The sequence below is a fragment of the Populus alba genome, chromosome 8 (genome assembly GCF_005239225.2).
Source record: "Populus alba chromosome 8, ASM523922v2, whole genome shotgun sequence".
In the NCBI taxonomy this organism is placed as follows: domain Eukaryota; kingdom Viridiplantae; phylum Streptophyta; class Magnoliopsida; order Malpighiales; family Salicaceae; genus Populus; species Populus alba.
The window spans coordinates 3,415,543-3,484,036 of NC_133291.1; the positions used below are offsets into that span (position 1 = coordinate 3,415,543).

The 68,494-nt window shown below is 34.1% G+C and overlaps 8 protein-coding genes and 2 non-coding genes across 18 annotated transcripts in view; 7 read left to right on the forward strand and 3 right to left on the reverse strand.

The window, feature by feature from the left end:
* Positions 1–1,584: 1,584 nt before the first annotated feature.
* On the reverse strand, positions 1,585–4,853 carry LOC118052292 (uncharacterized). The gene is made up of 3 exons (XM_035063224.2): positions 4,275–4,853; positions 3,170–3,386; positions 1,585–2,603 (listed from the first exon to the last, which is right to left on the reverse strand). Exons 1-3 carry the CDS (start codon positions 4,485–4,487, stop codon positions 2,113–2,115), a joined length of 921 nt encoding a protein of 306 aa, XP_034919115.1. The 5' UTR covers positions 4,488–4,853; the 3' UTR covers positions 1,585–2,112.
* Positions 4,854–9,697: 4,844 nt separating this feature from the next.
* On the reverse strand, positions 9,698–12,397 carry LOC118052290 (DNA replication complex GINS protein PSF2). 3 transcript variants are annotated; one of them, XM_035063221.2, is made up of 8 exons: positions 12,226–12,397; positions 12,062–12,136; positions 11,839–11,953; positions 11,579–11,675; positions 11,467–11,497; positions 11,309–11,395; positions 10,387–10,539; positions 9,698–10,110 (listed from the first exon to the last, which is right to left on the reverse strand). In XM_035063221.2, exons 1-8 carry the CDS (start codon positions 12,271–12,273, stop codon positions 10,090–10,092), a joined length of 627 nt encoding a protein of 208 aa, XP_034919112.1. In that variant the 5' UTR covers positions 12,274–12,397; the 3' UTR covers positions 9,698–10,089. The 3 variants fall into 3 exon arrangements, with proteins under 3 accessions (XP_034919112.1, XP_034919114.1, XP_034919113.1); XM_035063223.2 differs by having other exon boundaries at positions 12,062–12,120; positions 12,226–12,383; XM_035063222.2 differs by having other exon boundaries at positions 12,248–12,353.
* A 3,144-nt stretch (positions 12,398–15,541) lies between these two features.
* On the forward strand, positions 15,542–18,857 carry LOC118052289 (triosephosphate isomerase, cytosolic). Its single transcript, XM_035063220.2, has 9 exons — positions 15,542–15,701; positions 15,780–15,855; positions 15,969–16,092; positions 16,216–16,300; positions 16,432–16,564; positions 17,095–17,189; positions 17,730–17,808; positions 18,372–18,454; positions 18,562–18,857. Exons 1-9 carry the CDS (start codon positions 15,663–15,665, stop codon positions 18,610–18,612), a joined length of 765 nt encoding a protein of 254 aa, XP_034919111.1. The 5' UTR covers positions 15,542–15,662; the 3' UTR covers positions 18,613–18,857.
* A 5,069-nt stretch (positions 18,858–23,926) lies between these two features.
* LOC118052288 (receptor-like cytoplasmic kinase 176) lies at positions 23,927–26,775 on the forward strand. The gene is made up of 6 exons (XM_035063218.2): positions 23,927–24,137; positions 24,800–25,125; positions 25,405–25,540; positions 25,662–25,804; positions 25,899–26,022; positions 26,154–26,775. The coding sequence occupies exons 1-6, from the start codon at positions 24,086–24,088 to the stop codon at positions 26,612–26,614; spliced, it is 1,242 nt and encodes a 413-aa protein (XP_034919109.1). The 5' UTR covers positions 23,927–24,085; the 3' UTR covers positions 26,615–26,775.
* A 473-nt stretch (positions 26,776–27,248) lies between these two features.
* Positions 27,249–31,092, forward strand: LOC118052287 (uncharacterized). Its single transcript, XM_035063217.2, has 10 exons — positions 27,249–27,600; positions 27,791–27,866; positions 27,992–28,089; positions 28,490–28,591; positions 28,729–28,815; positions 28,970–29,086; positions 29,468–29,571; positions 29,768–29,907; positions 30,004–30,140; positions 30,254–31,092. The coding sequence occupies exons 1-10, from the start codon at positions 27,385–27,387 to the stop codon at positions 30,431–30,433; spliced, it is 1,257 nt and encodes a 418-aa protein (XP_034919108.1). The 5' UTR covers positions 27,249–27,384; the 3' UTR covers positions 30,434–31,092.
* A 3,515-nt stretch (positions 31,093–34,607) lies between these two features.
* Positions 34,608–38,767, forward strand: LOC118052286 (serine/arginine-rich SC35-like splicing factor SCL30). 4 transcript variants are annotated; one of them, XM_073410690.1, is made up of 8 exons: positions 34,608–34,713; positions 35,201–35,378; positions 35,484–35,561; positions 36,858–37,022; positions 37,111–37,148; positions 37,744–37,810; positions 37,868–38,068; positions 38,425–38,767. In XM_073410690.1, the coding sequence occupies exons 2-8, from the start codon at positions 35,209–35,211 to the stop codon at positions 38,498–38,500; spliced, it is 795 nt and encodes a 264-aa protein (XP_073266791.1). In that variant the 5' UTR covers positions 34,608–34,713; positions 35,201–35,208; the 3' UTR covers positions 38,501–38,767. The 4 variants fall into 4 exon arrangements, with proteins under 4 accessions (XP_073266791.1, XP_034919105.1, XP_073266792.1 ...); XM_035063214.2 differs by having other exon boundaries at positions 37,886–38,068; XM_073410691.1 differs by having other exon boundaries at positions 34,662–34,803.
* A 2,648-nt stretch (positions 38,768–41,415) lies between these two features.
* Positions 41,416–41,488, forward strand: TRNAK-UUU (transfer RNA lysine (anticodon UUU)). The gene has a single exon. It is a non-coding gene; the product is annotated as a tRNA-Lys (tRNA).
* Positions 41,489–44,091: 2,603 nt separating this feature from the next.
* LOC118052473 (small nucleolar RNA snoR143) lies at positions 44,092–44,222 on the forward strand. The gene has a single exon (XR_004688197.1). It is a non-coding gene; the product is annotated as a small nucleolar RNA snoR143 (small nucleolar RNA).
* A 2,811-nt stretch (positions 44,223–47,033) lies between these two features.
* On the reverse strand, positions 47,034–49,144 carry LOC118052284 (expansin-A4). The gene is made up of 3 exons (XM_035063212.2): positions 48,819–49,144; positions 48,167–48,485; positions 47,034–47,692 (listed from the first exon to the last, which is right to left on the reverse strand). The coding sequence occupies exons 1-3, from the start codon at positions 48,964–48,966 to the stop codon at positions 47,383–47,385; spliced, it is 777 nt and encodes a 258-aa protein (XP_034919103.1). The 5' UTR covers positions 48,967–49,144; the 3' UTR covers positions 47,034–47,382.
* A 15,953-nt stretch (positions 49,145–65,097) lies between these two features.
* LOC118052282 (telomere repeat-binding protein 3) overlaps positions 65,098–68,494 on the forward strand; it is a 5,264-nt gene continuing 1,867 nt past the window's right edge. Inside the window, exons 1-6 of one of the 4 annotated variants that reach the window (XM_073410984.1) lie at positions 65,098–65,497; positions 66,509–66,651; positions 66,747–67,596; positions 67,714–67,941; positions 68,031–68,093; positions 68,189–68,268. In XM_073410984.1, coding sequence (XP_073267085.1) covers positions 66,571–66,651; positions 66,747–67,596; positions 67,714–67,941; positions 68,031–68,093; positions 68,189–68,268 — 1,302 coding nt within the window. In that variant the 5' untranslated portion in view covers positions 65,098–65,497; positions 66,509–66,570. The remainder of the gene's footprint in view (positions 65,498–66,508; positions 66,652–66,746; positions 67,597–67,713; positions 67,942–68,030; positions 68,094–68,188; positions 68,269–68,494) is intronic. The other 3 variants (XM_035063205.2, XM_035063206.2, XM_035063207.2) reach the window with 3 other exon arrangements.

The following is a 68,494-nucleotide window of genomic DNA, read 5'->3' on the forward strand; positions in this document are numbered from 1 at the left end:
TTGTACCGCTTTTACATCTACTTATTTACAATTAATTTTTGCTTAATTGTACTCAAACTCAGAATCAATTTGTTTGCATTTTATTAAAATTAATCATGTGCCCAACCCTACCACCTATATATTAATCAAATGCTTCGTGCTGTTTATTTTGTTTCTAATTTTAGACTATTTTTATAGTTAAAAAATATCAAGTTATTGTTTGCTTAATATTAAAACTAACCATAACGATTTTTCTGTTGCTTTTTTTTTTTTAATCTTGAGCTTAGCTTATGATCTTTCCTATGGATTTATTATGTTTTGAGGGGGTCTGTTTGGTTTACACGCGATGACGGTGTTGTATAATTGCACCTGGGATTCCTGGACAAGCTACATCATGTGATATTTCTTACAAACAAGTCTTGACCTTTGCCTGGATAATAATTGAGGAGAGCAATAATTTAATACAGAAATTAATGGATTTTCATTTTTTGAAACTCATCATATGTATGGACAGGTGAGAACTGTTCAAGTCTCTCTATACATAGCTGTTTAGCCTTAAAAAAAGAAAAAAGAAATGTTCCGAAACAGCAATTAATGGCTTTTAACTGATCACGTGAATTACGAAATGGCATCCTTCAAGATATCAACGTGTGAATGTGATTAATTTAAATGAGGTGTTTAAAAAGAACGGAGTCAGATGAACTATTTGGGATCTGATAAAAAAATAATTCCATTTAAGTTGATTAATAAAAAACCTAGTTGAATGATAAATGTTATTGAACGTTGACCGAAGAAGAAAAGAGTGCGGCCACCCGCTGCAGAAGACTCGAAAAAGATCTTCAATTTCCACTCTTGAAACAGAAATCTCTATATGCTTAAATCTCACGTGTGGGCACGGTGTTTCTATCATGACCCATCCGGCAATCAAGACCGCAGCCAGGAAGTCCTCCTTGCATGGCTGATAGTTCTTGACCTGCAATGATCAAGTAAACTACGCAAACTTATACAATTCTATTTGATGGGCAAAAGGATCAACTTCTGATATATTTCGCTGCTGTTTTTATCCTCATTTGTGCTTCTATTCTTCCTTATCCTACTATAGGTGGCTAAAATCATCAGCTAATTACGCTCGGTGACATACATGGCCATATATTGAATGCTGGCAGCGGGCTCACCAGGCACCAAAACTATTGTAAAACCACCTCACAGCAGAGCAAAAAGGGCACAAAGTGTATACAGAAAGGATGGTCTCCTGGGACGGCAAAAGCACAAGTGAAATAGAACCAACTGGCAGCTATATAGGCAGCTATATAGTGCAGTACCCAGCTAATTGGAATCTAAATTAGTTAAACAGATAAATCAACAAAGAACTAACGATCAACAATGTCCCAGTTCAATCGAATGCCAACTGAATACGAATGCATCATGTGCATGGAACATGGGAAACGTGTTAAGAGAAAACATGTGTTCGACTTTTTTAAAAAATTAATAGATTCTGATTTCACATGGTATTTGCTGATAAGTGAGAGTTCATCATGTTAGGATGCCTTTTCCTAGGGCAAAGCAGTGAAACAACGATGAGACAAGAAAGGGTGGGTAGAAGACTTGACAAGTAAAGCAAATAATTATTAATTGTGTAGCCCTTATTGTCCAAGAAAAGTAACTCTAGTTTCTCAACAAGATTACAGGGGACTAAGAAAAATAATTCCTCGGCCATTAAAAATAGAAGGCGAGGAGTGGAATCAGGACAAAAGGAAGAAGAAAAACAGCAATCTATAGAACGATGCACCTTGGTGAAGCGAGTACCTTGTAATTTGGCTGGAGGTGCTGCCATGAGTAGGAGTATAGCACCCCGGAGCTCCGAAAACCAGATACTGTCACTTGATGCAAGCATAGGAAAAATAAAAAATATATTTATGATCCCCGGGTTTGAGATGAAAAGGGAATATGAAGATGTCTTCAGTAACATGGCGTGTTGTTGTCTTTTGTGCCCCCTTGAATGAAACTGCTCTTCATTTCAGCACAGGCTTATTTGCCAAACGAAAACAAAGAAAGAAAAAAAGAAGGCCGCAATATAATTAATCTCTCAGAGAAGGAAAGGAATTTGCATTATCAGACAAAACTCTATACACTTCAAAGAGCCCTGAATAAAGAGTGTTTCCGCCTCTCCAACTTCATCCTCCGGTTATTATCACTGTTAATAGGCTTCATGAGTCGTTCTCCTTCTGTTTCAAATTGGAGCGAGGACTGCAGTCTCTTTAAATGTCCACCACACTGTTCATGGTATGAAGAATCGACATGACTAAAGTTTTGATTATCTGGACCAAACTGTCTCTGATATGGTGAGTACCATTTCGCTTGCAAATAAGCCAGAGACCTCCAAGGTGGAAGAGGCATCGAATTTTGCTTGAGAGAAGATCTCGCTGCCTCAGCCATGACTTGAAGATACCGTTTTAACCTGGTCAAGGAGCCTACATAAATGGCTGGAAGTGACTTCAATATTCTATCATAAGTGTCAACAGCTCTAGCTATTTCAAAGTGGCTTCGGAAGTCAACATCAATGATCACACGCTCAGAGCTTCCAGCATTGATGCAGTTGACCACATCAATATATTCATGATCCCCTGCGCCATTAAATATAAGGAATATTTTTCAAAAACAGTACAAGTAGAACCGAGTCTTCAGAAAATAGCAAATGCAGCAGCAGCATGAAACAAGATAAAATAGGGTGCATTTTCCAAATAAGATAAACAAGGTCCTCCCTCCAAATGGACTATCACAAGATACAAAAAATCAACACTTGTCCATAAAATCCAGATTAAATCAGTTAAGGGGGCACTTGTAGAACATTAGAACTTGAGGTTGGGATTATCCAGTGAAAACAATGTTTGCCTATGAAGGGTGGTTCAAGCCCCAACGAACTTGCAAGATAATCTGATAGATGCTAAAGACCAATGCTTATGCAAATCAAAGACTTCCCAGAAATAAGAGTTTAACAGTTCCTGAAAATAAAAAAATAAAAACAGAGAAGCCACCAAATTTCTTATTTGTATTGCATTATAGAGGTTTGAAAACAGAGCAAATGTTGAGGACAATTCCCTCGATGCAAATCTAGCCAAGTCATAACCTTCTACACCTATAGTCTCTCAAAGAAATCTTAGAACTGCAACTTAAGAACAAGATAGCATACCTCCAGGCACCTTGCCACTACCCTGCCACTTGGACACACAAACAGCAGCATCATATCCCGAAAGCCTCAACAATTTTACCAAAGAAAAGTTGATGCAGCTTGCATTACACGGACCTGACTTGACACGATGAAGGTCTGTGTCCTTGATCGATTGCACAAGAGAATGAACTATCAACAACAAGTCACTCTCATATTGAGCTACTGTGCGCTTGTAAAACTGCAATAGTAGCACAATAATCAGCAAAACTTTATATGACCAAATAGAGCAAGCCTAAACAGTGACGAGTTAAAAATGTATCGATAGATAGACTGCTCATTGCAATATTAAAGACAACTCCAAGATGCGCAAGGAAGTCGTCATTTGAACCTCCGACTGCAAAACATATTGAAACCACACAAGAACTGCCATTTAAACAAAACTGCAGACACCAGAATACAACCACGACAGTATACCAGATGAGATTCAGACAGACAAAATATAAGCTGAGCTAGTCTTTACATGCACTTCAGTTTACGATCTCCTGGGAAGTATCAGAGATTTCTAACATTTTATTTTTCGGTACAAAGAAAACAATTTGATTAACTTGACAAGCAATCATAGAAATTATAACACAAAACTAGAAGTTCGCAACAATCCGAGAAGAGAGGCAAATAACCGCAATTGTCAAATCTAAATTTTCTCTTCCTCCACGAATTACAGAAATCAATTCAATTTTAGTGAGAAATTATACCATAGAATTACTTAAATTAATTCATCCATTTTCACAGAAAATCAAAACCAATAATATTATCATAATTTTATATGTTTTCTCTCTTCCTCTTAATATTACCAAACAAAATTAACAAAAAAGAAAAGGAAAGGAAAACTAAAAAAAAAAAAAAAGCATTTCATGCAAGCAAAAGAAAAAAAAAATCTTAAACAGAATTCAATTTGATTCTTTATGAATTCAGTTCAGTTTCACTTTCTATACAGAATTATAAATTCTTTCGGTAGTAAACCTCGATGAGTTCTAGAGAATTATTTTTTGTTGTTGTTGTTGAAAAATTCTAGGGAATTCTAGTGAGAGAAAGCAGAACATTGGAAAAACGTGAGACTAAAAATTACCGAAATCTTGTCGGCGAGATGGTGAAGATCATAGAGACCAGAATCGCTATCGCTGCTACACCAGGAATCGGCACCGGAGCTACAGCCGTTCTCGAGAAAATCGCTAACCATGAGAGCCAAATCATGTTCGCTCTCGTGGCTAAAAGCTCCTCCGATCTGCCCACCAATCCCCCTCACCCACCAATCCCCTGTTGCCGTCGCCGCACACATCATAAATCCAGAACAAGACAACTTCTCCCCTTTTTATGAATATTATTGTTGTTATTTCACAATCACAAAAATTATGAAAATAGTAAACGAAACATGGAATCTGTTAAAAAACCTTTAATTTGTTTCTATGCATACAGAAACGCTATGCAAGTATGGCGCATTTCTGGAGTCAAAACTGTGTTGTGATCATAGGAACGAAGAGCACGGTGGCCCTTTTTATGTTGTTTGGAGAGATGGTGGAGGTAGAGCCGTGGGAATGAAAGGAAAGGATATTTTTTATCTTATATTTCCCGTCTTTTTTGGCGTGCAGCTAAAACCCAGAAGGGAGGGAGGGGAGAGGGAAGAGGAATTGGGGAGTGGGAGCTAGAGAGATGGTAGGAAAAATATAAAGAGAGGGATGGAGATGGAATTACGGAAACAACCTTTGGATAACAGTAATAATTTTCTTCGTGGCCGTGTCAGTCCTCTGATTTCAAGGACAAGGATGGGAATTACAGTGCTTTGTTCGTTGTTTGGAATTGTGATTATTTATTGGTTCGGTTCTGTTGACATTGTAGCGGGGAGTTGGGTGTAAAAGGGAGGAAATATTGAATAATTTTCTTCAATTATTATTATTATTATTATTTTCAAGGGATTCAATGAAGAGCCTCATGCACCAAAATGCGCTGGCACATTACTTGGATAAGGTTAAGACTGCAAAATCAATCTAGGCTGGTACCTGCATATCAATTATATTCTTTGTTCAACAAGGAGTCGTTCCAATTTGCTGTGTGGTTGGTCTTTACCTACCCAATAATCCATTACGATGTTAAATTTCCTCAACAAATAAATCCTTCAAGTCTTACTACATGCATAAACCTTTGACATTTCAACTTTTCATGAAATTTAATTTCTTGAAACCTACTAATTATGCCGTCAAGCTAGAGAATTGTGTTTTAAATTGTGTTTATATGTATTTTAAAAGTGTATTTATACATTAAATTAATAGTTTTTAGTATTTTATGATAATATTGATGTGTTGATATTAAAAATAAAAATAAAATCTAAAAAATAATATTTTAATATATTTTTTAAAAAAAAATATATTAATAAAAAAACAATTTACATCTTAATACTAAAGACACATTAAGTTTTAAAACTTTAGCTACACTCTAATTATTTTTAATTACTATTAAAAAGGCAAGATGCACGTATGTTTTTGCTAGATTGGGGTGGGAGTGACAATTTTTTACGATTAGGGTTAGGGTTTGGTGGCATAAACACTAAAAGGTTTTTATTTTTGTGTTTCAATCTGAATTTGAAATACATTTAAAAAATATATTTGATTGAAAAAATATATTAAATTAATTATTTTTAGCATTTTTCAATTATTTTAACATATTAATATAAAAAATAAATGTATAATAAAAAATATTTTTAAAAAAATACATGCAGCAAACCACATAACAAAAACGATGTTGCAGATAATAAAAGAAAATGGGCAAGAAAGTATGATGATTTTGCAAAGCAACAGCATCTGGGTATTGGTGACCCAGTCACCAAGCTACTTGATGTAACGGAAGATTAAATAAAAAGTAATCACCGTCATTGCCAAAATGGCAAATGACGTGAGTTTCACGGATAGCTTTCTCTCACGTCAGCGGCTTAGCATCCAATAATTGACGGTGATTTGGCTGTTCTTCTCCTGAATCCGCTACCCTGCTAATTTATTCGACTATTTTCAAAAGTAATTTTTATTTAAAAATATATTAAAATATTTTATTTTTTTTAGAATAAGTTAATAGCTGGAATTTTCCTACCTTGAGAAGAAAATACTGGAACTTCATTTTTTTACAGTTCTTACAAGAGGAGCTGAATGAGAAAAGCATATAAGGAAAAGAAGGTTCCCGTCATCCCCTGATCTGCAAATAGAGACGAGCCACACGCGGTGGCGGGTCTACGGTGGGTCCACACGCTCGCTAGCAGCAGCTGTCCGCCTGTCCCTTTAAAGAGGATAGGACACTTGCCACTTCCGCAATTAATCGAAGGCCAGAATTGGACCACCCAGCTCAACTTTTAAAAGGTAATCGGCCAATTAAATTTTTTTTTAAAAAAAAACTAAAAGTTATAGATGTGAAATATTGTGACTGGATATATTATAATATTTATTGGAAAAGTGTAATGAAGGTTTTTACTTTTCTTCTCAAAACCGACAAAGCTTGTAAGTATACCTGGGGTCAAGTCATCTTTTAAAGGTGATTTATTAAATATTACAGGAATGATCGGATATAAATTCATCCACACGTATTTTTTCCACAATTAAATAACTTTGTTGCCGTTAAAATAAATATATATAACTTTATTTCAGTAGCTTTTTTTTTCCCCTTCTTTTCACTATTACTGCACAGTAAAATAATCAAGATACTATTAAACTTGCACACGAGACTTTTTTATTTTTATTTTTTTTCAGTGAAGTTACGGGATTGCATTTACGCATTTTTGTTTGCAGAAAAGTAATTTTTTTTAAAAGTAATTTTAAAAAAAATAAAATTCTAAAAAAATAAATTATTTTTATATTTTAGTAGTGTCATAAAAAATAAGTTAGAAAATATTTTCTAATATTTGACTATATTATAAAAATAAGCTAGAAAATAATTTATTAATATTTTTTTTTCATGTTTATTAAAATAATAAGAAAAAAATCTTACAAATTAAAAAATTGAATGAGAATGAAATTAAAAAAAAATTAATTTCATAAATTATTCCAAATAAAATAAATAAATAATAATAGAAATTAAATTTAATAGATAAAAAAAACTTAAAAGATGATGAAATTAAAATAATAATAATTACAATTTCATGAATTATTTTAAATAAAATAAGTAACAATTAAAAGAATGAAGACCAAATTTAATAGATAAAAAATTTCAATTAAAAAAATAAAAAATAAATAAATAACAATCAACCAAAATTAATATAAAAATTAAATTTTAAAAGATGAAATTAAAAAAAAAAAAACAAAATATATAGCAATTAAAATTTTAAGGACCAAATTTAATATAATTGATAAATAATATAATATTTTTAAATTTTTTATAACTTCTAAATAATATTTTCTATCTAAAAAAAATACTTTTCTAAAATGCAATACGTGTGTGTACATGTGTGGTTTTCAAGGTTATTATTTTTTTTTTTGTTTTTTAAGTTGACTTAGTGGCTGTTTAATAATTTTTAAAAATGATTAAACATCCCTGGAAAGAACTAGATACCCCGATAGTGAAATGCGATTGTTGGCAGGAGTGCTAGTGCATCTTTTGCTAGGTTGTAGTAGTCTGTTCCTTTTATCCCCTTGGTACCAGATTGAGATGAATCTTGAATCAATCACCTTGAATAAAAACAATTTGAAACAGCAGGTGCTGTACGTGTATTTATCATCATGGAATATCTTTCAAGCTCATGCTTTTCTTTCCTTTTCTGAACCATATGCGAGCTATGTTGGAAGGAAGCATTTATAATTCATATAATTGATAGGAAACCAAAAACTACGCGACAAACACCATTGCTTGTTAAATTACTACAAAACCTTAATTGCTTATTTTGAGTATGTGGTGGTCCTGAATTTTTCTTCCGTGACTTTAAATTATAATCGCTTCACTTAAATTTATTTTATTTTCAATAACTAAATTGCATAAATAAAAAACAATTTACTTGCTCTTATATAACAAAAAAGTGAAATCACCGATAGCTTGAAATTATTACAGCCTTCACCGCTGGCTCTTGCCAGGAACCCAATTCTAAGTCTCAAAATGCTAAAAAGTCTGTTGTGGAAAAGCGATATACCATCATCTTATGACAATGCTATTATGACAAAGTTAGGGAGTCGATCAGTTTTATGCAGTGCTGGAAGCACAAACTGCAATGGAGTTTGAATTGTGCGATAAAAAATTATTTCCGGCCTCTCCTCTCTTTGGGAATCTAATCATTAATAAACGGATCAGCCTTTAAGGAGAATCTAATTATGGCTTAATTGAAAATGAGGAAAAAGGAGGATAAATAATAATTATTTTTTGAAACAAAGGAATCCAATAATTGTCATAAACAATGGTGTAAGGGATAATAAATTACTACTGAGGCGAGCATTATATATTCAACTAATTTCTGATATTGCAAGGGATGAACAATATACTATAATTTTTCAACTTGTCAACCAATTCTACTAGACTTGGGGATTCGGTGCAAATTGAAAACAGACCGATCTCCAATGGCCCAGTCAAACTCCTCATGGTTCGAAACGAGCCATTCATTGTTTACTTCATCAAGCTTTTCTAGATCCTATTTTACGTCACTTGGAGCATTAGATGTCTGTCTCCGTAAAACTAGCCTAAAAGGCTGGCCATCAAACAGCAGTTCTAGAAACTATCGGCAGAACCATGCCACTTTCTTTAAGTCATCAAACAAAAGTTTAGAACAGGAAAACTGAAGGTGTATCTATTAACAAAATACAGTCAATCATAAGGCATCTACATAGATATACAATGACAGCAATTAACACTATTGCCTCCCAACTGGTAGCAAGCACATATTTGTTTTTTAGCATATGTAGATATGAGAAAGCAATTGGTCATGAAAAACAATGTCTTCTGAAAAGCAACTAAAGATTTCCAAGAAAATGAGCTTTTTCTATTAAAAAAAATTGAATTTTCATGAATAACAAACATCAACTTTCCAACATTTACTACTTTTTCTAAGCTCTTTTAGCCCAAAAAAAAAATAATAAACATTTCATCTCAAATTAAGCTTTGAATCGGTTCAAAAAATGGCATCTCTTTGCAGAGAAAAATGCTTGACTAAAAAAAAACCAAATTAGCATTCAAGCAACTTCCATAAAATAATCTAGAAGTCCAATAATAAAACCAATCAGTCATTTCATAAACCATGGTTGTTTGAGAATACGGAACAAAATCATAAAAAATTTACCACACCATATGAAAACTATCCTTACGCCCACTCCGTCAGACTCTAGATTCAGTTATGTGTAATATGCTAACTAGATAGAGACCTATGACCGGATTTAGCACGACAAGGTTGATTAGGGAAGCATGCAATCCTAATTCAAACTTCCTAATATGCACTGGAGTCTTCTCTATCAAAGCCTCCCTTCTATCACATTTTCACTGCAAGGTTTGATCTCTGACAAATTTAGTTATTTTCATCTAAATATCAAGAAATTCACATCCCAGAAAATCGATTTGAATGCATTGCCGAAGAGCATTTCCTTTTACGAAGGTATACATGTAAACTAAGATCCAGAAATGCACTCCACCCAAAATCTCGCAAATGAATTTTTGGATAGACGTGAACATGGAGGGAGACTGATGGATTCTACATGTCGAGGAAACTTCACAGATTATTGTGCATCATTGGGGGGGGGGGATACCGTACACATATGGAGCTGAAAGGGGTTCTACATAAAATCTACTGTTATTTCATCACTACAATGAGCGTGGGACAGGATATATATATATTTTGAGAAAGGCCAAAGAACTGAAATACCTTCTGCGGTCACCTGCGGAATGTACTCTTTTCAGGTTGAGATCAGAAGGGAATTCAAGTAGATGATGACTTCTTATCGAGGCTTCAAATTACGCTGCATAGCAAGAAAATTAGTTAAATTCCGGAAACCTAAGCTAGTGGCATAGCACTTTAAAATAATAGTCCACCAATTCTTTTTCACTGTTTCACGATTTTTGTTGTCAATAATTGGGAGGTAAAGAGTGAAGAAGCATTCAGCACTGCAGAAAAAGCTTGACCATCATTCACCACTGCACTAGCACATTTCTCTATCGCATTATAGCAAAATAATAGGAACAAATATGACCCCCCGTGCACAGACATTTAAATCTGACATTAAGAAATAGCATACTTTTGGCCTGTCAGTAGGTATCTGTGGCTGTTTATCCAGCATTCTATCTGTATCTGGTGCTTGCTGTTCGTTATCATGCTTATAAAACGCCTGCAGAGCCCTCCCAGCAAATGCACGAATTATATTGACTTCCATTGCAGACATATTTTTCCACTGAAATATCAAATTCAAGAGATCACTTTATAGAACTGCAGAATGCATTGTCTAACAAAGATACAGTAGATCACAACAATAATGAAGAATGAATCTAGTACTACAGCTGACAACTGACAAGTAGCTTCCCGGTAACCCTGCGAATAGGCAAACCTAGAACCTCATGACATTTGATAATAGTCTCAACATCTACTCAGCTATGAAGCTTGGTTGCTGTTTGCATGTGGGCAGCAAGGAGGCTGCTCAAGCATGCAAGAGACCATCATGAATTTTCAGTGAGAGATGCTTCTCTTATATTTATATATTTCCTTAAATGGAAAAGGTCAGGTACTTTTATCCCGTTTCTTCTTTGGTTAAATAAGTAATTTTATCAGAACACTGAAGTCTGTAAGAAGGGTGAAAGAACAAGATTTTTTACCCCTGATTTCACAATCTATATCTCCCACGAAAGCACTTGGGGACACTGCCAGATTCTCTAAGTCTTGCATCTAAATTATTTCTTGATGCATCCATCATTATTCAGTTAGGTGAAGTGGTTTAGATCACATTCATGTTGTTAAAAAACAAATAAAAATAGCACACTTTATTGGAAGGTTCTTATTAACAATTATTTCAATAACAGAGATTTTAGATAGATGGGATAACTAGAACACTCTTCACGTCCGGGCACAAGGGAGATCATTCTTTCCAACAATACCACGTCTAGAAAGAACATTCAACTCAAAGGGTATAAGGTCAATGAAATGATAAATAGACATAGCAAGCATACCGTTACTGTAGATGCAGTGAACTTTTCTAAATTGGTCTCCACTTTATGAAATCTTACATCTCTGATATCCTCGGTAAGTGACCTCACCTGTAAACAGGTAAATATGAATTTATGCCAAACACAAAACTGAAAAAGATGAAGGAATCATAGAGGCTCACCATGTACATGTCGGGAATGTCCTCGCGTGCACTGCATTCACAAAGTTAGAGTTGACATTCAATACTGTCAGCACTGAAGTGTGGAATAAACTGAGAATGTTTCAGTAGTTACTGATCGAAAAGAAGTCTTGAGATTTCCAAGTAATGAAAGGGTAATGGCTGAAATGCGTGAGAGTCTCGTTCCAGTTCCAAAACCTGAGCCAGGTTTTCTAATCCAGGAGGGGGGAAAATTACAAAGAAAACAATGAGAAAGATTGGAGACAACAATCTACCATCTGTCGGATACAAGAGAAGCAGATAAAATTCCTAAAACTCTGGGATAAACAACTGATTGAAAGACAAGCAGTAATCAAATCAAGGTTCAAAACTCACCAATTGACATCCACTGAGGCGGCCTGATTGTGCATTTCCCTCTCTTCTTTAAAGCCACCGCTAACCAGAGCGGCACTTGAGCTGCTAATTGTGGATGAAATGGACCATAATCCCCCTGACGTTACACCAAATTAATAAATTACAGGGATAAATAACTGAAATGAAATGAAAATTCGCACATGTAAATTCCTGTGCGTATAAGAGATGGCGAAGGAGAGATTACACGGATAAAATAGAGAGAATTCATCCTCAAATTCGGAACAATCTCCACTAGTTCATCTCCTGCCATGAATTCAATCTGTGAGAAAAAAAAAAAAAAAAACAGCAGCCAAGCATAAACGACCACGCATAAATCTGTAAATCGTGTGTAGAGAGAAGGGAAGGGACCTCTCCAGGAGAAAATAGAGACATGTTTGAGTCAGATTGACCGGCCATTTCTGCGACTGTGGACAGATCTAGGGTTTGGTTAGATATTATTTGGTGCAATTGCGGATTAGGTGAGGCAAAAGTGGTGATTTGGAAGGGGAAAGAGACAGAGAGAGACTGTAAAGTGAGAAACCTGAGGAGAGGCGTTTTGTTAATCTCTTTTTCGGCGGGGCGCCAAAGGTGGGTTTAAAATTGGCGCGCGTTTAAGAAGTTTGGGCTTCGGATTATTGGCCCATTTGGTTTTGTTTTTTAGCTACCAAGTTAGAATGTTAGATAGATAAGAGCCCGTTTTGGTGTCGTTGCTTTTGTGAACAAAAAAACAATCCAAATAACAATTCAGAGTAATGTCGCCTTGTTGTCAAATGGTACGATGTTATAGTGTACTCGATAGCCAACTCATTCAAAATTAAAAATAGTCTCCTCAGCGATTAAAAGATTTGTTTCTTCCTTTATACCTGCCTTCTGGGCTTGCAGGGTGTTCAGTTAGGCCCTTTGGCCCGGACACCCCATCAAAAAAAAAATTATATATTTAACAAGGGACTTGTTTTATTTTTCTTATTCTGGATTCAAACTTCATTGTGCATGTTTGTCATCGCAGTGCCTTACATGCTCACTGGGATTTGCAGGATGTTCAGTGAACCGTGGGATTAGTCGTAGTACGCGCAAATCTAGCCCGGACATCCACGTAAATCAAAAAAAAAAAATATATAATATATATTATTTCTATTTAAAAACATTGATTTAATTTCTATTAAAAAAATAAAAAAATATATATTATTTTAATATATTTATAAAAAAAACACACTTTAAATTACAACTGAAACAAAATGGAAAGTATACCTGTACTCTCAAGAAAATGCACTAAATTTTACTATTGTAAAAACCAGTTCCCGTACAGGTTTTTGAAAATCGCAGACACGAGTATCAAACACACTCGATGTGAATTTCCATTGTTTGGCTACTTTTTTTAGCACACAAGAGTATGCGGGATCATCCTTGGAAATGCCAGGTCCAGGCACGTGTTTTTAGGGTACATGCCTTGATCCTAATTGATAGAGGAGAGGACTGGAGATAATCATAGTCCTACATACAAGGATTCGTTTGGTAGATAGAACAATCATAGGTCTATAAGGTTTTTATAGGTTTTTATTGTTTAATGCAAAGTTTTGACACAGCAAGAATTTAAATTCATGATAATCTGTAAAATGATATTCCAGCAAATAGAACAACTAATGATGCTGAATACACGCCCTGTGATAAAATTAACCATAGGGATGCGAAGACTTGTAATACAGTGATCGATGCGGAATTCAGTGCAAAAGTTAGGAGATTTTGATCTGGAAAAAGCCCAAGAACAGGCTTTTATTACCATGAAAGCTACAATACAGGTCGAGATAACAGGATATCTTGCTCTTTAATATATTTATTCTACGGTTTCTACCGTTGCACATCATGAAAACACGGATTCTTTCAACTCTGGAGTCTGGTGTAGTAGTAATGCGTACGGTGCTACTGGGAGGAATGTGTATGCTGGTACAGTTTAATTTGATTTTTTAAAATTTTAAATTGTTTTTTAAAAAAAATAATTTTAAAAAATAAAAAAATATTATTTTAATATATATGTTGAATTTGGAAAACAAAACAACGACAAAACAATGTTCATGCGGTGAAGATACGAAAGAATGCTTATGCTGGGTCTTTACCGTGCTCGCCGGGATCATGAGAAAAGGTTAACTGTTGAAGCGACTGCAGGATTCCAGAAAGCGAGGGCCCGTTCTCTGTTTGCCTGGTCAAAAGTGGACATTACACTATTTTTATAACTTCGTTACAGTTTTTAAACAGTCCATGCTCGTGCCCTAAAAATTTGTTGAAGAGTATGTGTTTGACCATAATAGCACGACAAGTGTCCATATTAATAGAAAAGTTTTCGAAAATTGAAAAAACAAATTACTAAAAACACTTACTGGAGCATGTAGCTATTTGAATTCGATTGTAAACCAGACATAATGCATAGGGAGCGGAAATAGTATAATTGTATGTATACCCTTCTATGATAACCATTACGCTAGTTATTGGGGTAATATTGTTATTTATCGAGGCACCAGTTAATTATTATAACAAAAATTGAGGATAATATAATTTTTAATATATAGTGTAATGATTAAAATACTCTTAAAATCAAAATTAATATATCCAGAGTCTAGGATTTGTTTTATCTTTTCACTTTTAAATGTGTAATGAAGTTACTTCATCAAACGTGAAAATATAATTTTTTTAAAACTTGAATCCCGTGGTTTTTTATATTTTCACAATGTTATTTTAGTCATAACCAAATCAAGTTATTAGCAATTTGATATTTTCATGAATATTAAAAAAAAATGACGAACGATGTTTTAAACGGTCACACGCTGGGCATCGACGACGAACCTGAGATGAACCCCGCTGACACGTCAGCTGCACACCTACACCCAAATCCTGGACCCGAAGAAGTCGATGAGCTTCTTTCTGAACGCTGTCATCTTTGCTCCTTTATTTTTTTTTACAGCATCATTGATTGCGAGAGGGAATCAAAGACTTTATTTCCATGGCTAGAAAGTTGTGCGTGTGTGCGCGCGAGAGAGAGAGCATGGCTTGAGGGAGGAAGACTGCTCGCAAACACACATTCTAAAACAACATCAATACACACACAAACACACGTCAAGACTTCTACCACCAGTTTTCGTAATTTTTTCCGGCCAAATCAGCCGCAACGAAATCAGTTCGTTGCAACAACTTTTCTTGTCTTTGTTTTTTTTTTTAAAAAAAAAAAATGCTTGCTAGCGAATAAAAACCAGCGAATTCGGAAATAGTTTTTAAAATATTCTACAAACATTATTTTGTTCGCATCTAGTTTATTATATCAAACTATCTCAGAGTTTTGGAAACAAAAGTGACATTTTCAATAAATAGCTCCATCAGATGGTGTACTATTCAATAAGAATTAGTTTTTTGAATCCCCGACTAAAATATAATGTGTAAAAAATTATGGCCCGCATGACAAATGACTCATCAAAGCACCAAACATTTCGAGTGGCCCGTAAAAATGCAAGATGACCCAATCCCTATGCACAGCACAGCACACCACCCACTCACCATGACGCATCAATCCACGGGCCCGAACAACTCTTCGCTTCAATTCCCAAAACAACCCTTATCGAAACCACCGTCTCCCAAAGCATATTCCAGATAGATTCGAGGCTAAAATAGTAAATCAATTTCCCACAGATTTGTAGCACCTTGTTTGATCCGCTACCATAAATAAAAACTCCAAAAATTTAAAACAAAATCCGCAACTGAAAACCAAAACTAAAAATCAAAAGCCGTTCTCTTCTGCTTCGATCAGTACTCCACGATCTACAATGGCCAGGAAGTTCTTTGTTGGCGGAAACTGGAAATGCGTGAGTCCCATTTTCTTCCATGCTTTACTTGATATTCTGTTGTTTATATTGCTGATTTTTTTTTTGTCCTGGATGCAGAATGGAACCAGCGAAGAAGTGAAGAAGATAGTGTCAACCCTCAACGATTCCCAAGTACCTTCATCTGATGTTGTTGGTAAGTGTATGCTTTTTACTCTTGCTCTGGTTTACGCAAATCGCATCAACAAAAATACTTGGGGTATTCTTAACCATGATCTGTTTGAATATTGGTACGATCTTTTTCTACAGAGGTTGTTGTAAGCCCTCCATTTGTGTTTCTCCCTCTTGTGAAAAGTACGTTGAGGCCTGATTTTCATGTCGCGGCTCAAAATTGTTGGGTTAAGAAAGGAGGTGCTTTCACCGGTGAAGTCAGGTATTCTTAAGCTTGATGCAAATAATCTCTATTAGCTGCAACATGTCGTCTTTTTCGTTTTTTTACTGGTTTAAATCTTTCTGCGGGATTTGAATGTCTAAATGCTGAAGCTGATGCGTGCAGTGCCGAGATGCTTGTGAATCTGGATATTCCCTGGGTCATTCTTGGTCACTCCGAAAGGAGAAGTCTCCTAAATGAATCAAATGAGGTAAGTTGTGCTACATGGCATGGTAAACACTTATCTTTGGATAATTCCTATTGCCAATACTTCTGAAGATGCTTATTTTTGTGATAACTAAATCATGTAGTAACTTCCCATTCTGGGTGTGTTTCCTTTAGTTTGTGGGGGATAAGGTTGCATATGCACTATCTCAAGGGTTGAAGGTGATAGCTTGTGTTGGTGAGACTCTTGAGCAGCGGGAAGCAGGATCTACCGTGGAGGTTGTTGCAACACAAACCAAAGCAATTGCAGGTATTCTATTGATAGTATCCTTAAAAAAATTATTTAGTGGTTCTACGATGTTGTACATGATTGTGTAAATATTCTGCGTAAGAAGTTTCTGGCCTTTATATGGCGGTGGAACATTGTTGATAAAGTTAAGCTGTTGCTAGTCGGGTATGCAGAATCATTGATTTCTTATCAATTGAAATATCGTACTCTAGTTTACAGTGATGCAATGTTCTTTGTTTACAGTAATCACTTGCTCACACACTTTAGATGAACTTGAATTCAACTCCGTCTCTTTCTCCTAGTTCCAATTCTGCAATGCACCTTCAAAACAACGTTCAAAGAACTTGTATTTATCATACAGTTAATTGAATTTTGATCACAATTTGATCATATCAAGGGGCTCCATATGTGCGTACCTTTTTCAGTAGATCTGTTCATTAATTTGGAACATATCACCATGTTGATTCTTTTATGTGCCTTGCAACCTTCACAGTGTCTTAACTGTAACGAGTTTTGAAGTGCCATGATTTTCAACTTTGCTTTTACTGCAGCGCGAGTATCAAACTGGGCTGATGTTGTCTTGGCCTATGAGCCTGTGTGGGCTATTGGAACAGGGAAGGTTGCAACTCCTGCTCAGGCACAGGAGGTAAGTCCAAACCTGGTTTTCTTGATGCAGATTATGCTCATTATATGCACCAAGCTTTCCACAAAGTACAAAAACCAGGGCATCGAACACCTATTGATTATTTCCTGTACCACAATAATTCAGATTGTGCTATTAAATTGAGCATAAGGACATAGAAAGCGGCTGGCGGAGTTTGTTTTCTAGGGAAATGGCTTGAATGGAAATCGGTTGGGATTTCTGTTTTGAAAGTTCAGAAAATGATAACAATCAAGTCTCTTCTTTGCAAATCCTACATTTGGGTATACAGAGTACTAAGACAAGAAAACTTTGTTTGCTTTGAACTCAAAATCTTTTAGCTTCTATGAAATTTCAATCTCATGGTATTAGCTCATTTATAGCAGACAAATGGTGTTTTTGCCCCATAATTGTTAATTTTTTTTCTAACTGCCCACTTTCTCAGGTTATTTCCTGCATGTTAAACACCAGTTAATCTATGATCGTGTCTAATTTGTTGGTTTCCCATGATTAGTTTCTTGAAACTCTGGCTTATTAATCTAATAGGTGCATTATGAACTGAGGAAATGGCTTCAAGAAAATACCAGCCCTGAAGTTGCTGCGACAACCAGGATTATTTATGGAGGTATCTTCATTTGTTAATGCTACTTCCAATCTGTCTATTTTCTTGATTGCTTTTTATCGTTTCTTGTTGATCTGTTAATAAATCTTTCACATCTTTTGAAAATAAAGAAAACCAACTTTACCCATTAAATAACTCATTCTGTAACATGAGGTAGATGCTTGCATAAAATACTGAGAAGTGAATGTGCTATGGCCTCATTTTTCTTGAACACAAACACAATGCAACGTGCTTAGGGAAGCATAAGGGGTTATCCCCTGCTTGGTCCAGATGGATCAATATTCAGCCCTTGATCTATCTGATCGTAGCATTGGCACCATTGCAATACTCTGGGAATTGATGAGACCTGAAGCTTTTGCAAGGCTGAGTGCACTGCACCTGTTTACATCTAGATAAAGAAGATATTCTAGTGTTGTGAACAATATCTGAAAAGCTAGCATGCCTTTTCGCTCACTGCTGGCTTATTTTTTATTTCATTCTGGTTTCTTAATGGGAGTTTACAAAACAGTGTTTAATTTTCTCCCCAATTTTCCTTATATGTTTGCTTAAATTTGTGCCTGATTCAGGGTCGGTTAATGGTGCAAACTGCAAGGAATTGGCAGCAAAACCTGATGTTGATGGCTTTTTGGTTGGTGGTGCTTCTCTAAAGGTAGTGCTAATTACTAGTTATATAACATGTCTCGTTGCGCTTTACTTGTCTTTTCCCTACCGGTTGATTTCCCTGACATTTCCCTTTCATTGTGCTGCCGTCATTAGCCGGAGTTCAATGACATTATCAAGTCTGCTGAAGTGAAGAAAAGTGCTTGAGTTGGAACCAGGCATGGTGGTGACTCTTTGATGCTTGTGTTTGAGGAGGTATATAATCCATCATGTTCAATTTTAGACATGTTTTCGAGGAAATAAGTTCTCGCTCTTGTGTAACAAGAACATCACTTTAACTGGCTTTATGTTTGGATATAGCCAACTGTTTTCCTACCACCGCCGTTTACATTTTGAGTTCCTGGTTACTTCCATGTTTTTAACATGTTGCATGAATGCCATCAATTATTTCATGTCCGGCCCTTGTAACTTTTCTGAAGTGGCTCAGGTCGTAACTCGGAAGTGATGGGAATATTCCTTCCCGCACAGGTCCTTCTGACTTTTGAAGTCTTTGCCGAAAAGTTGATGTTACAACTACTGTAGTGGGTGATTTTCTGTTGCTTCAAGTTTATTAAGGATATCATTTTTTTTTTTCACTGTAAAGAAAATTAAATGTAAACCTGTAAATTATTAAATTATTAGTAATTTTTTAACTAATTATATATTGATAATTCTAAAAAATAAATTAAATTATATTAAAGTTAAAATATAATAAAAAATAATATTATTATTATAATCAATAAATAATCTAAATAAAATGAAAAAGATAGTGTGATTCAATATATTAATGATATAAAATATTTTGAAACAAAACTTTAGATCATTAAATGGTTTTCCATTACAAGAGGGAATCATTATGTCATAGTCTGGTTTGGTTTAACCTGTTAGATATTATTTTGTTGCAAATTTGTTCTTGATAACCACGCATGATTTTAAAATGTGTTTAACAAGCCCATAGCCAGCACTATTAATAAGGCTAATTATCAAATCTTTATATGTCATGGATTTTTTTAGATTGCAAGTTAATATAAATCTAATAATAAAATAAATCCCTAAATAAAGTCTAATATGTCAGAAAAAATTCAAATTATAAATAATTATTCAACATTAAATAAATAATAAATAAATATTATTGCAAAAAAAATTCATATAGCTTAAATCTTCAATTTTTGTATATTTTAAGTAAATTTTAATCTTGATTTCAAACGTATCTTTCATTCTTGTTTGAGTTAATTGTTGACACTATTATATATGGTTAGTAAACTTTAGTTGTATAGTTTTTAGTCCAACTTGAATTGCAACAAAATTCTACTTGTTGTTCTAAAAAATGTCTTAAATAATATACAAAGATCTAATTTAATAGATTTGATAAGATCTGTCTAGTAACTTTAATAATCTGAAATAATATATTATCAAACTCCATTTGATTTGAAAGTTATCACAATATATCTTTATATGTCTAGTATTTACTTATAAAATTTTAGTTCGATTTGATTTACAGTTTGATAGATATAATTGATCTCATAAAATTAATCAGTAAATATTTCAAGGTAAAATTTAGAATTGACTTGATTTACTTTTAAAATCAAATCAAAATTTACTGATTAAGAAAATTTTACTAAATCAAAATTTTAATCTAATTTTACACACTAGAAACATGTAACTCGCGGCTCCGACAAGAATAAAGGTTACATTGCCTAATAAACCAAACTACGGGTATAACCTCACCGCAAGTTATTTCCGCTCAGTCTTCGTCCCAACTCCCCCCTTTCGTCCCCACCGTTTCCGAAAAGGCAAGACGGTGTTTTTCGACCCAAGTTATTGCTTATTATGTAAGAAAAGGACGCCACGCGTCGTCTCATGGATCTTATTTTGCAGATATAGGTCTCCTTCTTTTTATGGCCATAGGCTAGATAGGCTCAAGCTTCTCATGCATTTCCTGGCATTCCCATTTTCTTGCTTATCCGAGACCTCATCTTTTTTCCTACCAGGTGTCTTTTTATTCCCCTATCGGATGCTGTCAGCGGGTTTATTTGGCTACTTAACGTCACAACCACCATGGGAACAGTTCAGGATTTCAAGTTCTATTAGCAGCCAGATCAGGTTTGATGGGGAAAATGGGATATGGGATTTTTAGGAGTGGATTCTTATTGGTTGCTGGTGGGATGAACATGAAAATGTGCTTTATGTCCTCCTCTCTTAATTTCCTGCGGTCAAGCTTGAAAGATAAAATACTGGGAATTTGTGATGTTATTTTTTTAATCTTTTCAAGTTCTGCTCCAACCTGACGGATCAGGTGGCACTATTTTAATTGAAGATTGGACCATCTGCCTCACAGGGTTAAGCTTCTCCAGGCTGTTCACACAGGGGGTGTCAATTGTTGACTGAATTTAAAAATATTTGTGGATAGAAGTTTGATGAGGTTAGCTTTACAAGAGTCAATCGCTACCAAACCTGCGGGAAAGGGGCATTGTGCATTTCACCTTTGACCCTTTTTGCAGAATAATTATTAACCTGTGATCTCATTGCTGTATTATGACCTTTCTCTGGAACAGCAATTTTGCCACCGCATTAATGTTCGCCGCTGTTACACCGGCGACCGCACGGTTCAGTGGTGAAGATTTTAAGTGTTCTTGGGTTTGAGTCTTGAATCGGTGGCAACAACTCTACTTTTTATGCCTCTATTTACGCAAGTATTTTGGACTTCGACTGCGATATATGCAAGAGAAAACAGGAAAAAAAAATGAAATATTTTAATTCGGAGTCATCAAATCTATACAGGATTACTTGAATTTAGAATATCAAACTTCCAAATCAATTAAATAAATATCTGGTTTTTTTTATTTCTATAAAAAAATATAACAATTCATTAGATACTAGCATATTTAAATGTGTGTGTGTGTGAAAGTAATATGCCCAAAATGTCCGGTCTTCCATGCATTTTCTGAAAGTTTCCCTCTCATTGGATTATTTTAAGCTTATGATTGCCGTGACATTTTGGGCATATTACTTTCACACACACACATATTTAAATATGCTAGTATCTAATGAATTGTTGTATTTTTGTTATAGAAATAAAAAAACTGATTTTTATCCACTGCTGTTTGTAAACAGGGTAAACCAATTTGCCGAGTAAGGGTTTCTCGGGTTTCTCGAGTTGAGCTTTATTGTTATATCAAAAAAGAAAAAGAAAAAAATCTTTTGTTGACTGGCTGAGTGTATACATTATATTATAGATATGGTCAATGAAATTATATAAAATAGTTTATCAAAGTGTAACTACGGTTATTTAAATTAAAATGATTTTTATTTTAAAATATATTAAAATAATATTTTTTTTAATTTTTAAATTTATTTCCATACCATCTTATTAAGAACACCAAAAAAATTATTTTTTTTAAAAAACTCAAATTCTCATGAAAACTAGGTTGAATTACAACCCCAAATAGTCACTGGAAGCTATTTAAAAAACCAATATTTTTAAGAATTGAATTTGTCCATGGAGAAAAATATTAGAAGATGAGGAAATAGGGTCAACGAATACCAAACAACTGGAGATATGCACGTGAACCTGCTACCAGCATTCATGAAGAAAACCGATTTGTTTTGCAAAAAGTCAACAGCAAAGCCTGGCCAGAGGCACAACAGTCACGGGGTTTCCTTTCCACGTTCAACTCCTGTCCGCTGTCATCTTTGTATTTTGCTAAACCTGTCCGCATTCGATTTGTTAAATTCGAAAAATTTGCAACTCTAAACTTTACCTAGATTGTATTCTAAGCTGAATAAATAAAAATATTAATCTGAAAAAACCAGTGGTTGTTTATTTAAAAAAATATATTATACTGTTTATATTATACTTTTTTTTTAATAAAAAAATAATTCAGTCTAAATGCATATTAGTTTATTTGTTTTTACATTTTAAAAATATTTTTTTATTTTAAATTAATATTCTTTTTAGTATTTTCACATCATTTTGATATGCTCATATAAAAAATAATTTAAAAAAATAAAAAAATTATTATTAATATATTTTTAAATAACAAACATTTAAAAAAATAACCACAACTATAAATTAATATAAATATCTCCCTGTTTTTCCCAAGCATTGGTGATAGTGTCATGTACCATCTCCCCTGTGCTGGTTGCGCTTTTCTCCCCGGTAGAAGATGCTCTCTGTGGGGCTGTGTAAGAGAAAAGTCAATTATTTAGTGACGGTGGATGTTATTTTTGATCTCATTTTCATGTTCATGTTTTCTTTTATATAACGACCCTTTGCATATAAAAATAGTCACACTCCAGCCGTGGTCAGTGGTGGAGTAAAAAAAAAAAAAATATATATATATATATATATATATATATATATATATATATATATATATATATATATAGAAGGACGTCGATTTTAATAAGTTTCTAAAAAAAAAAACTAGATGAATAAAATAATCCGTGGGATTTTTAAAGCTTTATTGATAATAAAATTAAATATCCCATGATTATTTTTTTATAGCCATTCATAAACAAATATCACTACAGAATATATAAAATCATAATTATTTTTAAGCAGGACACAATCATTTCATCATGATACGTTTGTTCTGCGAACAAAAAATTTAAGGGGTCATGTCATCATTTGTCATGTCTTACGTAATACCTCAATATCCTTTCCATTTTAGCATGAATTACTACAAACTCGGCCTGTATAATCCATGGATACGAGAAATCTCGTGTGTGAATGCATGTATATTGATGAGTTGCAGGTTGTTGAACGTTGATTTCTCAAACAGGTCCCCGTCAAGGCAAATCGAGAAGCTCACTTGACGCCCACCATTCCTGCTGCCAAATTAATAAAATACTCTGCAACTTGATCGGAATAAACCAATACAAGGATTTCTGCGCTTGCTGTTTGATAAATAATGGATGCTAATTCAATGGCCAGAGGACAGAAGATATATATATATATATAATAGAAGGCGATAAATTGTAGCTCAAGAAGGCCGACCATAATCGATGCCATTTTCAAATCTCCCTATTCTATTTCTACTATCACTTGCTTGTGTAATTTAGACCATAAAATACCATTAGATGTCTGGCTGAAAGAAAATCAAATCACATATTGGGAATTGATTGAGTAAATATCATTGGAATTAATTCATGTTAATGAGTTCTAAGTTCTCGTCCACCTGTAGATAAAAGGAACTACTTTTTTTTTTTTCTTTGCTTTCCACAAGTAGACAAAGGGGAACGCAAACGAAGGCCAAGTCAACCCTTTCTCTTTTGTCCTCGGCGAATGTCTAATAAACAGAACTTTCCCTGAAGGCAGACAAAACACAAGAGAACACCAAAATCCAACAATATTTGCCTCTTACTCATTCTCGTTTACCCTTCTCTCTCTTTTTAATTAGTCAAATTTTGCTACTGGTTGGTCACGATCGTGGGTGCCAGCTAACCTTTTATATATATATATATATATAAAGCTTTTGGTTTCCCACTTGGTGTGCTTCTCTCTTTATTCCCTGTCTCAAGCTTCTCTCTGCCTTGTTCCTGTCAAGGTTTTCTTGAACTGGGCTTCAAAAATAGTTATTCAATCTTTAGCAGCTGGAACTCGTGTGCAAAGTGAAGGGTTTTTGAGCTCCGTGTTTTAATGGGGTCGTGCTTTAGTGCAAGAGTTAAAGCTGAGAGTCTTCCTTGTAATGGTATGTTCTCAAATTCGTACAGATCAAGATGAATATTTGATTGTACTCTTTGCCAAAGTTGGTGCTTTTTGTTTATTCCTTTTTTTTTTTTTTTTTTTATCTCTCTCGCTAGAAAAGGGATTTTTAGTATTTGTATTTGCTTTTTCCTTGTGGATTTTGGATTCTTGATGCTTTCTTTCTTGAGATATCCACCACTGTTTGATTGATAAGAAAAGGGAGGTGAATAGGGGATCTACAATTTTGATTCTAGTTTCTTTACTTGCATTATTACTTCCCTGTCGCTGAAACTTCTTCTTGTTGTTTTTCTTTTATGAATATCACTGGAACTTTTAGCTCTACCACCAAAGAAGATCACAAAAACCATCCATCTAGTTACGTTCCGTTGGGCTAATTTGGATAGCTGATGTAAAACCAAAAAAAAAAAAAACTAGAAAACAGTTTCAATTAAATAAAACCATTTGGCATGATTTACATGACGCTTCATTCCTGAAATAATCAAGATAAGATAAAGCATAGCCATTTGAAAGATAATCTGTAGTTATTTTTCTAATTTTCTCAGCAAACTTACTATTGAGCTGAAACTTCTTCGTTTTTCCTTTTCTTTTGCTTGTCATTTTGAAAGTATAGATGAATTTGTAATATATATAACTTTGACTATTCAGGGGTGAACATAAAACACGCTGGCAGAAGTGGCAATGACAGGAGTGGGTCAAGCAGCAAGGTATCATCTTCTACAGTGCCTTCAACTCCTCGGACACAGGGTGAGATCTTGCAGTCCTCCAATTTGAAGAGCTTTCCCTTTAATGAATTAAAAGCAGCTACCAGGAACTTCCGTCCAGATAGTGTGTTGGGCGAAGGTGGTTTTGGTTGCGTATTCAAAGGGTGGATTGATGAGCATTCATTGACAGCTGCCAGGCCTGGAACAGGCATTGTCATTGCTGTAAAGAGGCTTAACCAAGAGAGTTTACAGGGTCATCAGGAATGGTTGGTGAGTATCCTTCCCTTGTCTGCCTATTTCTGAAAACTTCTTTTGAACTTTGTGAAAAAAACTGTGATTGTCTGGGGACAAGATACAATCACTCGTCCAATATGAACTGGTATTCAATACTTTGGGAATGCTTGCCAAGAGTTGCATTAACAAAGTTAGAATTATGAAAGTTTCATTTGAACATCTTCAATGACCCGGCTCCCAGCAGTTCTAGTGCTTAGATGATAATTTTTAAAGAGAGCATGATTAATAGACTTTGTGCTGCTTTGTGGACCGCAGGCAGAAATCAACTACCTGGGCCAGTTGTATCATCCAAATCTTGTGAAATTGATCGGCTACTGCTTAGAAGATGACCACCGGCTTTTGGTTTACGAGTTTATGCCCAAGGGCAGCTTGGAGAATCATCTATTCAGAAGTGAGCAGTTCATATCCTGCTATATTTTAGCCACCTCAACCTTCAATTCAAGTAGTAATATCTTCTATGATCTCAAATACCTTGGATAAAAATCGCTGAACTAATTTTTTTGTTGGAATAGGGGCTTCTTATTTTCAACCACTCTCATGGAATCTCCGTATGAAGGTTGCCCTCGGTGCTGCAGAGGGTTTAGCATATCTTCACAGTGACAAGGCGAAAGTTATATATAGAGACTTTAAGGCATCTAATATCCTGCTCGATTCGGTATGTGAAAATGTTCAGTTTATGAATTTCGCTTCATGAGGATGTACCGTACTACACCTCTCTAACAAATCCTTCTTACTTTGTAAAATGACAGAGTTATGGGGCCAAACTCTCTGATTTTGGGTTGGCCAAGGATGGGCCAACAGGCAGTAAAAGCCATGTATCTACAAGGGTCATGGGTACCCACGGCTACGCAGCTCCTGAATATATGGCAACAGGTATCTTTCAGATCACCACTCTGGTCATGTTCACTTTTCTCATCCCTCCTGCTTGTGGAAACAGAAATGCTTATTTTATATGATTATGGTTTTCTATTGCTATCATCTCACTTCTGTTTGTCTGTGTGAAGGTCATCTAACTGCAAAAAGTGACGTATACAGTTTTGGGGTTGTTCTCCTTGAAATGTTGTCTGGCAGACGAGCCATAGACAAAAACAGGCCCTCCAAGGAACAACATCTAGTTGAATGGGCGAGGCCTTACCTTAGCAGTAAGCGGAGAATTTTCCAGGCCATGGATGCTCGCATCCAAGGCCAGTATTCATCGAGTGACGCTCTCAAAGCAGCAAATCTTGCAATCCAGTGTCTATCAGCAGAGCCAAGATATAGGCCAAACATGGAAGAAGTGGTAAAAGCATTGGAACAACTTCACAATTCCAATAACAATGATGGATCCAGGGGCTCTCGCGGTGAAAACCCCCGAAGAGTTCATCGAAGTTCAAGCAATGGTCCTACATATCATAGGAAAAATGAAGTATCCAATGGAAAACCTGCCTCTTATGCAGGGCCATGTGTTTCACCTCTTCGTACATAAAGGGGGAAAATAATCCAGTACATGCTTTACATTGTATATTGATACTACAGATTTATTTTAACGAGTGTTGTATCCTGTAAAGCATGGAATGCAACCCATGACAGTTACTGTACAGTTCTTCAATTCCACAACATCTAAATATGACAGCTTTTTTTGACACATTTTCTTACCCTGTTTAAGAAACTCAAATGACTGCCAACAATCATGCAAACTGGATAACCGTTATGCTTAGATACAACTCCTGCCTCTTGGATCTTAAGTTTCCTGATTTTTTTTAATTACTGGATGACCAAATGTCCAATAGCAGAGCAGGAACCAGTCCAGTTCATGTGATGTCTCTTGCAAATATGAAATAGATCAGAGACAGTTCAATCTTGGCAGAAATTCATTTTTCACTGGCAACATTTAGCTCCTGCTGATGAAAATTTCAATTCTTGGTAGCAGCTACGGGCTCAAATGCTTTCAGTTGCTCTCAAGATGACAGTCATAAAGCCAACAACATCACCTTACAAATCTTACTCTTATCACTCAGTTTTTCACGAGTCTCTGATTTTTTAGGTCGGAAGGGATATTAATGTTTGTTTCGAAAATATCAGGACTAGAATATAACTTCTCACTAAAACGTGAAGGTCTTGAGAGTAAATTACAATCAGGGCTGTTATCGTCTTTCTGTGTAAAGGCTGAGGTTTTAGATATCCCAAAAGCTGAGGTTTCGAGGCTAGCGGCTTTTAGCTCAAACGGAGACTGAAGGTGGGCGACAACTGACGACGATGATGGCCATTTCAATGTCTCTGCTCCAGCATGTGTGTTCCGTGCCAATCGCACGTGCCATGAGACCTCGTTCCGTTACCGTCATATCCTCTCGTAACCTCTCCACCACAACCTCTTCCTCCTCCACCCCATCTCGTGCCTCTCAAGTGGACCCTCACGTGCTCCTCGGCATGTCGGAGCCCGAGCTTCAACAACTCGCAACCGACCTTGGACAGGTTATCATCACAACAGAAAGTTTCTTATTTTCCGTTTGGTTCCTGGGAAAGTGGAGGAAAGAAAGTAATAGCTATGAAACTTCAGTAATTGAAGAGAAAATTAATGCAATCTTAGTTATTTATTTTTAATTTTAAATGCTTAAATTTTGAATTTCTTTGTTTTCTTCTTCTATTGGAATTATATAAATAGCAAAGCTATAGAGGAAAGCAGCTCCATCATCTAATATACCAGAGAAAAGTCAAAGAAATCCAGGATTTTAGTCAATGTAAGTAGTACTGTACTCAAACTTAATTCAGGGCAGATTTTTTGCTTTTTTTTTTGTTCAATTTTGTATTCTTGTAACTTATGTTAGCTTTATTTACGCTCCTTTTTTTATTTTTTGGTAACTAGTGCCTCTGGTATTTCGAAATGATCTTCAAGAAGCTGGATGGAAAGTCGGGCGGTCACCTATTTTTCAAACTGTAACCGCAGCTGATGGCACGGTTAAGGTAGATGTACTGCTATGTTTGATTTGTAATTCGACGCTCTGTGCTGTTATTGATTTTATGCAAGCTTAGCTCCATTGGTTGAGGCAGTTTTAATATTGCTACACTATTTATGCTAAATGAAATGTATATTCAGGGCTAGTTTACTGCTGCTATGTTTCGTATGCTTTATTTGCTAGACATAATTGGTTGCTGTTGTATCATATGATAGGGTCGTGTTAAATTTTATTTGCTGGTTTTGAAGTAGATACATAATTATCAATGGATATGCATTAACAAATCCTGTTTTTGCTCATATAATGAAATTATAGTTTTTGGGAAGTGAACTTTTGCACGCACACTTCTTTCTGATTTAAAATAAGTTTATAGTATCATTTACTTCAGCTTGCTAATGGTCTTGCAGTTACTGATAAGACTGGAGGATAACAGATTGATTGAAACTGTTGGTATTCCAGTTGAAGATGAGAAAGGTTCAATGCGGCTTACTGCCTGTGTTTCATCTCAGGTAACTTTCCAAATCAAGGACTAACCTTATTAAATTTTTCCTGGTTGCGGTGCTTTTACAGGCTCGCTGATAACTTTCTATTGCTTTTACAGGCTCACTGATAACTTTCTTGTGGTTTTTTTACTTTTATTGTTCAGGTAGGCTGTCCTTTGCGCTGCTCATTTTGTGCCACCGGAAAGGGTGGTTTTTCAAGGAATCTTCAAAGGCATGAAATTGTTGAGCAGGTCAGTGGTGCAATCCACAATTGTTCTTCAAATGCAGTTATCAAGTGGGATGTTGAGAGTGTTTTACTGTTTGTATATCTGAGAACATAGACTTGGTAGTTCTGGAACTGCTTCAACCTGTTCAAAATTATACTTACATGTTTTATATGCACAGGTTTTGGCTGTTGAGGAGATCTTCAAGCACAGGGTGACAAATGTAGTGTTCATGGGAATGGGGGAACCAATGTTGAACTTGAAGTCGGTACTTGAAGCACACCGATGCTTGAATAAGGTGCAATTAAATTTTTTTTTTTCAACAATTATCCCATTGCTTCTTACCTATCTTCTGTTAATTATTTTAATGCCTACTATTGTCTTTATCTGGCCCCTTGATTTGGTTGGTTTTACCCGCCATGAGCAATGATTAGTTTTTCCAGAATAATTTTTTTTTCTTTGTAAGCATGGTTGAAAATGGGAATAGTGAGCTAAAAGAATTAGGATCAGATTTGCCTGGAATGAGACCGTTGAAGTTGATTTTTCTAGTTCAAAGGTTACTGGAGAAGAGAGCTGCATAGATGGTTATGGATGCCTACATCAAATCACTGTCATTTTCTAGTACATAGGTTTCGGATGTAATAAGCTCATGTACAATTCATTGTTCTTATTTCATCAGGATGTTCAGATTGGGCAAAGAATGATCACAATATCAACTGTGGGGGTTCCAAACACAATTAAAAAGCTGGCTTCTCATAAACTTCAGTCAACATTGGCCTTAAGGTACTGTAAGAGGAGACAGGGATTATATGTTTGAGCAATTCCTTGGCACTGTAAATATTGTAATCCGTCTCTGAGTAAATTGGGCCACTTGCAGTGATATGCATGTCTTGATGAATTTCCTCTTAATGGATCCCTTTGATGCCAATAGTTTATGTTTGCCTATGACAAGTTTTTCTCATTCTCTTTATACTTACAGCTTACACGCTCCAAATCAGAAACTTAGAGAAACAATTGTTCCAAGTGCGAAATCCTACCCTCTAGATGCAATTATGAAAGATTGCAAGGAGTACTTCCTTGAAACCAGTCGACGAGTATCCTTTGAGTATGCACTTTTAGGTACTGAATTTTCATTATCTCCACTTGAAGCTTAACCAATGAAAACTGATAAGATTATTCTAACTGCTAACATAAAATTACAATTTGTTTGGGAAGCTGGGGTCAATGATAGAGTGGAGCATGCAAAAGAACTTGCTGAGCTACTTCACCAGTGGGGACGTGGTCATCATGTGAATCTGATTCCTTTCAATCCAATCCAAGGTTCTGATTACAAGCGTCCACACAAAAAGGCGGTATGCACATTAGTCATAAACACACTGTTCTTTCCCTGCTGGGAGTAAGAATACACAAATTTTCAAATCATGCATCGCCATTTCTATTTACTTGTGCCTTTTCCATTTGGCAGATACAAGCATTTGCAGCTGTGCTAGAGTCTCGTAAAATAACTGTAAGCGTGCGCCAAACAAGGGGCCTGGATGCAAGTGCAGCTTGTGGTCAACTAAGAAATGAATTCCAAAAAAGTCCTTTAGTCATAAATTCTGACAGCTTGGAATCTCAACCAGAGAATGTTGCAGTCGCGTGCTGATGCCAACCAGTCTTTGGTTGGTTGCGTATCTGATGGCATTTCACACTTGTCTCTTCCCCAATCTGCAAGAATCTTGTTGCTTGATGACCAGGCTAGTTGGTGTCTCCAAGCATGCTCGTTATGGTGTAATCTAGAATTTGCATCTGCCTTGCGGCTGCAGAAGTAAAAGTTCGTTTCATATATGATGCGAAGCACACGGGTTCAATGAATGGGCTCATTTTACTGATTGGTTTGATGGGTTCTGGGTTGTGAATAGCCTGAAAACTCATGAGATGAAGAGTGGAGGACACGCTTTTCTCAATGATTTTCCCCTTTGTACCGAGGAGGGGAGCGATCGTGATTATACACAAGCACCACCATCAGTGTTAGCTAATAGTTTGTAAAGATGCAACCTACTCCCATCTTCTGTTTTGATTATTGATAATAGTGCTTCCATCTTTGCTCATAAAGAGAAAGAGATCAGGCGTTGGACTGTGGAGTCAGGACCACAAGTCTCTCGAAAAAAAAGGTATTCTATGAGACCGTTGTTGTTGGTAGCTAGGCAGACATTTTTTATTTGCGTTATTAGTGGATTTATACCTGTCATTACAATATCTTTTCCCTCAATTTTCTTGTTAAACTACTTGAGTAAATCCTAAGTGCCACAAAAACATTTAAGATGTTGTAGGTCCGAGCTCTTCATTCTTTAAACTCTCCCCTTCCCACAAAGAGAATACCGATTATCATCAACCAGTTTATATTTTCTTTTCCTCTTCTGGGCAGGTTAACTTTCGGAATCTCCATTCCAACATTATAATCTTAGCTTTTTGTTTCTCAGGAGGCTTACTTAGCATTGAGCTATGCTAAGCTAAATATGATCTCAAATTGATTGGTACAGTAATACCCATATCAATCTATTCTGTTGGCCAGGCTAGTACCAGCATAATTATTATTTTTTTCACTTTAATACTTTCAAGCATGATTGTTAAAAATGCGTTTTAACTCGTAAAATCGGACATTTTACGAGTTAAAACACAAAAAACATGTAGAATCAGGGTTAAAACTCGAAAACCAGCAAAATCGGGTTGACTCAGTCAAACTCGTAGAAAAACCGGTTGACTCGTAAAAAACGTAACATTTTCACGAGTTAACCAAAAATTTCACTTTCATTCAGTCTTTCACTGTTTGGACAAGCAATTAATGTCTGTATTGGATAAGCCATTCTTTTGAAAAGCTCTGCACATGTATCATCATTACAAAGGGCTGTTACACTCTCAGTTCCCCATGTCTATTCATCTTCCAAGTATGGAACTTTCGATGAGGTGGAAGAGAGGATTCGCAGAGATCTAGCGGGGAATCTTCTTTTGGTTTTTCGAAGACAGGCAAGATAAGAGAGAACTAGGATGAATTGATTGAATGTCTTTTTGACAGAGATGTATCTGGTCACATGGCTCTTAAGAAATCACAAAGGGATGAGTGATTGATCATGGAGAGGAAGGGGATATGTTTGCTGCAAAAGACATCAAATTGAAATTATATGTCCATTGATTCTTGAGATGGCAAGGAAATCCATATCATAATCTATGTTTCTGTTTCTCTTGGTGTATTTGCGGGTGGATTTCCATCTTGTAGGTTCTTTTGCTAGGCTGGATTTATTGCAAAAACAAAGAGGATTAAACAGGGTTATGGTATTTCTTACCTTGTTCTCTGTTTCACTCGAGTTCCTAAGAACTTAGGTGTCTGTTTTACCAGTCAGATTCTCCATTCTATCTTGCTCGGCCTTTATGGTGCATGTATACTTCTTCAATCCAAGAGCCAACAAAATCATTAGTTTAAGTTTAAGAAGTATGGCTGCGAGCTCATATAAACTTTGATTAAGAGTCCTGAAGTGGATTGTTGTTTCCTCAGGTGGTATTTTAAGATGTTTATTTTGCGATTTTAATTAAAATATTTTAGTTGTGATTTTATGATTTTTAATTAAAAAAATTTACTTTCGATTTTATGATTTTATAATTCGAGTTTACGAGTCGAGTTTATATTGTATATTTCGTGTCGTGTTAAAAAAGTGTTTTTGACAACCTTGCTTTCAGGCATAGTTACAAGACCCATTTGAAAGCCAATTTGGCTCGCGTTTCAGACTTGTTTTTAAAAAGTTCATACGAGTCAACTCATCATTTTGACTATTTTTGAAAAAAATAAAAAACTTGAAATAATGTCAATTTTGATAAGAAAAATCAACTGTTTTAATAACCCTGTCCAGACCAGATTTAAAATCGATAAATCAAGATAACCTAATTTGAAGCTATACTTTGTTTTCACATCATTATCTCAACTTTGAATCCAAAAAGTATAGTAAATCTTATTTCCCCGTTTATACATGATTTTAAATGTGAATAACCAATTTAAGATGCTGTTGTAGAGGAATTTAGAGGCTGGTTGTAAAGGAAATTAGTGTGTTATTATTGTTATAACCATTATTTAAAATGTTTTTTTTAAATAAATTAAAATAATATATCTTTTATTTTTAAAAATTTATTATTAATATTTGCATATTAAAACGATATAAATATATATATATATATATAAAATAATTGTAACTTTTTTAAAAGTACTTTTAAGTGGAAAAAAAAAAGAGGAGAAGAGTATTAGTTATGGATGTTTACTGGAGGTAACTGAAAAAAAAAATCTTTTGTGGACGGGGTGATTTATGCAGGTCATGGGCTCTTATTAGCTTTAAGTCTTAGTCGTCGAATAGCTCAAATCAAGGCCCTAAAGCGAGGAATAATTTCGGACACTCCCGAATCCTGTTAAAAACCAGGTCGACCCGCCGCTTTTCCGGTTCACTGGGGTTCACAGAGTAAAAAATCCACCACCAATTCCGCTTTCGAAACAAAATCGAAGTCGATGCCTTCTCCTCTCTCTGGTTAAAAAAAAAACTATATATATTATTTTACCAACTTTACAGATCACTATTTATTAAAATAATATTTTATACTTTACTTTGGCTTTTTCTTACAGTTTATATTTTAAAAAAAAAACATCTTTTGAATAATTATTTAGTTTTATTATTGATTTTAATGTGTATTGCGATCAGATTTTTGGGATTGAATAATTTTTATTGAATTGATATTTATGTTCAGGTAATGTTGACCAGGTCCGTTAATCTTGCATCTTTTTTTTTTATCGACAGTTTATGTGTTTTTTATGAGAGTTTTGGATTAAAATTATAATTATATTAATAAATATGTTTGAATATATTTGATCTCCAGGATAATGAATTTTATAGTTTATTTTTAATAATATTAATATAATTTTGTAATTTGTATTGTGGGTTTAATAAGTTAATTTAGTTGACTCGAGTTTTTTTTTTCCTTTACTAATTAACTTTTTACCTCCTTAAATTCATTTTTTAATATCAAGTTAATTGAAAAATAAATTTTATAATTTATTTCAGTTTATTTTCTATAAAATTATTTTTGTCTGTAACTTATGTTTCAAATTTAGTGAACTAACTCAAGCTGATTCAAGTTGTGTTTTTGTTTTTTTAATTAGTTTTTTTTAATTTAATTTCTCAACAATTAGTTGATTAGAAATTGAGTTTCATAATTTATTTTAATTTGTTTTATGTTAGGGGTTAACTCGGGTTTTTTGAGTTATTTTTTCATTTATTTTTGTAATTTTATAATTTGATGTAATGTTTATTGAAAATTAAATTTTATAATTTATTTTGATTTAATTCCATGAGTTATCATAGTCTCATGATTCGATATAATAATTAACATGTTAACTTAAATTGATCCAAATAAATTTATTATATAATATATTTTTTAAAAATATAATATTTAATATTTATTTTAAATCAAACTGTTTTTTTTTTACCAATAATTCTTTTTAGATATCAAGTTGTCTTTAACATTGTTAAATTAATAGACTAACATTAAAACATTCTCTTTTATTCTTTTAAGAGATCTATTATAAAAATTATTAACAATACCTAAATAATTTTTTATATTAAAAAAATGATAATATAAACATAATACGTGCTAGTGATCTAGCCTTTGAAAGTGCGATCCACATAAAAATTTATTTTTTTACTTAATGATTTTAATGTTTTGTTATTTTAATATTATATTAATATTAAAAATAAATTTAAAAATTTTATTTAAATATATTTTTAAATAAAAATACCTTACAAAATAACCGCATCCAAATTTATAAAAACTCGCAAGTCTCTTCCTAAACGTTATCAAACTTATAAAAACGCGCTCGCAAGTTTCTTCCTAAACATTATCAACGTCCAGGTAATAAGCCAATTTCTCTCTCTCCTCCTACACCTCATGCCCCAAATTGTAAAGAGACACAAACCCCCCTCTATATTTTGAAAGGACTTGGTAAAACCCTAATTCTCAATTAAGTTGTCGAAAATCGATATTGAAGCTGAATACTCTTTATAATTGGAGTTTTTAGTTGATCTTGTATACAGTGAAGATCAATTGCTCTTTCTGATTGGTAAAGTTTGGTTCTTGATATGACTTACGAAGTCCGCGGAGTCAATTAGTGTACCTAACTAAAATTAATTGCCAGACTGGCAAAAAACAAGAAGGGGGATTTGGGGTTCAAGAATTGTGTTTCAAAGTTTGATTTTCTTTACTTTTGCATGGCCTGGCTTAATTTTTACTTTAACTGGAAAAAATTATGCAATGGGGCGAGAAGTCTTTTTTACTCTTGTTAAAAAGATTCAATTTATGTGTTAGATTAACATAAATGATAATGTTTTTGAATTGATAGGTTATATAATGAGGAGATATAGTCCACCATACCACAGTTCTCCAAGGAGAGGACATGGAGGGCGAGGAAGAAGCCCACCAAGGAGAGGCCGTGGAGGTGGTGGTGGTGGTGGGTATGGGAGAAGCAAGGACCAGAATAGTGGAAGCCTCTTGGTTCGGAACATTCCTCGTGATTGCAGGTGCTTGAAACTTCGCCCATTGTTATTTTTGGTGAATTAGGTTTGTGATTTTAAGAGAAACCTTTTGAAATTTTTACTGATTTGTTTGTTTATCGTGGTTCAAAGACCAGAAGAACTTCGAGGGATATTTGAGAGATTTGGAGTTGTAAGAGACGTCTATATTCCCAGGGACTATAACACAGGGTGAGTTTTTTTTTTTTTTTTGCACGGGGAAGTGGTTAAATCTGTAATGAAATATTCACGTGGTTTTATTCGTATTTTCTGTATATATACGTGGTGTTTTAGATTTTCTTGTTCCACTTTACTTCGCTTCTTGACTTATTTTTGGGGATGTTTGACTAATTCATTGGATTCATGCAATGCCTGCCATAGCTATCCACGAGCCAGTTTAAAGGAATCATTTGCCTTAACCTTTAAAGGAACCAATCTTTAGCAGTAGTCGTTTGATTGATGAAAATCTGGTTAGAATGACTTTCAATGTTCTCAGCATTGTTGTTTGTTTGTTTGTTTTTTTTGGTTGATAGTAAGCACACAGTAAAGGTAACCTTTCTTTTGAAAGGATGTGGTAAGTAGTCGTTTCCCTCAACCTTGAAAGTAAACTAGTTTTTCTCATCTATGCTTTGTTGTGTGTTTGTTTTAGTTGATAGTAATTAGGAGAAATCTTGGGAGTGACTCATCAAAGTTTAAATTAGTAAGTCTCTTTTTGTACCAAAAAAAGGTGAAAAATCTTCTCTTGGATTTTACCTTCTGATTCTATATTCCTAGTTTCACATTAGCCACTTCATTTACAATCTATAATGGGCATGGGGAAACATATCTGAATTGCATTCTAAACTATTTCAGGGTTATTGTTTTCTTTTTCATAGTGAATTTAATTCTGAACTGGTTTGTCAGGGGGTATGTTGGTTTGAAGTTAAAAATCAAGACCAAGCCCCACAAAGGGGGTATGTTGGTTTGAAGTTAAAAATCAAGACCAAGCCCCACAATTGATGAAGACCTACTGTTTATCATTCCCTAACATACTGGTCTCAAGAGTAATGTTCAATGAAGAATGTTCCTTTATGAAGAGAAATTAAAAAATACACAATCACTAGAAGTTTGATGAGGAAGAAGATTGATCCCTGACAATTGAAGACAACTTGAGGAGAATTTAAGTTTGGGAACGTTGGTTTGAGTTGCATCTTATATTTACAAGCATGTGAAGAATTTTCAAGTGACTTGCCTATTATGAAGTTGCCTTTCAAACTTGACTGTTAAAGAAAAGGTCAGCCACTAAGCCCATTCTGTGTAAAATCATGTCCACGCATGAGTAAGTGCTCTAGAGCTAGATTGTAATTTGAAAGGAAAGGTACCAAGTAGTGATATTATGGCAATCCCTAGGCAAGCTGTTTTAGTAAGTCAATCATATCAGAAAGTTGGTGTTTGTTTGTACACAACTTTCCATACTTTGATTGACACTTTGCCATGTCTTGTATGCAGGGAACCTCGGGGGTTTGGGTTCGTGCAGTTTGTGGAACCATATGATGCTATGGAAGCTCAGCATCATATGAACGGGCAAGTTTTTGGTGGGAGGCAGATGTTTGTGGTGGTAGCAGCAGAGACAAGAAAAAGGCCTGAGGAGATGCGCCACAAAGCTAGGGTTAGGTAATCTCTAATCCATATGTATAAACCATGTGATTTTAATGTTGCTTTCTTACTTAGATTTCTGACATTTTACTTGTACATTCCACAGAGGACCAGCTGATCATGGAGGACAATCATCTTATTCTCGTATGCTATCACTTATTGTTGTTTTATTTTTCTGGACCATAGTTTATTGAAGTTGTTGCCAGCATTTTATGTTGTCCAAAAATGACTCCGTGTTCCGCTCAGCTGATTAATTCAACAATGATCCCGTGCATGACTTGTTTCTTGCATTGCTTGAAGACCACGTTTTTTATGTTTTTGCTGTATGGTTCTAGCAGCTATGCGTCTTCCTAAGTGAACATTTATGTTTGACAAAATTGGAGTCTTTGAAATCATGGTAGTTTTGAAATTGTGGTGGTTTTGATGTTGCAGCAATGGATCATCATGATTCTCATAAAAGTGGCATTGATGTTATTTTTAAAAACATGTTGAATTTTTAGCTCCATGAGAAAAAGATTGTGGTCAGATAATCTAGAAAATATCTTGGTATGGAGCCTGAACTTTTGTTATCAAGGTTTATTAATATCTTGCCAGATGAAATGAGACTAGCTACTTTCCTTTATCAATCAAATTACTGCATTGGTACCAAGCTTTCATCCTTGCTTTTTCCATTGTTGGGACCCTGAATTGGTTTGCTGCAAAATTAATTAATCACTGCTCTGTATCAAATATGCTTCAGGACGTTCTCGTTCATTTTCACGGTCCCCTCGCCATTATCATGTTTCCAGGTCTCGATACCGGTCGAGGTAAGCTTCATGGTTTCAAATTGGCCATTGTATTGACCCAATTCACATCTGAAACAGGTTGAAACATATTCGCAGGTCATACTCTCCTGCCCCGCAACGGCGAGACTACTCTCCTTCCCCAGAGAGAAGGTATGCAGACCATCTAAGATCCCCTAGAGGTCCTCCACCAGAGCGTGATGGTGGCCACAGCTGCAGGCTGTATTCTCCACAGTATGGCCATGGTGATGATCTTAATAAAAACAACAATGGGTTTGGCGAGTAAGTGACTTGTCCTCTACTGCTGTCATCATTATTTATTTTAGGCATTCCATGCCCTTGTAGTGGGTTTTCATGCAGAAGTGATTGATTGGGCACAAGTCATGAAAAAAATGGTTAATTTCATTACAGCAAATTCCTTGTTTATGAGAACACAATATGTGATACTGGTATGACAGGAATGCTGCCCATGTTTTCAGGCCATGTAAGAAAACTCAGCATTTTATATGTTATTTTTCAGTTGAAGTTAATTTAGAAGGGGATGAATGCACTCTGAAGTCTGTTTATGCCTATAAGTTGACACAAACTTCTTTGCGATATATGGATTTAAATGACAAGCGAAAACATGTTCATTATAGGAAATTGGCATATGATTTTGTGGAAGCACGAGCTTGGAGGCCGTCTCCTGGTAGACCATCAAGTTCACCTTCTTGATCAAGAACTACGTCGGCTGATTTGTCACCAAGGCATGCTAGATAGGGCAAATGACAAGTGCCAGGGCGAACACGGTTTTCTACATGCATCAGCAGATGGTAGTAGGCCTATGTTGCCTTGTGTGGATGAATTGGAACATCTGAATTTTTCCAAAACCCGCATGTATACATGGTTTGAATTCTTCCTTAGCGCACTTCAACTGACTTAATGCGATGCAACTTTCCAGATTTTACCTCCGTATTTCATGATATTATGTTGATATTTGAATGGATCTGTTGTGCCAGACACATGTTGGCTCACGGCTCTTATTCTGTCGCAAATTAGCAACAATTAACCCCTTTTTTTATCCGATTTAACAACTAAAACAATTTTGCAAAGCTCATTTTTTGAAGTAGAAAGCCTTAATGTATATAGAAGTTGGAATTTTTTGATCTGCCTTTCATGTAACAGTCATGAAGCTGACTTTCTTGCATTGCTTCAATCTTTAGATTATATATTATCTGGGAAATTCTTGGTCTTTCAAGATCCCCACAAACAAGATTTTCTTGAACTAAATTATCAGTTTAGATACTGCTAACATTTAATTTTCTATTGGTTGAGTTCAATAGCATAGACAAATCCATAAATAAAGGGAAGGAACCCAGAGTAACAAGACACAAACAAAATTGTAAAAGAAATATTAATGATGTGGTATTTTGTTTTATTACATTTTTTTTTTTTTTATTAACGTGGGTGTCCGGGTTAGCTTGTGCGCACCATAACTAATTCCACGGCCCACTGAACATCCTGTAAGCCCAATGAGCAAGTAAGGCACCGCGGGGGTGACATGTATACCGCACAGAAAGGAACCAATAGAGACAGGAAAAGAACAAACTCTCCAGCCTCACTCTCACTGGTACTCGAACCAAAGTTCGAAGGAAGGAGAGCTGCCCCAACAACCACTAAACAACCACTAAGCCAACAACCTGTTGTTTTATTACATTCATACTTTCTTACCCATTGTTTTATTACATTCATACTTTCTTTTGTAAGAGAGCTGGGGTTTCATTTTCCTTTTACTATTATTTATTGTTGGAGAATTCTAAATCAGATGTCATAGTTAAATCCAACACAAGTGAGGGGAATGGAGGAATTTTAGATAGGAGACTGTTCAATATTTAGGCTTCTTGCAACGCTACTGAAAGCCGTCGATCATAACATTCGTGATTATCATGGTGTCACTTTTGATGGCATGAAATTGATGAACAGGTAAAAAAAAAATTCATTAAATACACTGTAGATTAACAAGAATAAATGAATAATACTTGTATTGATGAGGAGCTTGACCTGAAAATACCTTGAATCGGTTTACGTAAATCTAGGCTTGTAGACGGGTTCTAAGGCAGGCAGCAGGGAACAAGTTTGATGACCAGAAAAGTCGATGCCTGCCCATCAGACGCCACGAAGAACACTTTTTTATTTATTTAATTAACCTTCATTTTCCTTTTTATTGGCTTGTCTTTTCTCCCTTGATTCGTTATCTTTATACATTATTTTGCTATACGATTCTCACGTGATTTCCTTGAATCAGCTATTAAACTGAATTTACTTGACGAACCAATTAATCTGAACCTTATCTTTAAATTTATTAAAAAAAAAAATACCTTATCTTTAAAGTGATTTATTTATTCACCAAGTATAATTCCAAATTTCATTCAACTCAACTGCTCTCGGTTGCCAATGATCTCCCCGCAATAAAAATGTGTTATTATTGCCGATGAGAAATTATTAATGGTGCGAGGATCCATGTTTAACCATTAAGTAGCAATGAGATGAATTTAATTTATCAATTTTTTTATGAAAATGTAGGAGTCATGAATGAAAGTGTTTGTTTTCACAGTTAAAAAATATTTTTGATAATTCTTTAATATTTTTAGTATGAAGTTAATTTTTTATTTATATTTTTAGATTGTTTTAATATACTGGTATCAAAAATAAATTTTAAAAAATAAAAAATATATATTATTTTAATATATTTTTAAATAAAAATAACTTTAAAAATATTATAATTCCAAACATATATCTCTCTAAACTACAGTACTCTTGGATGAAAAGCAAATTTCCTGTCAAACATCCGGTCATGGTAGATCATGACTGGAAGTTAAGCATGCAGCCATCTATCTGCCCATCAACATTCATAGAGCGTTTTGATCAGGGTACCTATGCAAATAAACACAAGTTTTTCACAAATTCCTTTTTATATTATATTGAAAAAAAATGCAATCCTATTTTTTTTTATTTTTTATAATGATGTAAATTAGATAAAATCTAAATAGATACATAATTAGTTTATAAATACATAATTGTCTGCCGAGTCTATCAGAAAATTTCTTTTATTTTTTGTTTTTTTATCTTTGAATGAGAGGTCAAACCAAAGTCACATTCAAATCTCAATATAACAATATTTTAAGATTGTGTTTAATATGCGGTTAAGAATTTTTAAAAAAATTGATGGACGAAGTGTTACTTGTGTAAAAAGGAAAAAAAAAAAAACTTAACAAATTTCTACTCCTTAGCCTCAGTTTTGGGGTCAGATGTTACTCTCTAGAATTACTTTCTCCTTCTATTTTTTGTGTGCTAGGTGAGGGGAAAGAAGGTGAATAATTTCCCCTCAGATGAGGGTCTAGCTCAAGGCTGCATGGCATTATAGTGTTTGTTTAAAAGTTTCCATTTTCTTTTCTTTAGAATAGTTCCTGTTGCCACATTATTTAATGAATAATTTAGGTAAATGAGCATTAAGCAAATATAATACGGTAAACTTGCTTTCTCTCTCTCCTTTTGAACTTTACTTCTGCCCTCAGGATGGGGGCATTAAAATTGTGGAAATAATCTCTATTTAATAATATAAATAGTTCATGACCAATTAATTCAACGTAGCCGTCTTAGCTCAGCTGGTAGAGCGCATGGCTTTTAACCATGTGGTCGTGGGTTCGATTCCCACAGACGGCGATTTTGTTGTTCGTTGACTTTTGCGTCAATTTACGGACCTTTTTCTTTTTCACGGTAATAATTGGAGCCGAGTTTTTTTTTCCCCTCGTGAATTGAAAGCATGGCAATCGCAAGTTGGTGTTGCTTATTCACTGAGATGAAGTAAAATACTCATCTGTCATTGTTAATAAAGTCGTTGTCTATATTATCTATCTCCTTTTACAATTAGTTATATTGTTAAAAAATATTACACTTTAAAAAAGAATTGGCAGAAAAAGAAGATGAGTGGAAATGCATGGACAAGCTTAATCAGACTCTGATTCTTAAAGAGCGGATGAGCAATGTTGAGTTACACAGTGTTCGGAAAGAATTAATAGATGTGAGAATTTCAGCGCTTCTGCTTTCCTTTTACCTTGTTAACCAGCAATGGGAATTCTTATCGAGTGGTGTTCTCTAGGGTAATTCTTATCAAAATGATTGGCGGGTGATGATTTTTCTTTTGAAACATAAGAAATTCTGGATACAAATTACTGGGATCAAAAGAATGGGAGAGGCTGCTACAGGACCTTTTGAAGATGCCTGCTTGCATAGTTTCTCTGAAGATTATGAGGAGAAATCGACGCGGATATGCTCTTTGTTGCAACATGACGTTACCAATCCAATGTGGCATCCCTTCAAGAAAGAGTTTGTGGACGGGAAATTCAAGTACTTTCTGATCCTTATTTTCATTTACGAATTGTTTTCCCCTTGTCATTCTTGTTATTATAGACTCAGTGTTGATGCTCCCAAAGTTTTATTGTAAAGTGGTTTAACGCCATTGATTAAGTCTAAAGTATCGACAGCATTGTAGGTGTTGCGTGAGGGAATACGCACCCCAGAATGCTAGATGTGTAGAAATGAATTCGCCTCTTTTATCTACTTGCTGCGATGCTGGTAGAATCATACTTATACTATCAAGTAGTTAGCAGCATGTTAATTTGAGGCTATTTGTGGAAACTAATCGATCCTTAATGCTCCTCTGACAGTGATTTACTTTAATCCTGCCCATTAGCTGAGCTATAATTGTTTGAAACTGCAGGAAGTAGAAGACGAAGATGACAGAAAGTTGAAGGAGTTGTGAAATACGTGGGCGAGGCGGCTTACAAAGCTGTTGCTGATGCACTAATGGAGTTGAACGATTGCAATCCTAGTGCGAGGTATCTTATTCCTGAACTTTGGAGCTTAAATGATGGCAGAAAAGCCAGTTTGCAAGAGGCAATCAAGTGCGTTATTATAGAGTTGAAGACTTACAAATCTCTTGAACGGAAAAGGTAACCGAGCCACTGCTAGCATGTCAATAATTCTCGATCAAGTCAGTTCTGTAGAGCATATACCATTACATGAACTTCATGATTAGCTAAGATAAGCTCCTCTGAGGTAATATACTGGAACCAAGCTTGCGTAAATATGAAAGGGAGGAAAACCAAAAAATTTAAAGAAAGCATAGTTTAGGAAACTTTTTTGCTACATTAACTGAATGTACGCATCTGTATTGAATCAAAGCACTGAATGTGCTTCGTACTCCACTCTCTTCGCGATTCTCTTCTTGCTCGTCCTCCACTAGTGTCCTCAGAGCAACAGTTGCTAATAACGAATTAAACTAATCAGGAAAATTTGAAAAGTATAACAGTAATTGTGTTTTTATAGCGATTTTTTATTTAAAAATGTATGAAAGTAATTTTTTATTTTTTAAAAACTTATTTTTATCATAAATCATCAAAAATAATTTAAAAAATATAAAAATAAATTTTATTAAAAAAAATAAATAAATTTTAATCCACCTATATTCTATTTTTACCAGGGTAAAAAACGGGGGCTAATTATCTCTCTGAGGATGCGGGACGTCCTCGCTACAAAGTTGTACGTTTGCCACCTGCTCGGGCCATAAGGCCCCAAATATCTGGGCTATCCTATATCGTTGGGCTCCTCCTCCTAGAGTCTGTAATTGTACCATAAGCCCAGATCACTCAGCTATAAATTTAAACAGTGGGCTCGAAGCTTTTAGATTCTGTGAAACCCTAGGGACCGGACTTGCAGCTATAAGAAACTGAATTGCCATTTGCTTCTTCCATCTTCTGTTTCCAGCCGCCACCATAGACAGTAGACACTGTAACAAAACCCTAGGGTTTAGATATTGTTCTTGATTCCTTGCCGTTATTGTTGTATTAATTGTATATAAGCATATAAGGGTTATGATTATAAAGAGAGAGGGCTTAAGTGGGATCTTCAACAAAACTCATTTGGATTTGGAGGTTAAAAATGATGGAAAGAAAGGCAGGCACAAAAGAAGAAGAAGCCGCCACTCAGAGAGTAAGGCTTTGGTTTCTCTTCAGTTTGTCCCTTTTTTCTCTTTTTCAACCATTCACTCCTTTTGGGTTTTTCCACAATGACAGGCCTTTTAAATTTACACTTGATATGAGCCCGCATGTCAAATTCATGAGATATTGAGTTTTTTTCGTTGACTTAGTTTTTTTATAAACATTTTGATTTGCATATGTTGTTTTTGTTATGGGAAAACAATTTTCTGGTTTAGTTTTCTCATTTAACAACTGTGCGATATAGAAAGCCTGATTACTTTACTTGTTTTTCAATAGCAGACAATTTTGTGTTTGGAAAATGGTGAGGTAATTAGGCAGCGGCCAGACAACCGTAGGGATGGTATCCACAGATGACGGGTATTTTATCCCGCTTTGTCTACTGATTCCATCTCACATTTCTTACATTGAATGATTTAAATATTTTTACAATTATTATTTGTTGGGAGCCCATGAATCGGTGGAGGTTCTTACATCAGTTAAATTCATGAAAAAAGTAAATGAAATACCAGTTTTGTTTATAGGGTTTGTCGGTTTTTTAGTGTGTAATAGTGCTTTGCATCACATTTACTAGGTTCTATGATAAAACAAAAGTCAATTTATCACTCTAAAGCTAATTTTTGCTACCATTTGACCATTTTAATCATGAAGTTATACCATATTAGCACTGAATTCAGTGCGTAGAATGGGTGTCCGGGCTTCTATGGAAACAGGATGACCGCCACAACTTGATTTTGGAAGTCCTTTAGTGTGCTGAATTTTATGCATATTGAATTACTCGCAATAAAAAAATGATCAAGTATATTTTACTAATTTTCATTTGTTACCGCATGCCCAAGCTTTTTTCTGAAAAAATTGATGTTGTTTTCCGTTTCTTTCTGCTGCTCCTTTGTGTCATGCAGCGCATGGTGCGTTGTGCAATATCTGGTATTAAGTGTTAATTACGGCCATTTTCCATGGAATTGAATCAATGTGTTTGCACAACTGCCTCGTCCTATCTCCAGTTTTACTCGATTACAATCTTTGCTTGAAAGTGATGCATTTCCGTTTTTGTTAACTTTTTTTTGGCATGCATGCGATGCAATTCGTGTACTATTGAAAAGTACTAAAATTACATCTAATGCAAGATTGCCAGTCTCGCCCCAAAATTAGCTACATGAATATAGAAGATTACTTTTTCCTCAACTGGGGCATTGGTCTTTGTGACCATGGATTTTCATTGCATGCCTGGTTTTGAGCCTCTGAACCATTAGGTTTCTTTTTCTGTGCACCATTTGGTTCATAAATTCTTGATGATTGGTGAAAACTAGAGTTACACTTCAGAAAGATTGAGATCGCTTTCCTCCTGGTGTATCATGAAGGATTAAAAATTTGAGGCTTGGGACAGTGATGGAACACTAGAATAAACTTTGATCAAGAGTGTAAATGTCTGGAGGCGTTGCATGCCAGCGACTGGATGTTTATTTGGGATGTAAAGGAAGTTGCTGTTACATGAAAATTCATGGAAAAAATTGCTTCAGAGCTTCATGAATGCCCTTAACCCGCACGTGTATGGCTTTTCTATACAAGAGGAAACCGCTGGCCTGTAAGATCTCAGCAAGTTCATTGAAACATGCTTGATGTAAATTATGGCCTGTCATTTGGGTTTCAAAAGCTTTTTGGTTGTAAATTAATGTTAAAAATGATTTTTTAAAAATAAAAAATATTATTTTATTGTATTTGGAAGTAAAAATTTACTGTAAAATTATATATTCTCAAACACATTGCCTGCAAAGCTACTCTTTTCTCAAGTCTTACTGTGTAATCCTGAGGCATAGCTTGTCAATAACAGTAATCTCAAATTTTATGATTTTAGTACTGAGTTCAGTTGGGAAATTGCGGTTTGTTGCGTTATATTTTTTTCCGCGCTAGTGACTTCCCTGGTGGGGGCCGCTTGACAAGCTTCAAACTTGAATCAAGTTCGGTTTGTACTTTTTTAGATGTTTGATATGCTGATGTCAAAAATGATTTTAAAAAATAAAAAAACATCATACTAAAATGTTTATGTAATTATGGTAGGATTCAAAATGCTTTTTGTTAATGATTATTATTTGAAATATATTAAAATAATATATTTTTTAATTTTTAAAAATTATTTTTAATATTAACATATTAAAATAATTCAAAAAATATAAAATAAATAATAATTTTTAATAAAATAAATAAAAATTTAAAAGAACACAATAGGGAGATTATGAGCTTGCAGTTGTACCTTAGATTATTATGTATAACGAGTCCAAAAGGGAATCTACGCAAAACTCAAAAACCCAAGAAGAAAACTCCATCGGCTAGAATTTCATCGAAAAATAAATTGCTGTGGGCTAAATTTCTTGGGCCGGCTTTTCTGATGATTAGAGGGCTGGGGTTAAGGTTTGAGTGCTAGCTAACAAGGAGGAGATTGAACGAAGCTTCGGGCAAATCTTGATCCAATTAACAACACATCAAATCCCTGTCTTCACTTTGTCCCCCTTTCTTTTACTTTCTAGTCTTGATTTGAACGCAGACAACAATGGTGAATCCAGTTAAGATATTATCCAGAATCTTTGACTTGTTTGTCACCCATCACCGCCGAAGGAAAGAAATCATATCAATGTTTATCATTCTGGCAGATTCTTAGAGTCTAGAGGCAGCTATCACCGCCCCTCTACTCTTTGCATCTCTCTCCAAATCCAATCCTTTTCTTTATCCTTTCTATGGTTTCAACGACGAAAAGTTAACCTCTCATCCCAAACAAATGCAAAAAAGCAAAATTGATGTTTAAAATCTTTAAGTGATTGCCAGCATATTCTATCTACTCTTGCAGGAATTTTTCTTTTTTATTAGCACCTGGTTTTTGGCTAAGTCCCGACTAATTATGGAGACGCGCATGCTCTTGATAAAGAGTTTTCTGCAAGTACATTACACAGTTGACTCCTGAGTTTTTTCCAAGTAGCCTCCTGGAGTTGCATGATAGAAGTTTAACTTTCTTTAACAGAAACGCAGTCATGTCCCAGCTTTTCTTTTCTAGTATTTTATTTGTTTTTAGATTTTTGAAATTGTTTTTGTAATTTTTTTATTTTTTTGTTTTAAATTTTTATTTATTTCAAAATTATTTAATATACTTTTAAATAAAACCACTTTAAAAAACAATCTTTTAAAGCAGCTTTGCGGGAGTTTCTTGAAGAAATAGTGCATCAACTCAAAACAGACAATATGATAAAATGTTGGACCGTACATATCAAATATCACATACCAAATACAAGGAAAAAATAATGAACAAACAAGATTCTTAATGAAGTGTATACATACATTAATCTATTATACGGTAAACAAAAGCGGCGGGCTACATTTAACTGTGCGGCCTCCTCGGCTTCCGACCTTCCATTTACTTTTTCATCCATTAACCCATCGAAAAACCCTTTAATAAAGTAAAAACAACTCGCTTTCACCGACACTCTATCCTCATTTCCTTCTTCTTTTTTTCCCCACTTAGAAAAGAAAAGGCACGGGAAATAAAAAATTACAAAATATCAAGCGGGAATTTTAAACCCTAAAATTCTTTCCGGCGAAAGTTTGCCCAAATTGCCAATTTGGTGGAACAACATTCCATGAAGTAGAAGTGCGTCTATCACTGCCCGTGACCCTGAAGGACAATGACTGACCAACCAAAACTGAGTTTGACTGCCAGTTTTGACCCCAGTTACGGCTCATGCTCATCCACCCGGTCCTGGATCCCTTCACGCTCACCTTCACTAAATCTCCTGCGCCTGCAACGTTGGTGATCAAAACCAAGTTGAAGTAGCGGTGTCCGTTTATTGTGAACCTGATTCCTCCTGGCTTTCTACACGGCACCCTGGAAAAACAAAACTGGCGTTTTAGTAATTCTCGGAGGGGATGTGGACCTCCCCATGCAAGTGGGGACAGAGTAGATAAGATTCTCCTTGACTAAAAGGCAAACGGTTCTGATTTCTTCACAAAATACATTTGATCAGAAGATTGTACACGTGGAATCTTGAAAGACCAATCATACCATACTAGGAAACCTTCGAGCAGCCAATCATGTTTTTATTTTTTAGAGCAACCTATCACATTTTCATAGTCCAGATTCATATGAAAGAAATCAACCGCCATGTCTGACCCACTGCATAGTAATTATAACACAAAATACTCGTTGTTCTATCGATCAATCAAATTGATTTAATACGATTCATGAAATATATTTTTTTTCTAGTTATAGCAATAATAGTAGTAAGAAACTGATTAGAGATGATACTACGACTAACATTTAAAAGAATAAGAGACAAGTATGGTGGAATTGGATGTTTACCGGCGGTAAGAGACAGGGACGATGCCGGCACGGTACTCGGCGATCTTGAGGAACATAGGCATAGCAAGATCGAAGTGAGGGCGAGGAGGATTGCACCAGCCACCATTGTCACTAGGCAAAGCATAATTAGGAGGGCAAAAGTTTGTTGCTGTGATGAAAATTGATGGGCTTCCAGAGTGGCACCATTGTGGTTCATTAGCACACTTTATTTCAAAACAAGCACCGCAACTAAGGCCATTGTTGAACAGGGCTGTGCTGAGTGCTGCAGTATTCACGCCATAGCCTTGGCTGTACAAGTTACCGTATCCGCAAGCACCGCCTGAACACAAGAAATAAGATCAATTAATTTCCTTTTTTGGGATTTTGGCTTTTCGTTTTTGAATTCTTGAATGGAATTTTAATATTCACAGGCAATGCACGGTATTGGTGTGAGCTTGTTGTGTTTAAATGCTCTGAAATCTGAATCTGGTTAAAACAGAGTCCGGTGCTGTGAAAAGGCAGTGAGAGGTAAGGGATTACTTTTTTTGTTTGTTTTTATGGTTCTGTCATGGAAAACGCAACAGCAAAACATGGGTTTTGCAAAATGCAGAAACAATTCATGAATAATTCAAGAAGCTAGCTACTTAGAATGAAGGTTTCGAGATTACAGTACCCATAGTCCCTGAGGCATCGCTGCCACCATAAAAAGTAGCATGGGCGCTCTGCCAGTCTGCACCGGTGTAAACACCGGGAATTCTTGCCTCCACAAGACTCAAAAGCAGCACCAAAGATATAAAAGAAATGGTGGCCCTGGCAGCCATTGCTCTCACTTATCACTAATAAACTACGAAGGGGCTGCTCGAGATGGGGATTTGGGAAAGTGGGGAGAGTGTGTGGAGAATGCAGAGTGTGTGGACTGCTATTTATGGAGGGAAAAAAGGCATTACGTTGACACAAAAAGAAAAAGAATAAGAAGAAGAAGAAGAAGAGAGAGAACAAATTATAATCAGCCTTGATTAGTGCTTAATTTGGACTCCAGTTAATCAAGCCAATTCTTTCTTTTATTCCCCACATTGACGGTAACCCATTGAATCTGCTTGGAGCTTTTGATACTTCTTCTGTATCAAAATCCAAAATATATAAATAAAAAAGTTATTTATTATTTATTATAGTAATTATTCAATACATATTCATGTACTTGTTTTTTTTTTTAATTTAAACAATTTTAAGTTTACAATAAAAGTTTTGAATAATTGAATGGGAGATTCAAAAAATCTCCTGATTATAAAATTAATATATTTATAAGAAATATATTAAATAATTTAAAAGAATCTTAAACTCTAGAAACAAGAATATTTATTCTTGAATATTAAGTTTATTAATATTTTAAAATTTAAATATTTTTTATATTAAAAAATAAAAAATTATAAATCGTTTACCTGGATGGTTTGGTTTAGTGAGTATTTATAACACCTAAACCTTATCATTTCTATAATAAAAAAAAGTTGAAAATCTTATGTTTTGGGAGATATTATTTAGGATCAAATATTTCTTATATATTATTAAAAAAATAATAAGTAAAGTAGATTTCTTAAAAGATCATGTATACATAAATATAGTGGAATCATTACTTTAATATGAGATTTTTATTTACAGGTTTTTTTTTTTAAAAAAAAGTTAACTCGTCACTATTGTTCCACAAAAATACCACCGTGGTTTATCACATGGGGGGTACTAAAGTAAGGGTACTGGTTGAAGGGGCAAGTACACAGGAGGATGAAGAACTATCAAAGCCTAATATGAAACCGCTTTGCTTCATTTCCAAGTTTCGCCATTGATTGCAGTTTCTGTCAAACAGTTTCTTTCTTTTTGGCCCTTTTTTTAACCTTTTGATTTTTCCCTCCATTGAAATTTCGCAAGTGGTGGGCTTGAATTGGAGGGAATGGTGGGACTGCTATCCTGTACGGACCATGGAATGTAACATGACGCTGCAGACTCCAGACCATGTGCATGCACCCACCTAACAACTGCCGCTCTGGACAACAAATGAAGCACGCAAACAATGTGGAAAGTCTCCAGACATTACTTTTAATTACTGTGGATAACTAGAAATCTTGAAGAAAACTACACTCCGATAATCACCGGTATCAAGAATCAAAACGATTCGTTGGTTTCCCGTTGAAAAGTTAAAAGATTACAGTGTTGGAGTCTGAAGTTTCACGCTGGAAAGCCTCCAGACATTGTCCAGATATTATATATACCCATGCCCCTTTGTTGACGATGCAAGATTTCAAACCGAATTATACGACCGGAAACAGCCGTTTGAGGTTGGAAAACGTGGCGTTGCATTGCATTAGGCACCGTCAAGATAGCATTTGAAGGGTTAGGACAAGTGTTATATTTTTAATGAATAAAACGTAGTAGTTAATGTCCACTAGCGGGATGAAGATGAAAATTAAAGCATTAGGAGGCTGCTCTGCGTTTCCACTTTCTTAATAAAGTGGAAACCAAGCCTGCTTCCACCTAAGCATTAGGAGGCACCCGCCTCATTGAAGATCTTCACAGAAAAGTCTGATTTCAAATGGCCGTAGATGGAGGGGGCGGGGCCCGTATTTCCGGATTTATCGGTCCACGTATTGCGCCGTACAATTTATCGGATTCCCCCTCAGGTCGTCTTGGTCACGGCGTGTGCATTTTCCTTGCTTGGAGTCCAGTGTTTATACTAAGAAGAGCAAACCGTATATTTCAAAGCTGCACCCAATAGGAAAGCATCTTGATGAATTTGTTCATCCCCTTCGATAATTTTGGTCTTTTAAAGGTTTCAACAAATCATCCTCGTATTCTAGTATTATTACAGCAGTCGGTGCTCCGCGATTTCTTACGCGTGAGACACAAAGAGAGACAAATGCCACAATTATATTGATTTCTTGCAACTTTTCAACGTCACAGAACATGCATCTCTGAAATGATTTCTTTTTCCTTTTCTTTTAATAAATAGCATTCTCTCGATGAGAAATTTGAACCTCAAACTTTAAGACTTGAAAAAAACAGCAACTTTACACGTAAGAATATGGATAATTTCATTTAATTAGGCGTCCGTAGACAGCAAGAGTCGATAATTATTTGATTAGCTGATATAAGGCTTGCTCCGAAATCCCATCACTCGCAAAAAATATGTTAATCAATATTAACTGCAAGGAGTTGAGGATGCACTAAACCTAACCAGCAAGACCTTGAAAACGGTGTGCTTTACAGGTTTGGCGTTAAGGATGCAGAGTGACGATGCAAACTAACTCCATGTGTCCAGTCTGATCTTATGTTTATGTATCAACCAAATCCAAGGAGATCCGAAATAATTAGGCTGTTTTTCAACAACCTGTCACCCATAACACCCTTACCTAGCAAGATTAAGTATCTGTTAGCTCATGACATGAAACCCCAGCTCAATGCATGTGAAAAATATTGTCCACCGGTATTTCACCTCTCCACCAAACATCTTCAATCTATCTCCCAAACCCACTTTCATTTATGATATGAAAAGCATCATTACTGATTGTCCTTATAATTGTTGTTGAATGTATGATTAATGATCCCATTACAAATGTTGCCATGATACAGTAAATAATTTTTATTTTTTTTAGACAAATAGTTGTCTGAATAGATAAATGTTAAACTTTATCGTATCTGGGCAAGTGGCCTTTGCCTGTTTTTCTCTCACCGTTTATCTCACTATGATTGCTCTTCTTCGAACATGGTTTTTAAACTTCACCCGCATCTACAGGTGATAGGTTTCAAGTTGTTGGTTAAGTAGGTTTACTTGTATTGATTTGGAATAATACAGTTTTTTTAGTTAAAAAAATAAAAATAATATCATTTAAAAAAAATTAACAGGTTCTGTCAAGGTTTTGACTAAATTAACCATATCATCAAGAGTCAACTTGAAATTTTTATCATTCGTGTTAGGTGATTTCTCCATCTATTTTTATTGAAACTCAATTATATATAAACTCTGGAATATTAACCTAGATTTTTAACCAAATAACACCTTATTAATTCTCTTTTTATTTTTATTGAAACACTACCCGGTTAGATTTCAAATCATAGATCTACTATCCACATCAAAATCAGGTTTTAAAACAATCTATGGACATGTTTCGTTTTATTTGCCTAACATTTCACACTTCACTCTAAATATTACACGCACTGGTTGATTTTATCTTTCCGAAGTACAATATACAGCAGATGTATATTATAAGCTAGACTGCAGAGAAAAAGCGTGAGACAATTATAGGTTTGCAAGAAATTTAAGCAAGTCTTTGGTATATCACTAGCCACTCAACGATTCAATGCGTTCATTTGAGGTTTGGTATGTATAATTAAGCCCTTTTATCATGGATATGATTAGCATTCAATAAATACGACAGTATATTATTAGACAGTGGAGATGCGTGGTGATTCTAGTTGGGGAGAGTGATAAAGTGTACTCGAAATCTTTGTATGTTTGGAGGATTAAAGTATAATGGTAGAATATTGGAATGAAAATTTTTTTTGGGTAATGTGGCAAATGCTGTCATACTTGTGAGATCTGTATAATACCTACATAGATATTAAAACCTGAAAGGTCTCTCTATGAGTTGAGTATGATCTAATCCCAGGTGACTTGATGCCATGTATTCCAAGCAACTTGATTAGTCAGGTTAATTAGGAATCAGCATCTTTATCTTCTTTCTTTTTCACACAAAAGATTAAAAAATAAAATAAAATAGATTGCACAATTAGAGAAAATCATTTTTTTATCACAATAATTTCCCAAAACTCACTTTTAAAAATTAATCTACTTGATATATAATTTTTAGATTAAACCCGAGTACGTATGTTTTCATTTGTTTTTCAGTACTTTAACTGCATCCAGGATTTACAAGCGCTTCAAAATGGAGTTCTGCAAACTACAAACCGATCAAATGGTCTCTAAAAGTCTAAAACCTTCAATGCAAGAGCACCAAAAGCATTAATGATCGTTGTGCAACTATAATCAAGTTAAATAATCGGGAACAATCTACTGTACTAACCACTCATGCGTGCTTCCTCTGTAAACATGCCTGCTCTTTCTTGGACCATTACATTGGGACCACGGGACCCTTCTTACCATGTCACGTCTCCCTATTACGAAGAACCCCATGTACCTACATGCAGCCCTCTATTGAGCTTTACGCAATCCCTAAAAATGTTCCAGGTTTCTCGAGCAAGCAAATTTGGAATCATATCTCGAGTTTCTCCAGCGAGCACCACCACAACCGATCACCTTTTATTCTCTTCCCGTCTTTTTCTTTCCTTCCCATGGCCCATATATCTCATGCTTTGATTTTTTGTATGATTCCTAGGAGGGTCCTCGTGACGCTTGCATTTGATTCTCAACTATATGGTCACTAAACTACTTTAAAACTCACAGAAGAGTAACCACCGAACCAACTAACTTAACCACCATTAGCGATGGCAATAGGGTCCAAGCGAATCTTTCCCCTGAGCAGCACATGAAAGGAAGGACCTTTTGTTATTTCGCCATGCATTTTAGCATAATTGGTATGGTCAAAATATATGCTTTCTTTAACCAGCAGGAAATGAAACCGCACCCGCCTCTTGCACAATTTGAATTTGGTGTTTTTGGGATCATAATTATTACAACAATCTCGCGACAAATCGCAGCCTCGGTGACATATTCCTCGCAATTTTATTATATGGTTTTTTAGGTAGCCATTAGCCCGACCCAATTTGAACAACTTCATTAGTGTTCCCGGGATAGCGGATGCTTTTGTCTCTGATGCAGAACAGCTGAAGTTCTAGTACATGTCTTCTCCAAGCATGCAGGTCAATCTTAAGAGTTATGAGGCATTGTATTTGTACGTATTCTAGTTTATCAACCTGCCAATGTTCGGTGGCTATCATTTGATAACCGTGATGTTGCCGCACCGAAACGGAGTCATTCTAGCCTTATATTATTGGAGCTTCACTGGAAATAGTAATAAAAGAACAGGTAGAACCAACCGTGTCAGTGTTATATGAATGGGGATTTGAACAATTATGTTTGATGGGCATTCTCCATCATTTTTTTTATTTATTATTAATATAAGTATTCAGATTAATTTAGATATATTTTGATTAATTTTATAAATTTTAAAATTAATAATTATATAAATTTTTAATAACTCTAAAAAAATATCAAACGCATAAAACATTAAAAAAAAACCTAAATTGACCCTGTGACCCATTCTCGTTCATTCTTGCTTCTGCTTGTGAATGTATTCCAGTTTGATCAATTTCGTTGGTTGGGTTTGGGGTCCAAATAAATACTCCTTTAATAGCACTTGACATGATTGTTTAATCTCCTGTCAAGAGTGCTGTCATATGACGCAATTTATGCTGTCTTTTAATTGCCACAATCATTAAGACCCCATTTGTTTTGCTGGAAAAATAAATTCCGAGAAAATATTTTTTAATATTTGGTAGTATAATAAAAAATAATTTAAAAAATACTTTTCAATGTTTGGTTATGTCATGGAAAATAAGCTGGAAAATAACTTATTAATATTTTATTTTTCTCAAGTTTATTAAAATAATAAGAAACAAATCTTACAAATTAAAAAGTTGAATGAGAATGAAATTGAAAAAAAAAAAAATTTCATAAATTATCTCAAATAAAATAAATAATAATCAAAATAATAGAGATCAAATCTAAAAAAATAAAAAAATAAAAGATAAAAAATTAAAATAATAATAATCAATATTTCATAAATTATTTCAAATAAAATAAGTAACAATCAAAAGAATAAGGACTAAATCTGATAGATAAAAAATTTCAATAAAAAAATGATAAGAAAAAAAGCAAATAGCAATTATAAAAATAAGGACCAAAGTTAATATAAAAATAAAATTTTAAGAGATGAAATTGAAAATAAATATTAAAAACAAAAATATATATATAGCGATCAAAAGTTTGAGAATCAAATTTGATATAATCAGCAAATAATGATATTTCTAAATTTTTTACAATTTTTGGAAAGTGTTTTTCATTGACCAATTTTTCTAATGACAAACAAACACAAGAAAATTTGGAAAGTGATTTCCCGGAAACAACTTTCCGGAAAACAAACACAGCTAAAAGGAAAACACTTTCCTGAAAACCAAACCAAATTTTTCATTGACTAAAATTGCCTGGAAAGTATTTTCCGTTGATCAACTTTCCTAATGACAAACAAACACAAGAAAGTTTGGAAAATGGTTTTCCGGAAACCAGTTTCCGGGAAACAAACGAGGCCTAAGACAACAACTATGAAAAAAATATAGTATAAATAGTGGCTATATATTTTATAATTCTTTATTTAAATATTTTTTTATATTTTAAGTATTTGAGTTTGTGAAATCTGATCGATCAAGTAATTTTGTTGATTTATTGTCAGAATGCTGACATATCTATAAAATCTTTTCAAAGGGTGGACTGGTTTTATTACGTTATATTTTATATTTTAAGGGCATTAGAGCATGGTTGTATTTATTTTTCAAAGTGTTTTTTATTTATAAATATATTAAAATAATATATAATTTTTTTTTAAATTAGCACATCAAAATGATTTAAAAACACCAAAAAATATTAATTTGAAGTAAAAAAAATTAAAAAATTCATTTTTTTAAAACATTTTTAAAATATAAAAAACAAATAGAACATATGAAATACATACTTGAAGATTTTTTTTCTATTTGAATGTTTTTCCCTGTCTCTCTCTCTCTTTTTGGTTTTTTATTTAAATACTTGTACTTATAAATTTTAATCAAATAAGTATTTTTCATATATTTCGTTGTAACTTATTTGATATTTCAGTTATCTCTAATACAAATGAGTCTATATTTTTAAATTAACTATCATTTTATCATTTTGTAATATTTTCAAAATAAGATTAGGAAATTAAAAAAAAAACAATAAAACTAGTTAATTAGGTGGGTATATTATTTATTTTTTACTCATTAGTTAGTTGGGGCTTAATTTATTTCCTATTAAATTAAGCAATAAAATAAGGCTTGGTGGGCCGTTCTTTGGCACTGTTCAATTCACAAATTCATTCAATTCCATCCTTTTAATAACTCAACTTTCTTTGAATTAACAGCCATTCAATTGACTATATTTGTTTTTTTAGGTTGCAATCTATTTTTTAAAATTTTTTTATCCTAAGAACATTAGGTAAATATATTTTTAGAAATGTTTTGGGTGATTTTGATATACTAATAATAATAAAAATATATATATATATATATATATATATTATTTTAATAGCTTTTAAATTATGGAACAGTTTTTAAAATTACTATGCACCCCCGTAACAAACATACTCCCTAGCAAATCATGTTCGAACTTGCTAATTAGATTGAAAACATTAAAGAAATCTTACGAGGTTGAGTATCTCCAAGCCAATGCTTGTCGAGATCTAACGTCTTCTAACATGGCTAGCTTATGGAGTAGTTGTGCATGCTCAAAAAACCCCACTTGCTGCCCCAACCAGGGGAAAAAAAAGAAGAAATCGAGCCCAAATAGTTAATAACCACAAAGCACAAATCCATACATGGATGCCATGCCTTAAGAAGATGAGCGAGATGGTAGAAATTCAAAAAATCAAGAAAATTAAAAAAAAATAACTGAAAAAACCAAACCATAAAAAAAACTAATTAAACCAATTAAAATTTTTAAAAAAACTAACCGATTCAGTTCGGTTTCGGTTTTATAAGCATAAAACCGGAAAAAATCCAAAAAAACAGAGCTAAACCAAAAAAACCGAGTTAATCCGGTTTGTGTTGGTTTTGGTCCTAAAAACCAAATTAAAATTTATCGATTTGATCAAGTTTTGGTTTTTTTAAAAAAAATTGAATTGAATTTTTTTTTTTTTTTTTTTGATAAAAATCAAAATGAACCATCATCCTTAATAGAAAGTTTGCAGTAATGCAAAGGGGCCCCGAGGCCCTAGTCATGGTTTAGCTTTGCGAGACAGTTCAGTCGGAAGAAGCATAAGGAACAATTTTGAGAGTGCAGGATTTTTTAAGGCCCGTGGGTGGTGGATAATGTATGCATCTATCCTGCTTTTTTTTAGCATTTGCTTGAGCTTTGACCTACGTGTCTGCTAATGGTGGGCTGATGTTTAATCGATGAAAAAGAGGGCCTCTCACACAATTCCGACCAAATCCATTCGTTTTGCTCACAAATAGCAACAAGGCCCACCTTCTCCAGCAGCCATTTGGGGTGCTGCTTGCTGGTTTGATATAACAAATAATTGTTCATGATGTCTTGTCCTCATCTTCGGAGCCCCAAGCTAGCGCCTTGCTTGTTTTTTGGTCACAATTTACTTTCCTCCTGGCGACAGAAAGCTTCATTGTGTCCCAAAGCAAGATTTATATTTCTGCTCAATTAAATGATGTTAAGCATATTCCTGTTTTGAAAAGAAAAAAAATTTATTTAGCATGACTTGGATGTCACCTAGCTTGATTGCTACAGTCATTTACAGGGTTTACTTGATAATGCATCGGAGATACTTATGTTGAATTTAAAAACATTAAATTAATTTTTTATATATAATTTTAAATATCTCACGTAGCAATGCCAAAAGCTTAGGAAAACACTTGGGGTGGTTGAGTTTTTCCCATGAGAAGGAAAAGCATGTATTTTAGTTTTTTATGATGTGTGGTTTGTATTTAAAAAAAATATATACCTATGAAAAAACTCAATCTTATCTCATCACAATTCATTCCCAAACACACAGTTCACAAGACGTGCTGCAATCACAGTAGTACCAAAAACATGACTTGAATATTACTAATGCTGAAGGTGAGTTCATTGGATCCCTGCTCCCGTTGTGCGCTCAACATTGAAGGATAAGAGATTGACAGTTTTGAAAGAAAACAAAATGCATTGATTTCTATGAAAAGCTGGCCGACCTCAGATCTGATTCCACTATGCACTTTCATCTTGAAATGACATGGGTGATGGGTGTTTGCCTACTGTTTAGCAATAAAATACTTGAAAGTTACAAGTACTTCGGGGACAAATTCATCTCAGAACTGACAGTTATAATCTCTGTTAATTAACCCAAACCCTGAGCTCTGGATGAGAAGATATGTTATTTTATAAAATGTCTGTCCGGTATCTAATCGGGTGAAGAATTACCTTTGCCAGGGTCACCGGATCGATGGTTTTCCCTCGCCGATCTATCTTGTTTGACAGCTAGCTGGCCGCTGGCCAGGCCTAACATAGCCATGCTGTATCCACAAGACATCACATGCAGTTATAAAATCTTGAAATCACATGGATTCTCCTTGTCTGTGAATGTATCATGTGAGTGTCTATGGTAACCGCCATGCTGTGTTAGCTCATCACTGCGTCTAATTATTGGTGAGAAAATTCTTCTTCTTGTTTTTACCCGTGGTTCCGGCTCTAAATCTCTCCTTTAAGGACCCGTGAATCTAAAGTGAGGAAAACATAGGCTGTGGGAGATGGTCGCAGCCACACTGGATGTCTTTTCTTCGATCAATAGTTATATCTTTAGGAGAATCCCTTGTCTCGAAGATTCATCTCTGTCCCATATGCTTTTTCAGAGTAAACAGCGGTGATCGCCTTTAGAATTGTTGCAGTTACACGGATTATATCCCGTATTAATTTGCGCAATCAAACCAGTTTCTTCATGGTGGATCCATGCAGTCTACACAGGGAGCTGGGTCGCTAAAAAAGACGACACCCATTTATGTGTTTGTGTACTGTCAACGAGATCAATTTAATTCACAAGAAAAAAAAAATGGCGAGAAAATACCTTGAACAGTTGCTTCGAGATAATAATTGAAAAATTAACAGCTTAGAACAAGTGGGCAATATCTTAGTGGTTTATGTTTGGGATTTTTTTTTAAAGAGAATGAGATTTAAAGATTAAAAAAGCATTCTTTCTGTTTAAACCGAACTCCTGTATTTCGCTAGTTAAAAAATAAAAATAAAAATAGGGACTTGATTTTTTAAATTGGCATGCTCTTGTTTTACCATTGTCACACAATTTCCATACAGACCATCACCAACCAAGTTACCAAAAATCTCAACCACACCGAACCATAACCCCAACTCCCAAGCTTTCTTCCTTGCTCGGTAAAATGACTGGCACGTGTGCGAACTACCCTTTTGACCACGCTTCACACTTGGTGTCTATGAAAACCCGTGTAGGTATTAAACAAGTCCGGGTCGGCCAATGATAACGCTTGCCCCATTTTGACGGGATAAACCGGTAAAACCACTCCTGTCCAATCGCTTCGATGTACCATTTTTTGAGGAGACCACAAGCTTGAACATTCCTGATTGCAGGGCAACTCAAAGCGAACCGCATCAGCCTCCATTCCAAACACAAACGACAGGGACATCCTCGAGAACGACCAGCAGCTTCCATGAGATGAAGTGCGTCTTGATATTATCATGTTGCGTGTTTTTTTAAAATTGTTTACCATTTAAAAATATATTTTGTTATATTTTATATTTTGATGTTAATAATTTTATATTATAAAATACGTCAATTTGATATATTTTTATTAATAAATAATATAAATTATATTTTAAAATTTCACCTGACAATTTAAATTAATGAGTTGAGATTATATACTATGATATTAAAATCTTAATAATTTAATGATTATAAATTTAAAAAATTTAAATTAAAAGCACTTTTATTTAAAAGAATATAAATTATATATTAAATCTTATTTAATAACTTGGGAAAGATTTTTTAATACTTTTCAAAACAAATATATTTTTGATAAACTACTCGGGAAAGAAGCTATTGCAGTCCTATCCAGAAAGTTCAAGATAGATTTTTCTGTAATTATGATTGTGATGTAATAAGGTGAACAGAAAAAAAAACAAGTTAAAGATACTGTATGAGTCCATAGTATATCTAAATTTGAATTCAACAGCTACGGCAAAATCAACAATCCTTTTATTTAAAATAATAATAATTTACATCGTGCACAGAGCACAACAAACGCAATTATCTTTTAATAAAAAAAATATTGCTTTCATTTTTAATTCATCAGCACAACTTTACCTTGAACTTTATACGTGAAAAGGTGGTTTTATTTATCTCGAGGGTAAAGATATTGATATTCCAACTTTTGCATTTTCTTCTTAAATTATGCGTTTGTTTAACTTTAAATTTTATGTTTGTAGTGTAAAAAAACACAATAAATTATTTGATAATATATCAAATTACATTTTATATTATGGGATTTATGAAAAAAATTAAATTTAAAATGTAATTTTTATATATTTTTTAATCGAGTTTCACCAAACATTTTATAAATGTTTTTTATTACACATAAACCTCAATTATATTTTTTACCAAACATGTATTTAAATCCAACTAATTATATTTTTTTAAAACTTATTTTTTAAAAATAACAACTACAAAAACTATCTAAAAAATAAATTCACTCTAAATTTATTTTTTTAACTGATAATCAAACAAGTCATGGTTTCATTTATAGAAAAAAATTATTTTTAAATGGACTCTTTTAAAATGCAATTCTGAAGCCTGGAGAAAGGTAATTTATCAACCATACTAAACCATTTAAGAGTAGATAACAAGTAAATTAAAAAACGAGTTCATTTACTGCTTGAAAAAACATTGCAGGTTGGATATTGTGAAAATGAAAGACCAGAGTCCTTTTCTCTTAACCGTCGCCGTCAACGTTTGCTGGCTCGCCGTTTGTTGCCATTGCATCACCACCGGACAAAGCAGGTGGAGATCGTCGTTGATTGAAAACTAATATCATTATCGAGAAAGAATTAATATTGTGCGCTAGCTCGTAACTTTATGTCAATCAACTAGTTTGTCCTTGTTGCGTATTAAATTAAACTATTTACTACATGGAATAATAGAATAAATGCAATTACACAGGTCTTGACTGATTGACGATTGTTTTTGTATTTTAAAATAATTTTTTGAAAAATAAATAAATTTTTTTTTAAATTTTTTTAAAATTTTTTTTATTATATTTTCAAGTGATTTTAATATGGTAATATTAAAATTAATTTTTTAAAATAAAAAAATTATTTTAATATATTTCTTAAAATAAAAACACGCCAAATCTTTTTCAAAAACCTTATAGTTTCCAGGGAGATGGGTGGATACAGGATAGTTTCATTTAATGCAAGGTGATGGGATTGGAATATTTCTTCTTTATTCCAACCCAATAATTATTTCACATTATTAGCTAGAAATAGTTATTTTTTCTTATCATTTGCACATGCTCGGAGTCCTCCTCTTTTCTTTTCCTTTCTTTGTTTCGGTAGGTATTTGTCGTGCAGGCGGTGGCATTTAAAGACTAAGATTATTCAAACCCTGAATAATTACTTAAAAAACTCAATTGTCGACTATTAAGTTTACACAGAAATATATACCCATGGTAGTTTGGTTTCATCTAAAAAATAGGATTCAATAAGTAATTTTATATTATTTTCTTTTTTCTTAAAATAAAAATCTTCTAAATTTGAAATTCATGCAAGCTGCAATCCCGTCATTATTTTACAAAGCAGTAAGATTTAAATTTTTAATCACTTAATTATTAAAACCTCAATTATTATATCAAATAATTATTTTATGAAATGATAATATTTAAAATTTTAATTATTTGATTATTAAAATTTTTATAATATATCAAATAATTATTTAACTTGAAAACTTAAGAGAGATTGTATCATACCTTCAATATCAGGCATAAATAGTCTTACATTATGGTTGTGGTTGTGGTTGTGGTTGCTTTTCAAATAACGTTTTGTACTAAAATGCATGTAAATATATTTTTTTATTTTTTAAAAATTATTTTTGATAGCAGCATATCAAAATTATTTGAAAACACTAAAAACATATTAATTTAAAGTTAATAATAATAATAATAATAATAATAATTTTTAAAAAATATATTTTTAAAATGTAAAATCAAACAACCATAAAACCTGACAAAAATCATACTAGAGCAAAATTTACTACAGACAAAAATCTCATTACAACTTCTCAAAACTATCAACAATGAACGTCCAATATTAAGCTAAAACACGCTGTTCATTAAACATAAATCTTTCTGCTCAGCTAGCAATTTTAATTGGCAATGTAAACTTCATAACTCAAAATTCTTTGAACACTTCTACTTTAATTCTTTATCGGTTTAGAAAGAAAAATAAATAAGATAAACCAATCGTAACTTAACAAGTAAAGCTTCACACACAGTGCCACCAAACACAAGTTACATCCCGACTGCTGGCCGCTAATTGTTAACCTAGGTTGTTGGTTGCAACCATTTATCTTATCATGCCTTTGCATTTCTTTTTCTCTGTCAGCAGGAGGCTCTTTTACTTCCTGCGAGGCCAAGTTAGCTCTAATTTTTCAAGTTATTTTTTTTGTTTTTAATTAATATAATATTTAGACTAGTTTTGTGTGTATCTCAATTAATTCTATGAGTTTTCAAAATTAATAACAATATATATCTCTAGTGGCTATCATATTAACTACAATAAAAGGATTTAATTTTAAATTTTTAGTGTTATACCATCTATTAGATGCTTTTCAAGCTATTCCACTTGATGAGATTTGTCGTTGTTGTTCACGTTTTTCGATCAAACCTACTGCAAAATCTTCTTACAAAATGGTGTGCACGGTTATTCTAGAAGAGGAGGAAATATAACAGCAGAGAAGGAGATCGAAGTCACAAATCTACCGACATGTTTATTCTCGGAAAGGTAAGTGATGCGATCATAGACAGTACAGGGTGTTCTGTTCAATCTATATCTCTTCGCCGAGCATGACAAGGGAGGCAGGTAAAACTTTGGCTTTTTCAAGCGGAAGACTTAAGAGCATGGAAATAACTAGACTGGCCTCTGGTCGCATGCTTTCTTACTGTTATAAGAATAAATAAAAAATTACAATTTACTTAGCGAAGGTTTGTTATTGGGCGTAATCGTGCTTTTTTCAAAAAAAAAAAAAATTATTTTAAATTAATATTTTAGTGTTTTTATATTATTTTAATATGTTAATATCACATATAAATTTTAAACAATAAAAAAAATATTTTTTAATCTATTTCTACAATAAATTGTTTTAAAAAAACAACAACCACAATTATAATCAAATTATAATCACTTACTGCAAACCCCCCAGAGCTGGCAAGAAAAAATAAAACTGTAAAGCACCACCTGTACAGTTGATTGCTAAAGACTGTACATGAAATTTCATGTACCCAAGGAAAAATAAATGGGTAATTGTAAAAAAAATTATAGTTTGTTATGAATTTTACTTTCATTTTATATTTTTATAAATTATATTTTATAATTTATATATTCAGTAACAGTTTGGAATCTAATAATATATTTTTTAAAATTTTTTTTTATTTGATTCAGGATATAAAATATAATTTATAAAACTATATACATATGTATAAAATTATATGATTTTTGTAACTATTCAAAAACTAAATAAAGCAACTATCGATCGTTCCTTGTATTTGTTCGGTAACCTGGTAATTTTTACTTGGAATTTATTTAACCATTATGCATTACTAGCATGGTTTTTAAATTTTATATGGTGGTCGATCCATTCTAAAATATAAATAATAAGGTTTTAATTGGGTTATCGAGCTCTTATACATTGATTTTTTTTATATATAAAACAAAAAATATATTTTTTTATTAAAAAAATAGCTAATAAATTAAAATTAGATTTTTAATAAGTTTTGTTAAGTTAATCTAAGTTTTTAAACAGATCATTAAAGTTTTTTGTTTTTTTAATCCAACCTAATTTCAGCCCTAAGCTGGATTCAAAATCAACCGGGACCGGATTTTCAATCTATGATTGCAGGGACGTATTTTTTTTATTTCCTATTTTTGGATCGTGTTGTCGTAAAATCTGCGCTAACATGCAACCGCATAAAAAATCAAGGCTGTAATGTTCCGCGAATATTCGCTGAGGCAAGCCTTGAATTGAGTGTACCAAGAACAAGTTCTAAAACTGTTCCTGAGATGTTGGCTTGATAATTAAGAATCTGTCCACATTGTATTTGTTCAATCTCAAATTAGCAATAAGAGTTCCATTTTCCCTTGTTATTAATTTAAATTATTTTGTACCCAATGGCATTTTTTTTTTCGTGAGATTTTAAATTTATTTACAGAATTTTTAAAATCCTCAAAATTTAATTAAATTAAATTCAGAAATTTTAATAAAATTGTATATTTGTAATCTTTTAAGTGTTAAAAATTGAATTTTAAATGAAATGTAATATTTAAAAATATTGTAAAAATAAATTAGAGATTTTAAAATGAAGAAATTTAACGTTAGGATTGACTTCTACGAAGTACCTATCCAGCCTCATTTTTTTGAGATTTTAAAAATATATGAAAATAATGATACTAATATAAAAAATAAAAAGAATTGGAGTTTTTTTAAATATATAAATTCAATTTATTTATTAATTGAATTTAAATTTAATATTGTAATTAAATTTAATTATAATACAAAAATGATTCTAAACATGTAGATTTAATCATCACAAATTATTATTGGAATTCTTCTGTAACTGAATCAAAACCTTAAGTTGATCTTTGTTATGTCCAGCATCTATTTATTATTTATTTATTGATATTAAAAATAATTTTTAAAAAATTAAAAAAATATTAATTTAATATATTTTTAAATAAAAAATATTTTAAAAATAATTTTATAACAAAGGTGAAAAACTTTAATTGCAGTAAATATACCGACCACAATTTTTAATCACAGGAGGTCGACATCAGAAGTGGACCAATAAAAATAAAAGAGTGCCTCTATAAAACTCTAATAACCACCCACATATCCATGCCCTTTTTTTTCCTTATCCCGAAAAATGAAAGCCACGTGGCAAAACCCATATTGGCTTGAAAAATTCATGGAGAGAGAAAGAGGGTTTACGTGGGTGACCTCCTATTACCCGTACATTAACTTGCTGATCCGGTTTTGTGGTAAAAAACTTTTACAAGATGATAGATATAAGGGAGGTTTAAGCTACTGTTCTATGGTGGTCTTTTGCTTTGCCATTTTTAAGAGAGAGAGAGAAACACAGAGAAAGAATCTTGAGAGAGGGATTTGAATCCAACACCTGGTCCTCTTGGGAGACATTGATTTCTTGGTTTCCTTGAATTCTCGGGTTTTGTGAAATTCTACAGTGAATCTTCGTCTTGTGTTTTCGTTCATTTTCGTTTAATCTGTACATGATTGTAGAGGTTTTTTAACACAGGAGATCAGTCTTTGTTTATAACACAAGGTGAGTGAGAATTCAATTCTCCTGGAATTTGATTTCCTTTGAATTCTCTTCGTTTTCTTGTGAATTGTGTCCGAGACAGTTGAATTGATTATTCGGTGAAAATTTCAAGATGTTTTGGTTTTGATGAGATTTTTGGAGATCGGGATCTGATTGTGGAAGTTGGTTTTGGTTCGGTAAGGTGGAATTGGGTTTTTCCGGGAATTGGTATTTTGCAAATTCAGGATCACTGTGGTGGTGGGTTTTGTTGTCGAAGGAATTTAGATATAAATCTATTTTTTTACAAATAAAAGCTACTGTGGTTTATATTAGATTTTTAAGGGTTTTAAGTACGAAGAATTTGGATATATTTTGAGGATTTCGGTTTAATGGAAATTGAAATTCAGTTTTGATCTGGAATTAGGACCGCAGATTACGAGTCCTAAAACCAAATTTCATGTATATGGTTGCTCTCTCTGTTTTAATTTTATATTCTTGTGATTGATCGCTGCATGGGGTTTTTGGAATCTCACAGTTAAAATGATAATTCCAGTGGAGAAGGTTTTTTCTTCTTCTAAAATCAGATTGATGCTAAACCTCTCGATTTTTTTCTTTTTAATGAGATCACTGTTGATCTCCCGCGAGAAAGAAAGAAAGAAAAAACTCAGAACAATTCGGTAAAAGGGATAGAGTATAGATACATGTCCTGCCTATGAGCATATCTTTTATTTTTTATTTCCTTGAATATATCTGTTTATTTTCTGCTTTGGGTGGCCACTGGTGGGGTGGGTTAGTTTTGGCAATTATTGCTGTAACCATTTTAAGATAGAAGACCATTTATTTTGATGGGGTCTGAGTGTGTTGTGTTTCTGTGATTAATCAAAACTAAAATGTGGACTGCAATTTTATTTTATTATGATGTCAGAGTATTATAATTACAAAATTCTGCTTAGTGACAGGATCATATTTTTTGAATCTGTACAATGGCGTTTCTCATCTAGTTATTTCTTCTTTATTCTTGGAATTTTTTTACAGATAAGCGGATCTGAGCAATGATGCTCGTTTGATGAATTCTAATTGCCGTGTATGCTTAAGATATGGTGGTGAAGAAGAGACAATATTATGGTTTCAATGGCTTCCATATGCCCCCAGTTCCCAGGGCTCCGAGATCAGCTAGAGTATGTATCTAATTTCAAGGTTTGCCTTGTCTTTGCCATGCGTGTTGATTGTTGACCACTCTCTTAACCCTTTGTCTCTTGGTTATTGGTTCCAGCAGAGGGGTTTGAGTTTGAATAAAAAGAAAGTTGAGGATAGTCAATTATGCGCATTTGATTTACTCGCATCCTTAGCGGGCAAGCTATTGCAGGAGAGTGAAAGTTCTGCTTCTAGCAATGCATCCGAAGCAAATGATCAACCTATAATTGGTGGCGGTGGTGTGAAATGTGAGCAAGCTGAAGATAGACCATTGAAAGCAGAATGCCTTGATCATGGAAGTTGTGGAGAAAGTGCTTTTGTCACCGGGTTTACCTCGCCAAACAGTGATCAAAAGTGCCTTCTAAATGCTTTTCCACATGCTGAGAGCTATTCCATTTTGGAGCGCTCTTCAATGATCTCAAATTCTATTTCCTCAGAGAAAGTTGGTGCTGATTTGAAGACTGTGATTTGCAAAAGCAAGAGCGTGTGTGAAAAATTCACTGGTAAAGTTGAGGGCTCTTTTGATTCTAGGGTGTCTTGTGATGGTTATGTAGACAATGGGTTTAGGAGACAACAAGGTGGTGATGGGCTAGATACTGGAGGTTTGACTGCTGAGAATGCTTGCAGTTTGAAGGATCCGATGGAAATGCGTATGAAATTTCCCGCATTGATCAAACCAGACAATGATGTCGAATTGCCATCATGCAGGGAACCAGTTCCTAATGCTTCTATTCCAAGGCGTAGGAATGATACTAAATTAGGTGTTAGAGATGACGACCTAAACTTTTCTAGGTGTAAAAAGTTGTTAACTAAGCCAAAGGCTTTTAGGCCTCCACAACGAATTGGAGACCGAAGAATAAGGAAGTTGCTGACTTCCAAATACTGGAAAGTAGCTCCAAAATTGAAGGAATGTGAACTTTCCAAACCTGGTAAGCAGTTCTTCTGGTAGCTTATTTTTTTCATGCTGTGTATTCTTCTTTTGATTATATCTATTTGTATGCCTGGATGAAAATAAATGTATTCTCATATTGGATCTTTTCATTCAGCATTTTTTGAAGGGGGAATGAAGCCTCACTATCGCAAGAGGAAATTATGTTATAGTCGTGAAAGGTATCAACATGACACTTTTTATAAGAGGAAGTGCACTGACCGTAGTGTAGTTATGACTTCTGATGGAGGGTTCAGCAGTGAAAGTGTTTGCAATTCACCAGATATGAGCTTGGCTGGAGACAAGAATGGCACAGCCGTAATGCTTCATGGAGGTCCTTTTCTGTGTAATTAATAATTTTGCACATGTATTGTCTTGAGTTTCCTGGTTTCTTTGCGCTGGAGTTTCCTAAATAGTTGTAGTTATCGAATGCAGCAAATGGGGTATCGTCTTCGGTTATAGGTCATCAATCACCCTTCCACTCCAAGGATTCTCATGGTACTATAGCTGGTTTATAATTGATGTACAATGAATTATTGTTCTTTTTTCCTGGCATCCAGAAGTTTTTACATGTGTTTTATGCTTTTGTGCAGTGAAGTTAAGTATAAAGTCCTTCAGAATTCCAGAGCTTTTCATTGAGATCCCAGAAACTGCAACTGTTGGTTCACTGAAGGTATAATCGTTGCACGGTCTTCCCTCTTGTTATGTTAAACATACCAAGGATAATCTTTAGATGTGTTTTCTTTTTATATTTCTGCTAGTGTTTACTTGTGTGTGTGTGTGTGTGTGATGTACATGTAGAATGTTTTCAGAACCGCTGCTCTCTTCATGCTTTAGTTCATAGTTTCTCTTGCCATATATTACTATTCTTTCCTTCAATTGCAACTCAATGAGAGTCA

What these genes read in the sequence shown, in the direction of transcription:
- LOC118052292 (XM_035063224.2), bottom strand. Translation starts at nt 4,487, where the DNA reads ATGATGTGTGCGGCGACGGCAACAGGGGATTGGTGGGTGAGGGGGATT. An exon ending in ATCTCGCCGACAAGATTTCG is followed by an intron (nt 3,387 to 4,274) that starts GTAATTTTTAGT and finishes CTACTATTGCAG; the next exon opens with TTTTACAAGCGCACAGTAGC. An exon ending in TAGTGGCAAGGTGCCTGGAG is followed by an intron (nt 2,604 to 3,169) that starts GTATGCTATCTT and finishes TTAATGGCGCAG; the next exon opens with GGGATCATGAATATATTGAT.
- LOC118052286 (XM_073410690.1), top strand. Translation starts at nt 35,209, where the DNA reads ATGAGGAGATATAGTCCACCATACCACAGTTCTCCAAGGAGAGGACAT. An exon ending in CGCCACAAAGCTAGGGTTAG is followed by an intron (nt 37,023 to 37,110) that starts GTAATCTCTAAT and finishes TACATTCCACAG; the next exon opens with AGGACCAGCTGATCATGGAG. An exon ending in AGGTCTCGATACCGGTCGAG is followed by an intron (nt 37,811 to 37,867) that starts GTAAGCTTCATG and finishes CATCTGAAACAG; the next exon opens with GTTGAAACATATTCGCAGGT.
- LOC118052290 (XM_035063221.2), bottom strand. Translation starts at nt 12,273, where the DNA reads ATGGCCGGTCAATCTGACTCAAACATGTCTCTATTTTCTCCTGGAGAG. An exon ending in GCCTCAGTGGATGTCAATTG is followed by an intron (nt 11,676 to 11,838) that starts GTGAGTTTTGAA and finishes CTCCTGGATTAG; the next exon opens with AAAACCTGGCTCAGGTTTTG. An exon ending in TACCTACTGACAGGCCAAAA is followed by an intron (nt 10,111 to 10,386) that starts GTATGCTATTTC and finishes CTTGCTATGCAG; the next exon opens with CGTAATTTGAAGCCTCGATA.
- LOC118052287 (XM_035063217.2), top strand. Translation starts at nt 27,385, where the DNA reads ATGATGGCCATTTCAATGTCTCTGCTCCAGCATGTGTGTTCCGTGCCA. An exon ending in TCGCAACCGACCTTGGACAG is followed by an intron (nt 27,601 to 27,790) that starts GTTATCATCACA and finishes TTATATAAATAG; the next exon opens with CAAAGCTATAGAGGAAAGCA. An exon ending in CAGTCAACATTGGCCTTAAG is followed by an intron (nt 29,572 to 29,767) that starts GTACTGTAAGAG and finishes TTATACTTACAG; the next exon opens with CTTACACGCTCCAAATCAGA.
- LOC118052284 (XM_035063212.2), bottom strand. Translation starts at nt 48,966, where the DNA reads ATGGCTGCCAGGGCCACCATTTCTTTTATATCTTTGGTGCTGCTTTTG. An exon ending in CGATGCCTCAGGGACTATGG is followed by an intron (nt 48,486 to 48,818) that starts GTACTGTAATCT and finishes TCTTGTGTTCAG; the next exon opens with GCGGTGCTTGCGGATACGGT. An exon ending in GTCCCTGTCTCTTACCGCCG is followed by an intron (nt 47,693 to 48,166) that starts GTAAACATCCAA and finishes TTGTTTTTCCAG; the next exon opens with GGTGCCGTGTAGAAAGCCAG.
- LOC118052288 (XM_035063218.2), top strand. Translation starts at nt 24,086, where the DNA reads ATGGGGTCGTGCTTTAGTGCAAGAGTTAAAGCTGAGAGTCTTCCTTGT. An exon ending in TGAGAGTCTTCCTTGTAATG is followed by an intron (nt 24,138 to 24,799) that starts GTATGTTCTCAA and finishes TTGACTATTCAG; the next exon opens with GGGTGAACATAAAACACGCT. An exon ending in TCCTGAATATATGGCAACAG is followed by an intron (nt 26,023 to 26,153) that starts GTATCTTTCAGA and finishes GTCTGTGTGAAG; the next exon opens with GTCATCTAACTGCAAAAAGT.
- LOC118052289 (XM_035063220.2), top strand. Translation starts at nt 15,663, where the DNA reads ATGGCCAGGAAGTTCTTTGTTGGCGGAAACTGGAAATGC. An exon ending in TCCTAAATGAATCAAATGAG is followed by an intron (nt 16,301 to 16,431) that starts GTAAGTTGTGCT and finishes TGTTTCCTTTAG; the next exon opens with TTTGTGGGGGATAAGGTTGC. An exon ending in AACCAGGATTATTTATGGAG is followed by an intron (nt 17,809 to 18,371) that starts GTATCTTCATTT and finishes TGCCTGATTCAG; the next exon opens with GGTCGGTTAATGGTGCAAAC.